Genomic DNA, 72089 nt, shown 5'->3' with positions numbered 1-72089 from the left:
TTTATGTTAGTTGACCATATTTTGATGTACTTATCTTGGTTAGCTAGAGATCTTTTGAGATGTTGTTATTATTCATGATGTATATTCTTTGAGCTTTTCATACCATGTGACTTGTACATTAGATGATTATGCATTTGGTTATGCCATGTGGAATCTTATGTAATTGTATATTATTTCATTGGATTTGTAGATATGGTTATTCTATGATGTGGATTTTATTTTTTTATGTATCAGATTTAGTATTAATAACACTTATGTATGTGATTCAACATCATGGAACCCATAAGAGATGTAATATTGTAAAAATTTTCGTTAGGGCAAGATTCACCCATGATCGTAGAATTCGAACACAAGCATAACTATAGACCAAAAAGGAGTATGATCAATATATCAGAGTATGTCCTCATACATCGCTATGTAATGAGTGTATACACTAGGAGAGCCTATAGATAAAGGCATCTCAGGAAGCACCTAGAATGTCTCTAGAAAGAGCCAGGAGATAAGATAAGCATGACAACTAGGCACACATCTTATCCATCATGATAGGATAAGAATGATGAGGTGTATCTCAAGTGGAGATGTTGTAGACACCATGTGCATAATTAGTGTGCTAACTCTTATGTTGTAAACACCATGTGCATAAAAGAAGTGTGAACTTCTATGTTGTCAACATGACAACTCACAAGAGTACGCATACTCCTAGGTGACTAATAATTAAATAATGCATTAACCTAAGTAAACTTAAGTAAGTGTAAATAGTAAATAATTATTTATACCAACACCCCCCCTTAAGTGCAACTTAGGGGAATTACCTTAAGCTCATGAAAACTAGGATGAAATGTAGAATGGTTCCTGGCTACTAGGCCATGTTAGGTACCCATGTACATAATGAAAGTGCAATCTCTCATAAAGTAGAGAAAGAGGGAAAACCTCATGGGAAAAACCCTCCCCCAAAAAGAAAGATGAAAAGGGATGCATGGATGGATGGACTAATCAGACCCCGCCTCATTATGACATACATCTAGTATATACAAAAGAGATTAGAGAAGGCCAAAACTCCTTAAGAGGAAAAAGTACCCCCCAAATAGAAGAAGAAGAAGGAGACAAGGTAATCCCCCCCAAAAGTAAGGTGTTGATCAGTGAGAAATGCTCCAATGTAGAAGTTGATCCATGACCATTGAATGTTGTTCCTTCCCTTTGGAAGAAACAATGGCAGAGGTACTGGTGAGACACTTCTACTATGTGTGAAAAGAATCTCTATGATGAACGGTGTCTCTGAAACTTGTTCAAGTGTCCTTGTGTTGATACTGATGGTGGCTCCTCCAAAAACTACTAAGAAGAAGTGCAGATCTAGCAAGGATTGATGTAGAACCTATTTCAAAGAACAATCTGTCTCCTCAAATTATAAAGAGACCTCCTGCAACTGTTGTACATAAGTATCCACAATCATTTCAGCCTGTAAAGATTGATCATGTAGAGAATGGACATGAGGGTCAGAGTGAGCCCTCACAACAACTGTAGAAGGATCATCCTCATCAAAGAGAAGTGGTATATCATCAAAGAAGTCCTCCAAATTTGATATGTGTGACTCCACGAACAAACCTAAAATGTCAGTCAAGAATTCATCACTTGAGGTTGGAACTGGAAGACAAAGTGTACCCTATTATGCTGAAGGACATGAATCAGTCACTATGGCAAGAGATGAAGAATTCATCTCAAAAAGAAGATGAATATCATCGAGGATGTCCCCCACATCTTCAATGTGAGACTCCACAAACAAATGTGCAATGTCTGGTAGGAATTTGTTGCATGAAGGTAAAGTAGGAAGACATAAAGGGTCCTGTTGCACTAAATCTGAAGCATTTGTGGCTAAAAAGGATAGTAGAAGCAATAGGAGCATATTGAGGTATGATCTCATATGGAGAGGATGTAGTTGCAACTGGAGGTAGAAGATCTTTGGAGAATAGAAGGATGTGTGGATCTCCATATGTCTCCCAAAGATGCATCAATGAACATATTGATCAGTTGCCTTAAGGTCAATAAGTGAATCCAAAACCTCCATATCCGTATGTAGAAAGAGAACACTAGTAAGGATGGAAAAAGTGTCAATATCATATGTAAGTCCTCTCAATTATGGTAGTGCATTGTGCTAACTAAGATATTTAATAGCCAATTGACTCCATTCTGGATAGTTTGATGGTGTCAAGTAAATCAAATCTTCCTCGTCCATGATGGACTAATCAATGTAACCCACAACAAATCAAAGACAAAACAAAAGAACCCCCCTAATGTAAGATTTGGTGTTTTAGAAGTGGTCATGTACAATAGGCCACTTGTCAAAATGTACAAGATGGACTTTTGATTTTGTTGGTTACAACTACCTTTTGAGGCCTAAATCTAGAACTATGCAATGTAGCTCAAATATTCAACAATTCTGGAAAGTAATACAATGCAAACAAGGCCTTAGTGCGAAACCGATATTTTTGTCCACACAACCCATTATTTGAATGCAAATTTGGAAAGTAGACAAAAAATAATGCACTTTCAAAAAAAAGGGAAACTAAAAAGGAGTCCAAATGAACTCGTATAGAGCATTTCAAGTTGCAAAATGTAGAATTGGATAGGTATAGTCACCAAAAGATGCAATTTCTAACAAATCTATGCACCAAAACCATAAAAGAATAGCACCAATAAAGAGTTTAGGAAAGTCTACCCAAAATCAAAAAAATTGCATATGATTTGGAGTCCCTATGTCCAAGTAATGGCCTCTCAAAGTCAGGCTACCAAATCAAAACTAAATCTGGAGAGGGGTCTGGGAAGAGATCTATGTGCTTAAATTTGATAGTCAAATGGCCATCACTACAGTTAGAAAATGCCTGAGAATAACGGTCTGATGGCCATTAATTTTTTTCCCATGAAATGCTAACATCTATGAAAAAATAGATGCATGGGTGATGTGGCAGTATGGATGTTGACTCGGATATACAAAAATTGTACAGACAACATGTGTCACATATGGTTGGATGATGTGGACACCTACATATCTGATAATGTGACACTTTGCTTAGGTGTCCCCATGATGATGCATGGAGTTGGCAGAAAACAGTGCGTGGCGAATTGGTATTCATCCGCATGGAAAGGTCTTTGTCATCGACTTGGCACAGTTTGCGGTTTCTGCATGTTAATTTGGGACTTGTGCAGAGGTGAAGATGCATGGAAATTAGTCAAAGTGTGGCTAGAGATGGAGCAGTGTTAGGATAACTTTCAAACCATGCCAGAGAAAGGTGGATCAAGGCCAAAAGTTCTACAACTGAAGGCAATTGAGTAGGCATCGAAAAATCCAAAATGCAATAGCCCACATGTCTAGGAAGACTATGAGCTAGCTATTGACTGTACATGACTGGATTGGCGAGGGTCTGTCATGTGGACACGTAGCTGATTGAGCTATCTGCAGGGCATAGGTATAGTCTATGTGGAGTGCAATGAGTGGAGCCTCGTGTCAAAGAAGCAGTTGGCTAGAAATGAATGACATGCACTGGAAAGCGATTGAAATCACCACCGTAGTTTACATTCCTTGTCAGAAACCCATGGGTTTAATCCCACATTGATGGGATTTTGGCACTGCATATGGCATAAAAGGTAAGTGCCATAGATTTGAAACAAAGCATGGTCCCCTTGGTGTAGTCAAAATCATTAGTGGTTTGGGCATGTGTGGCCGCTAGATGCTGTCGACTTATGCCAATTCTTGGGCAAGAATATTTTGGTGACTGTCGATACTTGTAGAGTTGCTGTCAGAAAAACTTAAATAAAGTCCACTAAAAAGTATGGAATATTCTCTATAGAATATTCTCTACATAGGGTGTAGAGTCAGGGTGTAACTGCCTGGTACTTGTACCAAAAAAAATTCTCTACAGGGCTGCCTGGCTGAAAAAATAATTTGAAAAATTTGCAGGAAAATAACTAACGAAAATACTAAGATCTGAATTAAATTAAATTGCAAATCTAAAAGACCATACCTAAACTTGCAAATCTAGGCCTCTAAGTGCTGATTTGCAAAAAAAAATTGCCTCATGATCGACTTTGCCCAAGAGTAGGTGACTTTATAGCCAATTTTCACCAAATTGACATTCTGGACGTAATGGCAAGGTCAAATCTAGCTCTAGACACTCCCAATTTTTGTGATACTCTGGATTCAGGCCAAGGTGTTGAAGCAACAAGATGGTCTCAAACGTCTATGTGAAGAGAGATTCTCCAAGAGCTCTGATACCATGTAAGAATTTTCCTTAGGGAAAGATTCACCCAAGATCTTAGAACTTGAAAACAAGCACAACTATAGACCAAAAAGGAGCATGATCAATATATCAGAGTATGTTCTCATACATTGCTTTGTATTTTATGTGATGAGTGTACACACTAGGAAAGCCTATATATAAAGGTCTCTCAAGAAGCACCTAGAATGTCTCTAGAAAGAGCTAGGAGATAAGATAAGCATAACAACTAAGCACACGTCCTATCCATCATGATAGGATAAGAATGATAAGGTGTATTTCAAGTGGAGATGTTGTAGATACCATGTGCTTAATTAGTGTGCTAATGTGTTGTAGACACCATGTGCATAAAAGAGGTTCAAACTCTTGTGTTGTCAACATGACAACTCACAAGAGTGTGCATACTCCTAGGTGAATAATAATTAAATAATGCATTAACCTAAGTAAACTTAAGTAAGTTTAGATAGTAAATACTTATTTACACCAAAAAATATGTTTATGATTTGTTTTTATGTATGTGAGTTATTGCTTCTGTTATATTATCTCTTGTTGTTTTAATCTTTAAAAAAAAATGTTTGGCAAACTTAGTGACACTTTAGATTTTTTTTGTTTGGGTTCCCTGGTAAGGTATTACATCTGTCAAGATATCTTGCAGCAATATGACCTACTTTGTTACATGAAAAACATATTTTAAGAAGTTTACCTTTCATTTTTCCTTTTCTTTTTCAAATTCTTCTAGCCATTAATGCTCTAAGCTCATCAAGATCATCATCAGAGATATCACTATCACTATTCATGCACTTTCCTTTTCCTTTCTTATTTAGAACTAGTTGAGATTTGAAAGAAAATTCAATAGTAGTAGGAGTAACATTATCAAATTTTGACAATTCAAAACTAGTAAGCCTACCAACTAATTCTTCTAAGGTCAGATTGTTACTAGGGGTGCATCTCAATTCTTGTGTTGTAGAAACTTTAATAGCATAAATAGCAAATAGGATTCTTAGTACCTTACTAATCACAGTTTTTTCATCAATCTTTCCATCAGATCCTCTTATAGAGTTCACTACTTCTTTGACTCATCCACAGTATTGAGTAATGTTTTCACCTTCTGTCATTCTCATTTCATCAAATTTTCTTCTCAAGCTTTCTATTTTTTCTCGAAAAACATTTGTGTCTCCTCCAAAGATAGTCTTCAGTGTGTCCCACATTTGTTTATTAGTAGTGCACTCCTTTATACCATCAAACTCAGTATAGCTCAACGTCAATGCAATCTTCAACATTGCCTAATTGTGTTCTTGCTTCTCTTTCATCTACTGAGCTTTTAGAGGTCTTGGTATCTACACATATACATTTTCCACATAATACACTCGTTGAAACAATTGATTAATTGTGTATTGTCTTTGATGTTACAGTAATGTCATATCATTACCAGTCAGTGGGTGCCAAGTTCACTTGAGTAGCAAAGACAATTTTCTTTGTCTATTGAGTTAACTTGGGTGTCAAAGGAAAGTTTGTAAAAGATGATTGTTAACTGAGCTCACTTAGTTAATGAAAGAAAAGCTAGATAGAACCAATGTTCATTGAGCTCACTCAGTTACCAAAGGAACTTTTCAATTATGCAGTGTTGGCCGAGCTTCACTTGGTTAACATAGTAAAATTATTTATGAGTTAGTATCTACCAAGTAGGGTCGGCTAACAAAGGATTTTCTTATTTTGGCATATTGAGTTTAATTGATTAATCTAATGGTTCAAGTCAACTGAGAAGATGAATATTAATTATTCTAAGTTATATTCTAGCTGACTTGACAATGTGTAAGATATAAGTAAAAGGTCAAGTTGAGGATTTGAATGTATGGAAAAGTAAGAAGTGTATGTATGATTTGATGATGCTATGAGGAAGCAAATCAGAAGGATAAGAAGAATATCCTTGTGGAGCTAAAAAGATATTTTCAATCAGGAAGGATCAACTACAAAGCAAAATTGAGATCTATAATCAACAATTCAGTTGCATCCAAATCAGGTCATCTCATTGTTACTCTCTAACCATTGTAGTAGTGATCTAAATCTCTTAACAGAGTTGGCTTAACAGCCATTTGTAAATCCTCTAACAAGGTAATAGTTCTATTGAATTGTTTAAAGACCTCTAACAAGGACACTCCTAAAAAGATGATTAAATCCTCTAATAGGGTCACACCTAATAGTGTGTTTTGTAACCTTCAACAAGGTTGGCTCCTAATAGGACTCACTTCTAAAGAGCGAAAACAATAACTAGTTGCAATTTGTGGTTTTTCCCAAATTGGGTTTCCATGTTAAATCTTGGTGTCAAATGTGTTCATGCTATTTATTTTCTATACTTGCAACTAAGTTAAAGTAATGATGATCAAAAATAACATCTTAAGATTTGCATGTTAATTAGTTACTGAGCATTCTCATTATTTACTGAGTTACAACATTTCTTTGTTTGTTGAGCTTCGAAAGAATTAAGTTTTGATAGAATTATTTTGTACTGACATCCAAGGGATCTGGAATTTATTTTTGTAGTAATTGATTCATCCCTTCCATCTTAGTTAATCCTCTCATATTTCCAACAACACTACCCCTTCTCCAATTCCTCCCATATGAAACTTCATTAAACTCTGCAACATAGGGAATTTCTTCTTATTCAACCTTGGCACCTCCTTTTTGTACATCTTGATCTTTAGTTTCAAGTACCTTCAAACTTTTCTCTATAAGCACCAATGCTCTGATACCAATTGTTAGAATGATTTTGAATAACCAAGAGGAGGGTGGTGGGGGTGGGGGTGAATTAATTATTCTTAGGTCTAGATGTACCAATTGAGATTTCAATGACTGTAAATACTTTGTATCTAAACATTTAGTAGCTCAATCTCTATAGCAAATAATCAAAAACATAAACTTGCAGTCCACTATCCTAATAGTAACAAACTTGAAAAATGTAAACATTAACAGTAAAACATCTCAAGTAGCATCCACACAAGTATGACACTAGGATTTAACATGGAAAACCAATTTGGGAAAAACCACCAGCAATATGTCACCAATATTTCACTCTTTTGAAGTGAGCTTTGTTAGGAGCCAACCATGTCAAATGTTACAAAATGCATAATTAAATATGATCTTGCTAAATAATTTAATCACCTTATCAAGAGTGGCCTTGTTAGAGGGATTAAGAACCTTCCATTAGAATGTCACCTTCACTAAAGGATTCACATGTGAATGTTAGATCAACCTTGATTAAAGGATTTCAATACTGATACAATGGTTAGAAAGTAACCATAGGTTGATCTGATAAATACAACTCACTTTTCAAATATAGATCACAAATTTGGTCCAACACCTTACTCATTGATTGACCTCCATTAACATCCTCCATCATTGATTCTCTTGGCAATCCTACAAGCAATCGATCTTCACCTCAACACCTCACTATTCATCCTTCTACTCAAGTTCACCAATCAATAGAATCAATAACTCCTCCAACCTTACTAGGTTATCCCTTGTGCCTCCTTAAATAGGAAATTCTAATATTTAACAGCTTAAACATCAACTTAGATCTTGGGGTTTTGATCAAATTCAATATGTACAATGAATCCATCCACCTTCTTATTCATCTTCTTCTTTTCTATAAACTTCTCTTTAAATCAAGCTATTGATCAATCACCTAACCCTTTCCTTGCTTATCTTCAACATGCTTTCCATATTCCAAGAATTCAATTGTTATGGTTGAAAATCAAGATTTCCTCATAATCTAGAAAATATTATCACTCAACCAACACTGGGTTATGACACTCAATCATCAATGAATTACTCAGTTGATACTACATGTTCTGTTTAGTATACTTTTTGATAGTCAATCAACACTGATGCTTGGTTGACACTGAATTTGGCTCAGCTTATACTATCGTTCAGTCAACTCTAGCATCACTCGGGATATACTTCTAGTTCCTTAATCTTCTACTCTTGTACTCAATCAAGCCTATGCTTTTTCTCTTCTATTGATCACTTCTTCTAGGCTTTAGTACAACTATTTCTTCACTTGTGTTATGATTAAACATTCATATTATCTCGTTAAAGTCCAACTGATCAAATACCCATTGTAGTTCCTCATAATTCAACCTTTCCTCTAGGTCCTTTTGTTATCTCTTCTTCTCAAATCATCTCCATCAATCATCTTGTTATGACACTCTACCTAGATAGAAACTCTCTTACCAATAAGGTTTGACATCAATGACAACATAACAATTGTTCCAATTGTAGTTCCAACAACTCTACGATCCATTATCATAATCTTTCAAGGGAAGAATTGTCCAATCAACAACAAATAATTATTCTTTATTATCTAATTTGTAAGAAGAATGATGCTTTTTCCCAAATCAATATTAACATACAAATAAATCAACTATAATTTATTTACAATTCTATTTTAGAAATATTGTCTTCTTACAATATCATTTGAAACAAATAGTTCTTACTTTGTTTCTTGAGATGGCACATACACTATGAAAATCTATTCAACACAAGGAATTTAAAACCAATTAACATAAAGTCAATCTATATGGGATGATTATAATTACAAGATAGCTATTATATCCGAGCTACACATACATGCATAGAACACATACTTGCATAGAGACATTCACACACACACACACACACACACACACACATAATAGTTAAATTGAAGTTTACAGCTTTGATCAAATTACCCAAATCGATTATGATTGTGTACTTTATTAGTTATAATTTTCTCTGATTAATTGGATGGACTAATAATTGCCTAGATTGTCTAGTTTGCAAAGGTTGGACGTGGTCTTATCTAACAAAGATGACTAAATACTTGGGGATACCCTTTTCTATAACAACTTCTAGAAAGGTGGTGTGGGGCAGGGTGTTTGATAAAATGGATGAGAAGCATGGTAAATGAAAAAATCATATTGTTTTTAGTTGGTAGGATTTAGGTGGTGCAAAAGGTGTTGGCCTCTATTATCATATGCTACTCCTCTACTTAGGCTCTTTTTCAATTATTATATTAACAAACAAAGATAATTATGAGGGATTATCTTTGGTTAGTTGGTAAAGTGGGCAAAAAGATACACGATGTTTCATGTGATCAGTTCTCTACACCAAAAGATTATGGTGGGATGGGTAGCAAAGACCTCCAATATAAAGGAATGACTCTATTATCCAAATCGATGAAGGCCACTAATAGAAATAAACCACAAAAGCTATTTATTTATAAATAACCTACTCAAATCAAAGCTATAAAGAGAAAAAGAATGTGATAAATTGGAGTTTTGTGACATTCTAATGGAGGAATTTGAAATTAGTTCATTTGGAACCATCATTTTTGGATATTTACAAAAAACTTGGACTAAGATTCAAGAATTCTTGCAACATCAAGTAGTTGTGGGTGTCCCTCACATATTCAATAGTGTAAATATCTATTTGGGGTGAAATTCAATTGAATGACAAACCCTTAGCTTTTACATAGAGTTATTGTGCAAATCGTTGACATTCCTTAATTATCACTTCCATTAGTGATTTGTTGTTGAGAATAGATTAGGGTCTTAGGTTAAGATTGAAAATAAGTTTAGTATCCCTCCCTCGCACAAAAAATAATAATTCTTATATAAAGATTGTTGGTATCTATTTCCTTAGTAAAATGATGGATACCAATAGTTGTATGGATCAACCCAAATGGAAGGGTGACACCAAGTTTAAATGAAAACTCACAATTATGATGTCGGATGTAGTTTTTCCTAGAGATACCAAAATGCCACTTCATGATAGTTTCTCATGAAGGTGTCATTCTCTTGTACAAAAGTGATATCGAATTGGCCCAATTTTTCCATAAGTTATTGGATAACAAAGAGTTAGGGATGTTGAACAAAGTATTGAAAGATATAGTAAATATAAAAGATGTCAAAACCACCAACAATGCACCAAAAATGACCGCTCTTGGCTACGACACAAAAACATACTCGAATATTGAGCCTCCTCTAGGCATTTGATCAAGATAGGATCGATTGTAGTAACAATATGATGAGTTCATTGGATAACCGATAACTGATACTACCACATGTTAAAGAATTTTGAGTGTGCACATATTTTTCTATGGCAATATAATTTTGTATATCTTTGATGTTGATACTTTGGGACAACTATTTTCTTTTTTGGTTGATACAATGAATATCTGTTGTGATATAGCTATTAGGATTCAACTAAGTATTTTTTTAGACAAACTCGGTGCCCCATGTTCAATGAGTAGTGGATGAATCCATCTCTCATGAGGATTAATGAAACGCTTAGTACTCATTGGATCTAGGTGATGCTTTGATGCCCCAAAAACCAAAAAACTTTATGTATATTTTGATCAACTCTCTTTAATATTAAAAAAGTATACAAATCAAAAGCCTAACGTCCATATAGAATCTCTAACCACAAGATGACTATAATAACTCTCTCTCTCACACACACACATAAATGATTAATAGGCTGAAGTCAAGATTAATTATTATTATTTGTTAAGCTCAAATAAACTAAAATCTAAATTTACTGTTGTATTATAAAATGTGTTTTATAATGAACACCTACAAACTATTCTTTATCTAATTTATAATCAATTAAAACTAACAAATTATTCTTTATCTAATATATCAACTATAGTTTATCCGTAATATAGGATACCAATGGAATACGCGCACCAAATAATTGTCTTACATTGATGCACGTCATGGCACGTATAATTCGCCGTGCTATAATTTCTCGTCTTTGAAATTTGACTAAATGTTTGTTTGCAATTTGAAAAGACAAAAAAATGATTCGCGCCGCGTTTTCCTCAGCTTTAATTTTACAAATAACTCTCGCCGTAACTCCCGAGTGACTTTAATCATGTACTACCTCCGTCTTCCACTGCCTTTCAAGCTGACCAAACTGTTTCATGTGAATAGTCCAAGACTTAGACATTTGTAAGATTTTTTATTTTTATTTTTTTGGATGAATATATTTTTTCCATTAATTAAAATGTTAAACATATATATAAACTAAAAATTTGAAAATACTTTAATGCTTTATTTGGTCTTTTTATTTATTTTTTAGTTTTTTATGGTACACATTTTTTAATTTGTAAGATTTGATCTTATTAGAATTTAAAACATCATAGCTTGTGTCATTGGAGTTTTTACTTATAAGATGATTTGGTCTTGTAGACATCTTGAAAACTCTTATTAAGAAGATCTTACATTGAGAGAATTTGAGAATATCTAAAAGATTATGGTTGGCAAGGTGATTTTTAATTTTTTTGATCTTTTGATTTCGTAGATACCAAAAAAATATCATAGATCTTTTTTTTATGAATATTCTTCATTCACTGCAGTAAAATAAAAATATTATAATATTCACACAAAAAACAAACTCGTATAAGACACATCCACAAAGTCTTGTACGATAGAGTGTAGAAGAAGACAATGGTACAAAGACATGCCAAGAAAGTCTAGATCAACATATATTTTGGAGTATGAGTATCATTTTGTAGATTTGACATGGAAAAGATTTTAAAAATATCATAAGGTTGTATAAGACATGTTCTTTACATTTTTGTAGCTCTTGGTTCTTTTGATATTTTGGTTTTGTGAACATCATCAAAATATTTTAGAAGATACAACATTAGAAAGAATTTTATATTGTGATATTACTATTAGGATTCAATTGTGTAGCATTTGAGTGAAACTCATCGGTCTATGTATTGTGAGTTATGGTTTACAAGAACCCATCTCTCATAAGAATGAATGGAACACTTACCACTCATTGCATATAGGTGATGCTCATAGAGGTAAATTTGTAGCTCTTGATTTTAAATTTTTGTACAACTCTCAATTCCTTTTTTTTTTTGAATTTTGTGGATGTCATTAAAATCTTTGTTATTTCATTCATATGAAAACACATAAGCTTGGGAGAATATTAAAATGAATCTGAGATATAATAGAAAGATTGATAAATAATTTTTAACATGAGAATTTAGTTGAACCATATTTTGATCCAACAAATATTATAAATTACCATTATATTTATTTTCATTTTTTTTTTAACCAGATTTTTAATTGTTCAAAAGTCAAATAAAATATAAAATAAGTTAGTAGGATTTTATTTATAATTTAAACAAGTCTACGATTTAACCAAACAAGTTTTATGGTGGATATGCAACAATTGGTCATCTTTGAATACATTATTTAGCTATTCAACAATACATGTTTATTCAATAGGATCCCTATTGCTTCATTTTAGTATATACATGTCAAAATTATATTAACTATTTTCAATAAAATGATTTATTTTATTTTTTATTGATTAAATAATTCAAAATATTAATTTAGCATTCACATTATCTTACGTAAAACTTTCTAAACATGTAAGATGTATAGAGGCAATTGACATTCATTCTATTTCATAGACCTTGAAATATGTGTGTTTTTCAAGTACAAAATTGTTCTCATAGATTCAATTCATCTTGCTCTAAAACTTTAGTATTTATTATTATTATGAAGCAATTTGAACCAAGTCATTGTAGCTTCCTTATTTGACGTTGATTGATGTAACTTCGTAAAATTTTGATTATTTGGAACAATATAAAGATTTAGTTAATGTTGTTAAAAAAACAAACCTAATTAACATTATTGTGCAAAGTGGACCAAGACATTAAAGACTAAAGATCTTTAAATAAATCTTGCAAAGAATTAAGACCACAAAAATAGAAATTTATTATTAATTTATTAGAAATAGCTACTTTTTTCAAATAGATTAAAGATTAGGATTTTTTTTAGATGTAATTGTTGTGGATCAAAATCTCAAAAGATGGTACATATACTAAAGTATACACATATAAAAAAGGTATAGTTTTATATGCTTGTGGATGGATTAAATTCGACAAAATAATCTCACTCCTCTCCTAGGTCAAATAAATGAAATCTCATATTCTCCTACCCCTTGATTGAATAATAGAATAGTGTAGTGCCTGTCCCTAGTTTACACTTTTCAAGCTACATTTATGATATGATTGCCAAACTCTTTTAGGCCAATTTATGTTTGATGAGTAGTATTATTATTTTAGAGATTATCAGAGGATGTTTACACTCAGTTTATTATATGATGAGATTACTTGATACTCTATATTTCGTGCATGTATGATGATTATTCAATGGTTTTAGTTATCGACGATGATTAGTTAGATGGTTCATTATTCCATGTGTTTCTTATGGATACTTACCCCATACTGCATGTGTATGGTGTGCGTGCTGTTTTATTTATGAATGGTGTTTCTGATATGGTTAAGGAAGGGAGTCGTAGTCACCTGCTAGTCGGGATCTACACGATGCACCACTTCCTGCCATTGCCTGTTTAGCTTAGAATATTGTGTTTGTACATGCGTGAATTTTATGCAGGTTGCAGGTACCGGGTATCGACTTCCCTGAATTGTCAGGATGAGCGTACCCTATCGCACTGTCTCAATGGTAAGAGGGGGGAGATAAACTCTTAAGTCCAAATCCTAAACCCTTTAGCCAATTGTCCTAATTAATAATTAGGACAAGTATCTGAGTTAACTACCCTCTGAATGCATCAAATGATGTAATTTGGTGATTATAACCCTTTTGTTTGATTTGGTATGTATTTTTCTTTGATGGGTTTTCGTATGTTGCTTTATGAGTCCTTGGTGTATTTTTCTATTAATTAAGTCTAATTAAAAAGACTAATTAATGATTTAGTTTAATAAGAAATTATTATGATATCTTTATATTTAATTAATTAATTAATTAAATAAATAAAAGAATTAATGTTGGAGATTAAAGTTCAAGATATATTTAGAACAGGATAATATTTATTTAATTTAATAATAATATATATTTGGAGTTCATTTTTAAATAAATGCTAAATATTATTGTTATTTAAATTAATTAAATATGTTATCAATTAAGTTCTAAAATAAATTAAAAGTTGAAAGATATTAATTTATTAAGAATTCTAGATCGCATGATCTAAACATGAGTTAAATATAAGAATTAAATTAAAAGATTAAATTATAAAAATTAATAATGTTATTTTAATTTCTTAAAAGTGCACATAAGATTTAAAGTAATAACTTAATTAAGAATTGAAGTCAAGTGAAATTTTAAATAAAGTTATTTAATCATTCAACTTAATGTGCATGAAAGTTGAATGCAAAAGAATTAGAAAAGATAATAAAAGTTAATTTGGAGTTAATTGAGTTGTGCAAAGAGTCTTCTTGGGTAAACGCACAATTAGTGCCCCGAATTGAGGAGAATTTGCTTATCACAACTTTGGGGGTTCATTTTTGGGAGATACGAATTTGGACGAGAATTTTTGGGGAAGACAATTTTTGGAAGCAAATTTCAGAAGGCTGATACGAAGAAAGTCTTGAAGGGGAAGGTTATTGAGAGGAGCGAATTCGCATACAGTTCCTGGAGATTGCATAATAGCATCAGGATCAGGTAGGGTCTTGTGATTTTTATCCATTAAATATGCAAATTATCCCTTCCTGCCTTCTTCGTGTCTGGGGTTTGTAGATCTGAATTCTCTGTGATGAAAGTTTTAAGCTTTCAATATTGTGAAGTTATTAATTATTCGTCAATAATTTATGTATCCATGGAGACTGGATGAATTAATTAGAACCATTGTTTTCTTGATTTAGAAATTAAGATCTAATTTGATAAGGGTTTTGTTTTAATGAAATTGAAAAGTTCTAGATAAATAAATAAAAAAATAAATATATATATATAAATATATATATTTATATTTTACATATTTATCCTTTGGAAGAAATTGTTTTTATAAAAAAAAAAAAAAGATTAAACAAAATTAATTTTGTTAAAATAAAACTTATTTTATTGTTATTAAAATAAAATAAAATAAAATTTAAAATATATATATATATATATTAATATAATATAGTGGGGGGGGAGGGAATCACCCCGTACCCGCCCCCACTGTCGGCAGGCCGACAGTACCTGCATCGCAGGTACTGCGACGGCAGGTACAGAGTACCTGCCGCCGCAGGCCCCGCGACCGCAGGCCTACGGCCAAAGCCGACGGGCTATAAACGTGGGGAAAACATTGTATTCGATTTTTTTTATATTTTTTTTATAATTTTTTTTTTAAAAAAATATTAAAAATGAATTTTATTTATTTAAAAATTTTAAATAATAAAATTATAATATATTCAATTTTTTTTATAATAGATTAAACTTTTTAAATATTTAATAAATAAATATTAATTGCATAGGTATAGTTGTAAATTTTAATTTATTAATAATTTTGCTCAAATATTAATAAATTAACAATTATTAGTGGGATTAAAATAAGTAATTAGATCTAATGAATATTGATTAATTTAATTAAAATTAGTTTAATTAAGTTAATTAATAATGAATTTTATTTGACTAAATTATAAATTTGGATATTGATTTAATGAAAGTTATTATAGAAATGGGTTATTCGAAAAAGGGTAGTTGTGAAAACTTTGTTACTTGAATTCGACATTAAACTAAAACACAAACCTTACCTTAACTTAAATAATATACTTTCAGATCCAATCTCTGAGACTTTGATGTTGTCTTTGTACTTTGAATGTTTTGGGGTTGGTTTAGCGTTGACCAGTTCAGGTTGTTACCAGAGGCTCGGGGTTGTGAATGTGATGTCTTGATGATTTGGTCTCGATCTTTCTTAACCTGACCATGGTAATGTGATGAAGTGCTCTATGATATGATTGTGTTTACTGTTTGTGATTGCTTTCCAGTTCCTTGTGTGAAGCTGAGATGTATGTATTTGAGAATACCTAACTTAACCATTTTTGAGTTTCGATCAGTTATATTTGATAACCATTTCTGAGTCTCGATCAGTTATACTTGTATTACTTTCTGGTTGCTCATTAGAGAACCATTGGATTTTGTGACTTATCATTGATGCCTTCAGTTGCTGATAGAGAATTGTCGTGATTACATGATTACTATTTGATGTTATCTGTTGCTCATGAAGAACTGATATATTTTGTGGATTATCTTTTTATGATATTTTCAGTTGCTCGTATAGGACTGAGATGGTTTTATTATGATTCTTTGATTTATGAGTTCATGAGCTAGGGTAGGTTATCTATGTGTAGAGTCGGGAAGTGGCTTGCAATGGGGGTCGGAGTCCTAAGAGGCTGCCTTGAGAAACCCATTGTAAGTCATTTTTAATAAGTGAAAACATTTACACTAAATGAGAGAAAATGAACCTAACAAGATAATTGTATGTTCTCTCCCATGCCATGAGTGCTAGTAGAGACTAGGATGGGGTAGAGAGGACGCTTGGTTACGACCTTGCATTCCATAGTATGCCTCATCAGTACGAGAGGATACTAGTGGCCGCAGGATCAGTAGGGACCCGGGATTCCTAAGGGATTGCTCGGGTAACTTCTACATGACTTTTGCGATGACACTTTCCCACTTGCATATTAGATTTCCTACGTGTCTTGTGGTACCTCTGGGATTTAGATGTCGATCTTTTTAGGAACCCTTGAGTTAGCATACTTTTAGGATTTCCTGGACTTAGAGAGTATTTATGATTATAGGTTTTGTTATCCTATTTGGGACTTGAGACTATCTCCTCAGCGCGGTGGGAGTGGACCATTTAGGTTCCACGCGGTCGGGTGGTAGTGCTTTTACTCTTACCATTGAGATCCGTTCCGTGGTCACCGTGGCTGGAGATTTCGTGATTGGCATTTACCTTCACTATGTTCTTGGATTATTATGATGGATGGTTAGATTTTATGATAGATGTTTTATCATTATGGATGTATGGATGTATCATGTATGGTGAATAGTTTCATATATTTTTACTGTACTTTGTATCATGGATTTGAGGATGTTGTATCTTGATCTTTACATATGTATATTCTTTTAAGCCTTTCATACCCTGTGACATGTACAATGGATGAATGAGCATTCCGAATTAAATTGCCAAGGAGCATTCGGAACAAATGTATATTATGGACATTGGAGTTTCTGATTATTCTTTTATATGTATGTGATGGTTTTTAGACTTAGAATTAATTAAATTTAAACGTGACTCAACGTCTTGGGATCTTTAAGAAATGTAACTTGCAATGTATGTTTGTCGATGATTACATGTTATTGCTTCCGCTACTATTTGTTTGATGTGTATGTCATACTTTCTTACTTAAAAAAAAAAAAAAAAAAAAATGTTTAGCAAACTTAGTGAAACTTTAGGTTAATTCTTTTGGATCCCTTGGCGGGGCGTTACATCTGGTATCAGAGCCCAAGTTTCTACATTGGGAGCTCTGGGTATATTAGAACGCCACTAGTGTTAACTAGTTGAATAAAAATGCAAACCTTAAACTAAAACTTGAAGCTAGTTGAACTAAAACAGTATATAAACTATTAGTTGCCTATTTTATTCATACTTCAACACTCAAAACTTCAAAACTGAAACTATACTTAAACTGAAATTATAGGTAAACTGAAAACTGAAAATATCTTGTTTGCAAAACATGTGTCTTTTATCTATGTATTTCAGTAGTATGTTTCATGGTTATTTTAGCATCTTGTGTCTTGGATATTATTGTAGGATGGTATTTGGGACGAGATCTTCCGTTAGGGGTCGTAGCCTTGGCTGTGGCAGAGGTCGTGGACAAGGCAGAGAGGTTAGTGTTCATGAATCTATCCATGAGAGCCCCATTCAGGAAGAGAATAGGGAAGAGCATGTCAGTGAGCATCAGGAAGAGAACCACGATGAGGGACATGCCGACTCTGAGGAGGTTGATCTGAGGCAAATGATGTGAACCCTTATTGATCGCTTACCCCCTGTTCTTGAGCAGGATAGAGCACACCAGGTTGGACATGAGCATAGACGCAGATCTAGGAGTCCTCAGAGGGATCGACATAGATTCATAGTATCTTCTCAGATGAAGGATCTTCAGAGGTCCAAGATCAAGCCCTTTAATGGGCAAGGTTTTGGGTATGTAGCTGAGCAGTGGCTTATTGCCCTTGACAGGATTTTTGCTATGCAGGACTTTGACAGTAATGTCAAAGCGAGGTTTGCCATTACCAATCTAGAGTTATTTGGAGCCACCTAGTGGACTATTGAGGAGAAGAAGTTGGGCATTGACATGGGTAGTGTCACTTGGGAGATTTTCTTGGAGAGTTTTCATGAGCGATTCCTACCAGAGGAATGGAAGCAACATAGAGCAGATGAGTTCCATAACCTGAGACAGTTCACTATGACCGTTGTAGAGTATGAGCGCAAGTTCTATGAGCTCATGCCTTTTTCGGGATTCAGTGACAACCCAGCACAGTTTGCACAACATTTCATTCGAGGCTTGAACAACCGTTTTATTGGGGGTGTTAAGGTATTTGAGCCTAAGACCCTCAAGGATGCGGTACATCGAGCTATCCTGGTAGAGCAGAGTGTCAACTTTGGGCAAGGAGGATTTGTGGGAGCGCCTACTATAGCAGGATCTAAGGGCAACCACAATTTCGGTGGAATCAAGAAACCTCCCTTCCCTAGGAGGAATCAGTATTCTCAGCAGCATTCTCAGCAGCAGCCTCAGCAGCATAAGGGATTTTACCCTCAGGCACAGAGTGGTGGCGGTGGATCCAACTCTAGGATCAATCGCAATGCTCAACGTAATAGACAGAATCAGCAATCTCGGCCTGCACAGAGCAACCAGTCTTTTGCTAGCAGGGGTAGCCACCAGCGGTCGAATGCACCACCTATAGGGAGAGGATCTGGCAGAGGCACGAGATGTTATTCATGTGGACAGATTGGTCACATTGCAGCGTACTGCCCACAGCGAGCATCTCAGTATTCAGGACCCAGGCCTGCGGCATCTGAGCCTACAGTCGGAAATACAGGTGGATCTCATAGAGTATTTGCAGCGGTGGATCACCGTCAGGCAGACCATCAGGGGACAATAGTTGAGACTACAGGAGCTATCCGAGGTACACCTCTCTCTGTATTATTTGATTCAGGTGCTACAGATTCTTTCATTTCTCCATCTCTAGTTGATAAGTGTAAGCTGGAGTCGGTTAAGCAAGATCATGGTTGGCAAGTGGAACTAGCCTCAGGTGCTAAAGTTTCCACAGATTCGGTAGTTCATAAGTGTGGACTTAGCATAGGAGGGTTTGAGACTTCAGTCGATTTTTGAGTTATTCCTCTTGGCTCCTACGATGTGGTCTTAGGTATGGATTGGCTTGGCTCTCATAGGGCTAGTATTGACTGCAGAAAGAAGACCATTATGTGTCAGGATGACCAAGGGAAGGATGTTGAGATTGTGGGGATACTGAGGCCTATATCCCTACGAATGATCTCTGCTATGCAACTTAAGCGAAGCTTTCATAAGGGGTGTCAGGTATTTGCCGTTTCGGTAAATGAGCTTGATGAGGAAGAATCTAAGAGGAAGACCCTAGATCACCCTATTTTACAGGAGTTTGTTGATGTCTTTTTGAGTGAGATTCCAGGCATGCCTCCGAAGAGAGACATTGATTTTAGCATTGAGCTCACTCCAGGAGCGGAACCTATCTCTAGAGCTCCTTACCGTATGACCACTCAAGAGCTAAGTGAGTTGCGTTTGCAGTTAGAGGAACTTTTGGCCAAGGGTAGTATTCGACCTAGTGTATCACCATGGGGAGCTCCAGTGCTCTTTGTGAAGAAGAAGGATGGTTCTTTGCGCCTTTGCATTGATTACAGACAGCTGAATAAGGTGACAATAAAGAACAGGTATCCTTTACCAAGGATTGATGATTTATTTGATCAGATCAAGGGAGCTACAGTGTTCTCTAAGATTGATCTTAAGTCAGGATACCATCAACTTCGCATCAAGGAGGCTGATATTCATAAGACCGCCTTCCGAACTCGCTACGGGCATTATGAGTTCACAGTGGTACCCTTTGGGTTGACGAACGCTCCATCAATTTTCATGTGCTTAATGAATGGGGTGTTCCGTTCCTATCTTGATAGATTTGTTCTTGTGTTCCTCGATGATATTCTGATATATTCTAAGTCCCAAAAGGAACATGAGGAACATTTGAGTTTAGTTTTGCAGTGCTTGAGAGATAATCAACTTTATGCCAATGCGGAAAAGTGTGATTTCTTTCAATCAGAGATACAGTATTTGGGACACGTTATTTCAGGCGAAGGTATCTCTGTAGACCCTGCGAAGATCCAGGCAATAGTAGATTGGCCTGCACCCACTACTGTGTCGGAGATTCGTAGTTTCATGGGTCTAGCTGGGTATTATCGCATATTTGTTCAAAACTTCTCCAGAATAGCACACCCTATTACCTCCCTTCAGAGGAAAGGAAAGAAGTTTCTTTGGACAGAAAAGTGTGTAGAAGCATTTCAGAAACTCAAGGAGCTTCTGACCAGTGCACCGATCTTAGCAGTACCTGATCCAGAAGGTGAGTTCATGGTGTGTACAGATGCTTCCCTTGAGGGTATTGGAGCAGTTCTAATGCAGAATGGTCGAGTGATTGCATATGAGTCACGCAAACTTAAGGATCATGAGTTGAATTATCCTACACATGACCTTGAGTTAGCAGCAGTAGTTCATGCCTTAGTGAGATGGAGACATTTCTTGTTGGGACACAGATTTGAACTACATAGCGATCATCGTAGTCTTCAGTACATATTCACGCAGCCTAATCTGAATGCTAGGCAAAGGCGTTGGATGGAGTTTTTGTGCGAGTATGACTTTGAGGTGAAGTATATCCAGGGGAAGGAGAATGTCGTAGCTGATGCTTTGAGTCGCAGGAAACATGTGATATCATCTATGACTCTTAGTGTCGATTTGAGATGTCAGCCATTGATTCATGGTATCTGGAGGTGTGCAGTGAGATCAATTCAGGGAGACCCTTGGAGGGTAAGTTTTTAGGCTATGTCCTAGAGTCAGATGGCCTTTTGAGACTTTCAGGAAGGATCTATGTGCCGCAACTGGATGAGCTTCGCATATTGATCCTATCAGAGGCCCATCGTGCACCTTACTCGGCACATCCAGGTGTCAAGAAGATGCATGCAGATTTGCGACGTTTATTCTATTGGTCCGGGATGAAGCGCGACATTGCTGATTTTGTGGCTAGATGTCTTGAGTGTCAGAGAGTCAAGGCAGAACACCAGCATCCGGCAGGACTTTTGCAACCAAATCTCGTTCCTTCATGGAAGTGGGACATCATCTCTATGGATTTCATAGTAGGATTACCTATGACTCTTCGTCGTCATGATGCTATCATGGTCACCGTTGACCGGTTGACCAAGGTGGCACATTTTGCACCAATCAGGTCTTCCTACACTGCAGCTTCAGTAGCTAATGTCTTCATGCGTGACATTGTGAGACTACATGGTATTCCCCGAAAGATCATTTCAGATAGGGATCATGTTTTCACTTCCGCATTTTGGACATCACTACAGCATGATCTTGGAGCGCAGTTGAACTTCAGTTCAGCATATCACCTAGAGACAGATGGGTAGACAAAGAGAGTGAATCAAGTTCTCGAAGATATGTTGAGGACGTTTGTGATGGATAGGCAGACTCATTGGGAGGACTATCTCTACCTAGTGGAGTTTGCTTACAACAACGGGTATCAAAGTTCTATTGGCATGGCACCTTTCCAAGCCTTATATGGACGCCCTTGTCGTACACCTTTGAGTTGGGATAGCCTTGAGGATCGCATCCTGTTGGGCCCAGAGATGCTTCGTGACATGGAGCAACAGGTGGTGCGTATCCGAGAGCACTTGACAACGACACAGGATAGGCAGAAGAAGTATGCTGATGCACATAGGTCAGATAAGCAGTTTGCTGTGGGAGAGAAGGTTTTCTTGAGAGTGCATCCACGGAAGAGTCCGATCCGTTATGGAAAGGGCTCGAAGCTAGCACCTCGCTTTGTGGGACCATTCGATATTCTTGAGAGGATTGGTCCAGTTGCCTATCGTCTTGCTTTACCGCCCAGCCTTGCTCGCATTCACGATGTTTTCCATGTTTCAGTACTTAGACAGTATATTCCTGATGTTGTACATATTCTTGATTGGAATGCATTACAGGTAGAGGACGGGCAGCTGGCTTTGGAGCCAATACGTATTCTGGAGCAGCGAGAGTTGACCCTCAGGGGTCAAACCATAGAGCAGGTAAGGGTCCAATGGGACCCTACTGATGACTCTTCAGCTACATGGGAGGATGCATCTAGATTACGGGATTTATATCCCTATTTGTTTATAGGCTTCCAGGAGTAAGCCTAAGTCTAGGGGGGGTGGATGTAGTGCCTGTCCCTAGTTTACACTTTTCGAGCTACATTTATGATATGATTGCCAAACTCTTTTAGGCCAATTTATGTTTGATGAGTAGTATTATTATTTTAGAGATTATCAGAGGATGTTTACACTCAGTTTATTATATGATGAGATTACTTGATACTCTATATTTCGTGCATGTATGATGATTATTCAATGGTTTTAGTTATCGATGATGATTAGTTAGATGGTTCATTATTCCATGTGTTTCTTATGGATACTTACCCCATACTGCATGTGTATGGTGTGCGTGCTATTTTATTTATGAATGGTGTTTCTGATATGGTTAAGGAAGGGAGTCGTAGTCACCTGCTAGTCGGGATCTACACGATGCACCACTTCCTGCCATTGCCTGTTTAGCTTAGAATATTGTGTTTGTACATGCGTGGATTTTATGCAGGTTGCAGGTACCGGGTATCGACTTCCCTGAATTGTCAGGATGAGCGTACCCTATCGCACTGTCTCAATGGTAAGAGGGGGGAGATAAACTCTTAAGTCCAAATCCTAAACCCTTTAGCCAATTGTCCTAATTAATAATTAGGACAAGTATCTGAGTTAAGTACCCTCCGAATGCATCAAATGATGTAATTTGGTGATTATAACCCTTTTGTTTGATTTGGTATGTATTTTTCTTTGATGGGTTTTCGTATGTTGCTTTATGAGTCCTTGGTGTATTTTTCTATTAATTAAGTCTAATTAAAAAGACTAATTAATGATTTAGTTTAATAAGAAATTATTATGATATCTTTATATTTAATTAATTAATTAATTAAATAAAAGAATTAATGTTGGAGATTAAAGTTCAAGATATATTTAGAACAGGATAATATTTATTTAATTTAATAATAATATATATTTGGAGTTCATTTTTAAATAAATGCTAAATATTATTGTTATTTAAATTAATTAAATATGTTATCAATTAAGTTCTAAAATAAATTAAAAGTTGAAAGATATTAATTTATTAAGAATTCTAGATCGCATGATCTAAACATGAGTTAAATATAAGAATTAAATTAAAAGATTAAATTATAAAAATTAATAATGTTATTTTAATTTCTTAAAAGTGCACATATGATTTAAAGTAATAACTTAATTAAGAATTGAAGTCAAGTGAAATTTTAAATAAAGTTATTTAATCATTCAACTTAATGTGCATGAAAGTTGAATGCAAAAGAATTAGAAAAGATAATAAAAGTTAATTTGGAGTTAACTGAGTTGTGCAAAGAGTCTTCTCGGGTAAACGCACAATTAGTGCCCCGAATTGAGGAGAATTTGCTTATCACAACTTTGGGGGTTCATTTTTGGGAGATACGAATTTGGACGAGAATTTTTGGGGAAGACAATTTTTGGAAGCAAATTTCAGAAGGCTGATACGAAGAAAGTCTTGAAGGGGAAGGTTATTGAGAGGAGCGAATTCGCATACAGTTCCTGGAGATTGCATAATAGCATCAGGATCAGGTAGGGTCTTGTGATTTTTATCCATTAAATATGCAAATTATCCCTTCCTGCCTTCTTCGTGTCTGGGGTTTGTAGATCTGAATTCTCTGTGATGAAAGTTTTAAGCTTTCAATATTGTGAAGTTATTAATTATTCGTCAATAATTTCTGTATCCATGGAGACTGGATGAATTAATTAGAACCATTGTTTTCTTGATTTAGAAATTAAGATCTAATTTGATAAGGGTTTTGTTTTAATGAAATTGAAAAGTTCTAGATAAAAAAATAAAAAAATAAATATATATATATATAAATATATATATTTATATTTTACATATTTATCCTTTGGAAGAAATTGTTTTTATAAAAAAAAAAAAGATTAAACAAAATTAATTTTGTTAAAATAAAACTTATTTTATTGTTATTAAAATAAAATAAAATAAAATTTAAAATATATATATATATATTAATATAATATAGTGGGGGGGGAGGGAATCACCCCATACCCGCCCCCCACTGTCGGCAGGCCGACAGTACCTGCGTCGCAGGTACTGCGACGGCAGGTACAGAGTACCTGCCGCCGCAGGCCCTGCGACAGCAGGCCTGCGGCCAAAGCCGACGGGCTATAAACGTGGGGAAAACATTGTATTCGATTTTTTTAATATTTTTTTTATAATTTTTTAAAAATATATATATATAAAATGAATTTTATTTATTTAAAAACTTTAAATAATAAAATTATAATATATTCAATTTTGTTTATAATAGATTAAACTTTTTAAATATTTAATAAATAAATATTAATTGCATAGGTATAGTTGTAAATTTTAATTTATTAATAATTTTGCTCAAATATTAATAAATTAACAATTATTAGTGGGATTAAAATAAGTAATTAGATCTAATGAATATTGATTAATTTAATTAAAATTAGTTTAATTAAGTTAATTAATAATGAATTTTATTTGACTAAATTATAAATTTGGATATTGATTTAATGAAAGTTATTATAGAAATGGGTTATTCGAAAAAGGGTAGTTGTGAAAACTTTGTTACTTGAATTCGACATTAAACTAAAACACAAACCTTACCTTAACTTAAATAATATACTTTCAGATCCAATCTCTGAGACTTTGATGTTGTCTTTGTACTTTGAATGTTTTGGGGTTGGTTTAGCGTTGACCAGTTCAGGTTGTTACCAGAGGCTCGGGGTTGTGAATGTGATGTCTTGATGATTTGGTCTCGATCTTTCTTAACCTGACCATGGTAATGTGATGAAGTGCTCTATGATATGATTGTGTTTACTATTTGTGATTGCTTTCCAGTTCCTTGTGTGAAGCTGAGATGTATGTATTTGAGAATACCTAACTTAACCATTTTTGAGTTTCGATCAGTTATATTTGATAACCATTTCTGAGTCTCAATCAGTTATACTTGTATTACTTTCTGGTTGCTCATTAGAGAACCATTGGATTTTGTGACTTATCATTGATGCCTTCAGTTGCTGATAGAGAACTGTCGTGATTACATGATTACTATTTGATGTTATCTGTTGCTCATGAAGAACTGATATATTTTGTGGATTATCTTTTTATGATATTTTCAGTTGCTCGTATAGGACTGAGATGGTTTTATTATGATTCTTTGATTTATGAGTTCATGAGCTAGGGTAGGTTATCTATGTGTAGAGTCGAGAAGTGGCTTGCAATGGGGGTCGGAGTCCTAAGAGGCTGCCTTGAGAAACCCATTGTAAGTCATTTTTAATAAGTGAAAACATTTACACTAAATGAGAGAAAATGAACCTAACAAGATAATTGTATGTTCTCTCCCATGCCATGAGTGCTAGTAGAGACTAGGATGGGGTAGAGAGGACGCTTGGTTACGACCTTGCATTCCATAGTATGCCTCGTCAGTACGAGAGGATACTAGTGGCCGCAGGATCAGTAGGGACTCAGGATTCCTAAGGGATTGCTCGGGTAATTTCTACATGACTTTTGCGATGACACTTTCCCGCTTGCATATTAGATTTCCTACGTGTCTTGTGGTACCTCTAGGATTTAGATGTCGATCTTTTTAGGAACCCTTGAGTTAGCATACTTTTAGGATTTCCTGGACTTAGAGAGTATTTATGATTATAGGTTTTGTTATCCTATTTGGGACTTGAGACTATCTCCTCAGCGCGGTGGGAGTGGACCATTTAGGTTCCACGCGGTCGGGTGGTAGTGCTTTTACTCTTACCATTGAGATCCGTTCCGTGGTCACCGTGGCTGGAGATTTCGTGATTGGCATTTACCTTCACTATGTTCTTGGATTATTATGATGGATGGTTAGATTTTATGATAGATGTTTTATCATTATGGATGTATGGATGTATCATGTATGGTGAATAGTTTCATATATTTTTACTGTACTTTGTATCATGGATTTGAGGATGTTGTATCTTGATCTTTACATATGTATATTCTTTTAAGCCTTTCATACCCTGTGACATGTACAGTGGATGAATGAGCATTCCGAATTAAATTGCCAAGGAGCATTCGGAACAAATGTATATTATGGACATTGGAGTTTCTGATTATTCTTTTATATGTATGTGATGGTTGTTAGACTTAGAATTAATTAAATTTAAACGTGACTCGATGTCTTGGGATCTTTAAGAAATGTAACTTGCAATGTATGTTTGTCGATGATTACATGTTATTGCTTCCGCTACTATTTGTTTGATGTGTATGTCATACTTTCTTACTTTAAAAAAAAAAAAAAAAAAATGTTTAGCAAACTTAGTGAAACTTTAGGTTAATTCTTTTGGATCCCTTGGCGGGGCGTTACAAATAGTAGGCATTTCCTAGCCCCTACCCCCTTTAAAATAGTAGGGGTAGGGACCCCCTTCTATATTATTATAGGGAAGAGGGCGGCTCACTCCAATAGAATTGATAGGGCTTGCCAAATTATATACGTAACATGCCCCCCCTCCAATCAAACTTTCAAGAGCCCTCCCTCATTATTACTCCTAGAAAGGTGGCAAAGATAGCTAGCATTCGACTCTCCTTTTCGCTAGCAAAGTCAAAGTGAACTTACCCTACAGAACCAGTCCCCACTAGGCTTGATAAATTGTAAGTGAAATCAAATTGTTTTTGCACAATGTCATATTGAGAACACTATTTTATAAAAAAGTAAATGACATAACCATGATAAAATGTTTGAAATTTTTAATTATAGGAAATTATGATTCCTTAAATTGTTTAAAAACTTGAGCTCAAGGACTATGTAAGTATCATGTAGGAACTATTTTTTTTCGATGAAAATGTATACTCAAATAGAGTATACATTGAATCTAGTTTAGGGGAGTATACTAGCAAGAAATAATCATGTAAACAAAACCTTTGGTTATATCTCTTGTGACAAGTCTATGACCTAAGACAAAATTACATTAGTATGGAAAATAGCCATATTCTAAAACAATTACATATATTCTAGAACAATTACATACATAGAACCCAAATCCATGCCCAAAAAAGAAATCAACCATTGAAGATCATAAAAATGACCGTTTACAATAGTTAACACCACTAGAAGCAAAAAGCACATGAATCTGCAGAATGTAACTATTATTGTGAGAAGAGAATGCAAGTCAAATAAGAATTTATGTGATCATTATTAGCCCCAACTAGTCATGTTCAAGATAAGGGAGATTGTATATGTCAAGAGTCATATAAGTTGTTATGTTTTTGAAATATTAAGCAACTAAAACAAGGAGGTTGGCCCTTACAAAAATTTATGCTGGCCAAATGCTAGCAAATTACCATTCCAGCAAAAACACCCCCTACCCCTACTTAGCACATCAAAAACATAGCATGAAAGACATAAGAACAACTAGGCATTCTACAAAGATAACCATAACCAGCTCACTATTTAAACAAAAAGAGTTTTCAGACAAAGGCAACATTGCTTTAAAATTGACTAAGTCAGAGATCCACCCAAAAAACCAAAACCGCATAAAACCAAAAGAGAGCCAAGTCATTATTTAGCTTTTTCATCATCATTTCCCTTGAGAAGGACATTTGCCTAGTCTTCTGCCAAGAACCCGAATAGTAATTTGGAGTCCATCTGGTTCAAATCTTCATCTTGGTTATCTTTCGACAAATGCAGGGTCGTAGCTATTGCATGGGTCTCTTTGATGGTGAATTTGGACAAAAGGCCGAACCTTTCCTCCAAGACCATCATTTTCTCTCTCAACCCCTTGACCTCCATTTTTAGAGCTACCACCATTTCTTCCAGATAGTCTCATGACTTGCCTTTCTCCATCTCCAAGTTGTTAACCTACAAAAAATGGGGAGTTAGAACTAATTGCCCCTTTAGAATTCACCTGAGCTGGGGAGGACACTATCATGGGGGAGGTGACCTTCTCCACAATCTCTAGGAATCGATCCCATGTGAGATCCACTATAGCCATCATGAGGGACACAAAGACATGAGTCACGTCCTTACTCTCCTTTTCCTCCTCTCTCAAACCCAACATTGAGGAATCTGAAATATCCACCTTCATTTCCTTATCCTCCTTCTTTTCCACTCTATAAGTCATTGTCTTCGGTTTCATCCTTTTCTTGGGGGGGGGGTGTATCATCAGATTTTGATTCATCCTCCTCCTATAAGGAAGTGGTTTTCAATCTCCTCTTGGTCTTAGTTTTTGTGAATCTCCTAGACCTTCTTCTACCTCCTCTGGCCTCCTCTGAATCCACCAAGTCCTTCTCCTTTCCTTTCTCCATTATCACCCTCCTCCCAGTGTCATCAATGGGGTCTTCTCAATCTCTATAGGGAACCTGCTAGGAGAGTGTTGGGGGGTGGGGATCCTAGGGCCAGTAATTCTCATAGGGACATGTGGACGGTGAGGGTCATGATAAGTAGGGATATCAACTTCTACAATACTAGGTGGTAACATGGCCAAATGAAAATGGTAGAGATATGACATCAAACCCTGGTGAAGGATAGTGTAATTAGCACCCTTTTTCATTTTTTCCTTCACATTTGTAAGAATGTAAACTAACTCATGCAACAAAAAGAAAGGAATGGAAATACTATCATGATGTCTGAAATGGTTAAGGAGGGGAAAATGGTAAGAATAACACACCCCATACCACCCTTCAAGAATGAGATACTTCATTAGAACTAAACAAACCTCGTTCTAGGGCTCTGATAGCTTCTCCCTAAGAAACCCACAACAATGGCGAACAAGCTCTTCTTCCTCCTGAAATAAATGGTCTAGACTAGCCTCGTTCGCAACCCTAGTCACTTTCTACCATTTCTTACCTTTTAGAGCAAGGCTAATCACCATAGCAATTACTTCCTTAGACACCTAGAAAGTGATACCATTTACCATCCCCCTTTTGTCATCCCAAGATTTCACAAACTGAAGCGAACAACTTTCATCATAACCATTCATCATCTCCATAAATGAGACCAAACCCACTCCTTTAACATGTACTAGGTAAGGGGTTTTCAAGCACTTTCCTCAATTTTTGAAGGTTCAATCCAAAGTAGGTCACCCCATTGCAATATCCTTCACAATACTAGTCCCACCCTTTTGAGTCTTAGGCCAGGAATGTAAAATGAAACCACAATAACACTTAGACAAAAGAATAAGCTGTACAAAATAAAGCTTATACACATAAATGCCTTTAATACCATGAAACCCTATGCCTTTACTTGACTTTGTGACCACATGCCATCTATCACTTCCCCCATTCCACTTTGCCTCATCATCAACAAAGAACCGATGTCATTTGAAATTTGAATCATTACTCGACATTTGATATGAATTCATTATAAATCATACTTTTATTTTATTTCCCTCTTGAACCTCATGTCTTTATTATTGGAAGTAGTCTTTCCATTAAATTTGGTCATTTTTCTATTGTGCCTCGATCCCATCAGTCGACTCAACATTGAGTTGTTATCATAATCAATAAATTTTCTCCACATAGACCCAATCATGAGTGGTTATCTTTATTCATCAAAGGTATTACCAAATTTGGTAATACTCCAACATCCCTGCAACAACATAATCCATGCATCTTCAAACCCATCATAGTCATCGCATCCACCACATTATTCCCTTTCTGATAAATATGTTGCAGGTCATATCGCTTTAAGGTAATTAATAAATGCCACACTTCTTCAATCACCCTTATAAATGCCCAACCCACTTTTATAAGACCCTTCATCGTGTCTATGATAACCTTCGAGTCTTCTTCAATAACTACATTCTCCCACCCAATGCCAATGGTCATTTTCAGGCCCCAAAGGAGAGTCATATCTGTTAGATTAGGTGAAAAACTAATCTCCCAAGAACACCTGCATGCATAACCCTGTCACATGGATGAAGCAAAGAACAAAAGCAAGAAAAAATCATGGAGGCCAAAAAGCCAAATCCATCTTATGGACATGCAAAGAGAAATTTCTATTATGCTCCAATAAGTGAATTAATAATTACAAAGAGGTGAATCTTGATAAAGGAATCACGAAACCCTAACTAGGAAAGAAAAGTTAGGTTTGTACATTATAATTAATATAAAATATTAATTATATGCACCTAAAAGCAAGCTTAAGAACTAGAGTAATAGGAAACTTAATTAATTAAATCAAGATGATCTAATTAATAAGTAAAAAATAATAATTACTCTAACCCCCCCCCCCCTTAAGTGAAGCTCAGGAGGAAGCTAACCTAGCAAAGCTAAGAAAGTAGGAAAAGATGGGTCCCGGCAACAAGGCCTGATTCGGTACCCAATACAAGAAAATCTTTGTAAACTAGAGACAAAGGAGAAAACCCAGTGGGAAAAACCCCTCTCCAAAAAGAGATGAAAATAGATGAAGGAAACAAAGCCTCCAATCTAGGAAATGTCCCAAAGAAAGGAACAAAAAAGAGCATGAAGCATCTCTGAAGCATGAAGCTGCAAACACTGTCAGAAGAAACTGTTGGAACCCCCACTGAAATAGTGCATGACCAAGTAGAGAAGACAAAGTCTGAAGAGCTAATCAATCGAAGAGGTGACCTCCAAAAGTAGGAATGAATGAGTGTCTATATAGTAGATGATCCATCTCATCAAAATGCATAGGTAGCCAGCCACTGCAATCGCCTAGTATGTAGGAACAAAAATTGAATACAAAGATCACTCAATCGAACCAAGGAAGCAATAGAGACAGGTGAACCCCCCCCCATAATGCTGAATAGGGAGAGGGGTGACAGGCAACTGAGAAAGTGGGCCAAAAAGAACTGCAAGTCAAGGAACCACAATCATGATGCACAAAAGAGTACATATGTGTGTACTAAGGTGATCAATCTCAGACATTGCATGAGGCTAATGTCATGGAAGGGACACTCACTTCGACAAAGGAAGATAGAAAACTAAGGCAAAACATCAAACCCCCCATGGCACTTTATCAGAGTAGTGCATGTACAATAAGGCACAAGATATGATGAATCCCCAAAAAAAAAATTGTACGAGTGTCCTCGGATGACACTACTTGAATCAGAAGGCAAACAAAGGCAAAAAACTGAAACAAAAATACATATGCAGTATGGCACTTTATCTAAGTGCGTTTACAAAAAAAAGAATGCAACAAAAGAGAAGCATACAATGCTCAGAAGTCAGAAAGAAGAGTGAGCCAGAAGAACAGAAGAAGAGATCCCAGGACCTGTAGAACCCAAGTAATCCACAAGAGAGAAAAAGTGCAAAACTCCAAGGAGAAAGAACCTGGAAAAAAAAAATCTACAACTGAATAACTCACAAAATCAGCTTTCCAACAAAATTTGGCGAGCCCAAAACAAAGTATCTGAAGCAACAAAATCGATCCCCGAACCTGAAATAGCCAAGATATTCACCAGCATGCCAAAAAGTAGAAGGCTGAATAAAATGTTCCTGGAGAAAAATCTGGAATAACAACCAGCATCACTGAAAAGAGCACAGAAAGAGCTTTCCAACGATATAAAGAAGTCGAAAATCAGAAATTGGATGCTCAAGATACGCCTCTAGGAGTGCAAAATAGAACATCTAGCTTTGACTGCCAAAATAGGCAACCAAACTACATCAAAACTCAAAAAGACCTATACCAGCATCTTCGTCTCAGAACCAACTTTTCGATGCATTTTTTGGATCAAAAAAATATGTCTGTATGCTCGAGTTACGGAAAAAAAACCTCCAAGGCCTTTGAAAATGCATGAAAATTATTTTTTTTAATAAAAAAAATAATTTAAAAAAATAAAAAAATAAAAACTTCACGCCACCCCGTCACCATCGGCAAAGCAGCGACCGGGTGGCGGGAGGGCAGACGGTCACCGCAGGGCAGAGCTGCCGGCAGAGTTGCTGCGGTTAATAAACCGTCGTGGCAAAAAATGCTGTAATTTTATTTTTTTTTTGCAATTTTTTATTGTTTCTGCCTCGGATTGCATGCAGGGGGCCGTACGGGCTTGTTGGACAATTTTTTTTTGCCTCCCGGACCAACGGTGTCCAAAATGGACAAATATTATATGGATTCTAGGGTTTTTGGGCGCTCTAAGCGCAATGGTGGTGTTCGTTTGAGCCCAAAGTGACCAAAAAAAAGGTCCCCCCTAAATCCACATAAAAAGCTTCTAAAACCCTTGAAAAACTTTGACTTTTGAAATGCTTCAACAAACCACAAACAACGAGCAACAAGCTCGCTCTGATACCATGTTAGATTAGGTGAAAAACTAATCTCCCAAGAACACCTGCATGCATAACCCTGTCACATGGATGAAGCAAAGAACAAAAGCAAGGAAAAATCATGGAGGCCAAAAAGCTAGATCCATCTTATGGACATGCAAAGAGAAATTTCTATTATGCTCCAATAAGTGAATTAATAATTACAAAGAGGTGAATCCTTATAAAGGAATCACGAAACCCTAACTAGGAAAGAAAATCTAGGTTTGCACATTATAATTAATATAAAATATTAATTATATGCACCTAAAAGCAAGCTTAAGAACTATAGTAATAGGCAACTTAATTAATTAAATCAAGATGATCTAATTAATAAGTAAAACAAAATAATTACTCTAACAATATCCTTAGCAACGTTAATGGAAGCCTTACCTAAATTACTAGCATAAGCCAACAACATTCTACCTTCACTATCTCTTACCATACCTCCTCACGCCAACCCATGCCCTCTTGTAGCTCCATTAAAGTTTAGCTTGACCCAGTTTTCCTTTGGAAGCTACCATTTCATCCTTTCTCTAAAGAGTTTTTTTGAATTGTCAACCTCCATAAATCCCTCCTCAAGTTTCTAATCCCTAGCAATCCTCTATTCACCAAGCATGGGGGGTGTGGTTTCTTCCACTTGTTGTTCTTCATGTTCTCCACTATCAGCTTAACAACCAATCCCATTACAACCTCCTCATTTGTTTCTTCATTTTTGAAGAACCTATTATTAATTTTCTTCCAAATACCCCAAAAAACATGGGGGGGAATCAAATTTCAAATTTGGGTGAGGAGAGGATGGTGGAACACAGTCTGCCAATTCATAGCAAATTGTTCTATCCCCATTTGAAAGACCCACTCCACCTCTAGCATTTAGAGAATTCTTCCCCAAATATTTTTAGTAAAGCTACATTCCTGGAAGAGGTGGGGAATACTTCATTCCTCCTCTTTACACAAATAGCATCTATCAGGTATTTGGAAACCTCTTTTTCTAAGGTTGTCAATCGTTAGAATATTCCCATGTATGGTGACCCACTAGAAAATATTAAATTTTTGAATCAATTGCCAAAGCTAGAACTTCTGTCAACAATTAGGAGCCACATCCTTCTCAAATATCATCTTGTAAGTTGAGCCAATCGAGAATTCTCTAGACGAAGTAGCCCTCCATGTGAAAGTATCCTTTTGTGCCACCCCTAGAATTATGTAGCTTGTAAGAAACTCACCAAGGTCCCTCACCAGGCTTCCCCTGTTATAATTCCTCTAAGGCAGATGTAAATGCCTCCACCTCCTGCTAGCCCCAATATAATCCATCACCTTATTTCCCATCACTGATTGAAGATAATCCCTAAATACTCCAAATTTTGAATTAACCAACTATTTTCCATCTAGCTAAGAATCTTCCTAGAATCTAACTTTACTATCCTCTTCCACCAACCATCTCACACCTTCCCTAAGAAGACTTATGTTCTTGATGATATTTACGCACACCCTAGACCCCGAGGGAAGATCATTCTCCCAAATACAATGAACATATTTCATATTCCCAAGGTACTTTTCTTTGAGAATCCTGTACCAACTAGCGTCATCCTCCGCCAGCTTCCATCCAACCTTAGTAAGGAGAGCTTTATTCAAATCAACAATCTTTCTAATACCTAATCCACCTTTACATTTAGGTTTACAAATAGTATCCCAATTCACCAAGTCCAATCGATTCTTCTCCTCCCCACCCAACCACATAAAGTTTCTTTGAATTCTCTCTAGTTTCTCCACCATAGCCTTGTCGGTGTTTTACACTACTAAGAAACAAAATACTTAATGCCAAGATGATAAAGATTGCAATAACCTAAGGATTAGCTATTTCCTATAAATAGTTATATGTTCTTTAGATCTGGACTCAACTTCAGCAAAATAATGAAAAGATTATCTACTCTTTTGGCTCTGCAAAACCAAGGTGGGTGCACCTGAGGGATAAAAGATTTATAAGATCATATTACATTCACATCTCACTCATTCCATGAAATTTCATAATAATATTTCATCCCTTATAGTAGATTGGTCACAATTCTTCTTAGATCTACATATAACTCTGGGCAATAGCAGCTAACTAAGACTCAAAGGTTAAATGTAAATAAATGTTGACTAACTCTGACATTCTTCAAACATTTAAAGTAAAATTGATATTGATCTTTTAGATGTTTTCTTGAAATATCTCTATGATCTTTCCACATTCTTATTGAAATGGTTGATCGGTGCCTCATCCATTGGGATTCAGAGTCTATCCAATTTCTTGATCTAATTGACTACATTACAATCAATATAATCAACAATTCTCTCTGTAACTCATTCTTACATGAATCCTTCCTAATTCTTGGATATCCTATCATATTCATTAAAGCATTTACTGAATTCATTGAATCAATAGCAATAAAAAATTGACATACAACTTATACTAGTTGCATTAAATTGAACAAGCTTTAAGCATACAATCTCAAAATAACAAACCGCTAACAATGGAGACAAGAATTAGAGACAAAAGATAATGGGGATAGTTCATCTTTGAATTAATCTTCTTTAAAAAATTATACAACCTTGGATAATACTCAATATAACTCAAAATAAGACATCATGATCATGGACAAAATGTATTCTCAGAATTTGTAGAGAAAATACATCAAAGAGTTCATATCAAGAAAAATTGGACCAAACAAAGCTTAGTAAAAACTAAAGTTGTACAATGACTCAAACCCTTTCTCTAGCCCTAGAATCTCACTTATATAGTGTGAGATGTAACAAGCTTTAGGCATAGAGAAACTGATAGTTGTCCTTAATACAAAAGATATTTACATTACTACTGTCATAAAAGACAAAAATTGGTGTAACAGAACGTCTTTCTTCATGAAAATTCTTTGGTGGGACCACTTTCTGTTGCACTGCTTTTGTTGCACTTTTTTATTGATAGGAAGTTAATGATTGGCTTCATTTTTGTTGTTGTTCCTTGGAAGATGTGGCCAGTAAATTTGTTTGCGATGGACTTGGCTCTGATTTTCATAGACTTACTTTAACTTGAGGCTCTCCATCCACATCATCGTGAATTGACATGACTATAGTTATATCTCATTGTTCCACTGCCAAGTCACTAGTTTAGATTTATGTGCTTGCAACTACAATTGGTTGCTCACCTTTTTCCTCCTTTCCTTTTATTGATCTATCAATTATTTGTACTTCATCCTGTTCCATTTCTTCATCATTAGTTTCACCATATTCTAACTGCTTAGCATGAATGAAATCTACCATCCACTTGTCAAAAAGTGTGTCATCTAGCCAATTAAAATGTAGGATGTCTTGCTACTTCTTCATCATATACTCTCTAATTTTTTCAATCTCAACAAAATCTTGCCTCAAAGAATCAAAGAATAACTAAACTTTCACAACTTCTTTAGTTTTCATTGCCCACCATGCATTTCCCTTTTTATTTATGACCTTATTCATTCAAAGGCACAATAGGTCATTCAATTCCTGGGCCCATTCCTCCTTATTTTTCAAGTTATCCTTTTTATCTATGGCATGTGGGAACAATTCAAAGTTAATACTCTTATACTTATCAAGATAACTTATGATCCTTCTTTGCAATGCAACTCTCTTATCATTGAACTTTGATATATCATTGGTCAAATCATAATTTTTTTCTATATGCTCATGGGATAAACTGATAATAGAATAACACAGAAGAGTAACATTCTTATTTCTTCTACTCCATTTGTTGATAATTGGCTTCAGGGCATCATCACTTGCTTTTAGTTACTCCCATGTATTTACTACCTTTGTTAACTTCTCATAGAAAGTTGGCCAATCAATTTTGTTAACTAAATACATAATGGCTTTCCTTGACCTTTCCTCATATTGGATCTCCAACTCTACATACAACGCCCATAGTTTACTCTTTTCTTCTTCAAAATCCTCTACAGTATAATAATGAGGTCTCTGTGGTGTGTCTGCAATCTCAATAAGAGGAGTGGATTTAAAAGGCTCTACCGGTGGAGAAGGATAAGTGATTCTACACCTACTAGACTGCCCTTGATGTCCCATCAATTTATTTTCTAGTTCAATTCTCTTTTGAACTTCTTTATTATAAGAAGCTAGAACTTTCTCATACTTGTCTTGTAACTCTAACCTTTCCTTTTTGTCCCTTAGAGTTGTGGCTAAGGTGAAGTTGGCTGATCCAACCCCTGTCTCTGTGACCTCTTCACTAGTAGTTTCTTCAACTCTTTTCACAATTAAACTTCCTATTAGGCTAGTGTCATTAGACTGGGAAGAAGTAGTCCTTGATTCTTTCCTCATTGACCATATTACCAATGCAACATGATTCTCACTAAATTTGGCACCTTCATTTCTTTCTTCCCTTTCTCCTCTGTACTCAATTTCTTTGTAACAAAATTAAAAGTCATCGCGTCTACGATAACACAATTGGGCAGCAACAAAACCCTGGATGCTTTTATCATTTGTCTCCCTTCTTCAAGGGTCAAGCTTTTGAGTTCTTACATCATTTATTTCTTTATTTGTTTATGTATGTTTGTCTCCTCCATCTCAAGATGCTCTATTTTCAATTTACTACACCTTTCTTCAAACAATCCAATGTTTGTTCTCCAAGCAAACTGATATAAGGCTCTAGACTTAACAAAATTATCATCATAAATGAATTCTTGGCTGGCCTATTCCATCATAGGGTCCAACTCTCTTCCTTTATAATCAGAAATGGTTAAATCAAAGCTTGGCATAGGAGGTTCCTGGGGATTTCCCTCCTCCAATTCTGATGTAGTGATGAAAATTCCCCCTTGGGATCCCAAGTATTTCACCTGCTCCTTAGTGAGTTGTTCATATCCTATGTGTAATGAGGATTCAATGGTGAATACTTCTCTGCTTGAGACACTTGTTCTTTCTCTATCCTCTATCTCTTGGGCATGGGCTCATCATGTCTCTCCTCCAGAACAACATTGGTTGACCCTATTATTTGTTTTCCCTTATCTACTATGGCCCTTTTATTCTAAATTATATTGTAACCAGGTCTCTTTTGAACAATTAATATCCCTAATCCTACTATAGGGGTGAATGACAACCTTTTCATGACTTCCCTAGCCTTTTCTCGAAAAGAATTAATAAAGAATATTTTTTTCTCATTCATGACTTCCATAATCTTAGGAAAAGTAGTCATTAGTTTATCCAACTTACCCACCTCTATTTTTTCATTAGCTAAAGGCCTATAGTTATTATCAAAATAATTAATGAATTCCAAAACCCTAGAATAAACTCTCCACTTCTCCTTTTTGATCTCCTTCTCTTGCAAGGAGAACTCATTCCTTATTATATCTTTAGGGAAGTAGCGTTGATGCTCTTTTGAACTAGTTTTAGCCCTTCTTATGAAAACATCAAAAAATCCCTTAATATCACAAAAACAAGCATGAGATACAACCATCTTGTACCGGTCCAAGTTTATACAAGAATACCCAACCACTCTTAGTGATTATGAAATGGTGAGCCACAATCAAGTGGGGAAAATTAAGCCTCTAAATCTACCAACCAAATGTGCTTCCTCTAATCCACCTATTTTCCATAGCATTTTAGCTATCCCTACCTGCAGAGGCACTTGGTAGGATAGTACATGGGGGGTCCCTTGGAAGCCATAAACCCTAAAAACTATAGAAACATGGTAAGGTATAATATCAACCCATTTGTGGGATACTTTCAAACCAGAAGGATTGTCCATAGGTCTAATAAAATCTAGTAGTGCCTTGGAAATTCTGGGATTGTCCCTTAATATGAGGTTTCTCAACTTGGATGCAAAATATCTATCAAATCTAACAAAATTGACTTCTTCTACATCCCAGGTCATATCTGAACTCCGTAACTTGATTAGCAAAGCCTCTCCTTCATGTTCTCTATTTAAAACCATTTCCTTTTCAAAATAGGTAATCCCTTTAAATAGGAACATGTGCACTAACAATGAATAATGGTTAAATGCCTTCTCCACCTTGCTCTTTGCAATCCCATTTAACCCTATATGAATTTCTTCTATTATATATGATGCAAAATCAAAGATAATATCCACACTGAAAGAGGAGATTTGTGTCATCATAGACATGAACTTTATTCGCACAAAATTTTGTTCATCCTCACCAAAAACACTACACAAAGTCGTTTATATTTCTATGGCCCTAGTAGTGAAAATTCCTTCTTAAAAGGTTCTTTAGTTGATGTTGTAACCAAAGTCAAATTTCCAATTGAGGCCAAGTGTGCTCTCAGTGCACCTTGCCTGACCTGATCCTTCTTAGAAAAGTATTTCTTTTCTAGTCCTGGCAAGTCAATGATCTCATGATAATTTGAGAGTGGATTCAAACAAAAAATCTCTCAAATTTCTTCAGCATTTATCTTTATTAGGCATTCTCCATCTACTCTTCTCACTATCTTGGCCACTAGGTCGTAATTTTGAGCAATGGCTATGAGCAAGTTGGAATCCATCAGAACACCAGGGACCACTAGTTTACCCAAATCAAAATCCCAAATATTTCCATGGGGAGAAAACAACTTTCTTTTTGAAAACCATTTCTTAAAAATATGGAGCCCTATTTTGGAAGTAATAACATCTTTAACCCAATTTCCTTTATCATATAACCCATCTACAATCTTGAGCCTAGGGTTCATAGGAATTAGCTTTTTTACTTCGGCTGACTCATTCATGGACTCAGTTAGTTGTTCTAAAAAGTCATCATGTGTGTTCCTACTGGCATACTCTACCTTCCTTGAGAAACCTTTCTTTGGATGCATATTTGATAGAACAGTAGAATACCAGAATGCTTCAAACTACATGATGAATTAAGAAACTTACTTGGCTCTTTGCTATCCTTTTTGAAGTTCTGTAGCAACAACAGATGCAGAAAACTCTTTTGCAATTCAATCAGATGAGAACAATTCTTCAACAAGTTCTTGGCTTTCTGAGAATTTGAAATTTGTTCGCTTGAAGAGCAATTTGTGAAATCCTATAATATATCTCTTGTTCTACTCCACACAGGGAGCCTTAATTTTCATAAATGGATCATAAGGACAACAAGGTGGCACTACCTTCTAAAATTAAAAAGAAACTATCAGTTTTTGAAAAATATGATGATTTAGGAATAAAATCGTTAATGACTTAGTTTTAATCAGCCAAGTTGGCAGTCAACCCAATCAGAACTCTCCACATAGGCCTTTCCATTTACTGCTAGCAAGTTATACTGGACCCACTGGCACTTTTGGACACATGTCATGCTCTCACTATGTTGCTAAGCATAAACATCAAGCAACTCCTTATAGTGACATAGCAACAATTGTTGATGCTGCCTTGATTGGATGATGAACATTTCATGATTATTTTATTGCAAATGTGGTGGGTCCTTCTATCTTTCCCTTGGTCGCCATGTTACAAAAAACAAAAATCAAGCAAGTTTCCATAACAACATAGTGACTATCATCAATTTGGGAGAGATCTGATGGCACAAATCAACAAGTACATTTCCCTGAGTGTGAATCCATAGTGGCATATGACATTAGACCATCTTGACATGAAGACATGGACATTTATGATAGGTAATCTTTTTGGCACCACTTTTGAAAATAAGTCCCACCATATTATCTTTTCATGAGAGGTCGCCATGTTGTGACCAATAAAGTTCATACAAATTCCAATGGTGACATAGTGACCACCATTGATTTCAATTAAAATTAACGGCGTGGCTCAACAATGCTTTCTTGTTAGGATATATCTTTAATTGCACCTGACACCTCTGACATTCCAATGTGTAGTCGAGACGTATTAATGGCAATTAAAATCCCAGTGCCCATCTTTGGAGTTGGTCCCTCTATGTCTCTTTTTGGTAGTGGTCACTATGTCACCAAGGGTATAAACCTTGCGACTTCTAGTAGTGACATGATGACCACCATTGATCTTAAAAAGATCCAATGGTGCAGGAAATTTACCTTGAAACCATGATTATTTACTAACTAGGTCCCATATGTAGTACTTTCTTGGTCACCATGTCACAAGCAGTAAAATACATGCAAATTCCTATAATGACATGGCAACTACCATAGATTTTGAAGAGATTTGATGATAAAGATTAGTTTGGGAAATTATGGAACAAAATGAAAGTCTTTTAAAAGGTTCCCAGAAAGGTACATTTTTAAAAATAATTTTCCCGCTTAATTATAAAGACAAGGCAAACAATATACAAAGCTTTCTTAGGGCACAATTTTGCAAAGCACTAATTAGGGTTTTTCTTAGGGTTAACAAATTTTAAAAAGACCAAACCCTACTTTTCACATAGAGAGCCAAGAACATTTCATTGTGAAACATATTCAAAAAAGCATGAACTGAAAACATGACCAACAAGCTTCAGAGATTTTTAAAAGGGAAAGAAAGTAAACAGGGGTACCCCGGAGGGAGGAAACAAGTAGTTGGAGCTTCCCCACACTACTCAAGAGTTTTCCCTTCCACCCAATCAACTTCTTCTGCATTTTTCCAACTATAGTAATCCAAAATTAACTAGTTACCTCTTTAACTATCAATAGGAGACCTAGATAAGTATCTAGGAGGAAGATCATATTACACCCCAAAATATTATGCACCATCCTCTAGATATTAGGCTATGTATTGAAGAAGAACATCATACTTTTACCTAGATTAAGTTTTTGGTTAGATTTAACTACGACATCATACTTTTACCTAGATTAAGTTTTTGGTCAGATTAACTATGTAGATCTCTAAAATATGTTTCCAAGTTCTAGCTTCAAACACTAAAGAAAACCCACTCAGGAAAGTATCATCCACAAATTTTTGTATAATCTCTATCGGGAGGGAGGTGGCCAGTTTAATACCTTTGATATCTCCCCTTTCCACCATTCACAAGAAAGCTCCTGCAAACACTTTAGAAACCATGATGAATAGGTATGGTGAAACTGGATCCCCTATCTAATTCCCCTTTCCACTTTAAAATTTCCCTACAGCGAACCATTCACCAACACCGAGTAGTTCATAGTCTCAATCATTGTTCTAATGATTTTAATGACTCTTTAGTCGAATCCAATCTTCTCCATGACTTCACAGAGAAAAGACCATCTGACCCTATCATAGGCTTTTGAAATATCCAACTTTAGAGCCATACCTAGATTACCACTCTTATCCATCGAGTGAAGCACCTCATTGGTAGTAATAGTAGTATCCAAAATTTGGTGACCCGAGACAAACCCATCGTAGGGTTTGCCAATAAATTTGTGAAGTAACAACTTCAGGCAATTCACTAAGATCTTAGAGAAGATCTTATAGGTTGTATTGCATAAGCTAATAGGTTTGAAGTCAGTGAGATCTTTTGGGTCCTTAATCTTTGGGGCTAGAACAATAAATGTTCTGTTAAGTCTTCGAAGTATCTTCACAATCCTAAAGAAATCCCTAGCAGCTCTAACTACATCAACTTTTATTACATCCCAAAAGTGTTGGAAGAAGGTTGGGGGAAACCCATTAGGTCCTGATGTTTTATAGGCCTTCATGGAGAAAACAACTCTCCAATCTTCCTTCTGCATGACTTGTTGAGTAAGGTTAGCATTATCATCCACTGAGATCACATTAGGCATGGAGTCAATCAACCACTTCCTGTCCTCCCTATTAGACACACTATGCTACTCCTTATAAGAATTTTGGAAGAAATTACTCATCTAGCTACATATCTCCTCCATCTTAGTTAGCTTATTATTTTAGTCATTCATCAAAGAGTCAATCATATTTCTCCTTTTATGATTAGAGGATGACATATGAAAAATGTCTTATTCCTATCCCCTAGCTTCAACCACAAGATTCTTGATCTTTATTTCTAGAACACTTCCTCCCTAGTTATTGTATCCTTCCATATACTCCTACAATTTTTCTCTTCCAAAATCATATCTTCCAAGGCCAACCCATCTCCCATTGCCTTTTGAATATTCTCTAGTTTCCCTTTCACCTCCTTCTTGATCTTAAATATATATCCAAAGGATTTCTTATTCCAAGGTCAAACATTGCTTCTCACATTATCCAATTTAGTACCAAGCCTAAACATAATAGTACCCTCAATCTTTATATTCCACCACTCCTCTACACATTTTCTAAAGAATGGGTGAGAATGCCACATTATTTCATATCTAAAATTCCTTGGCCCCCCTTGCACCTCCTCCTTCCAATTGAAAAGGATAGGGGCATGATCTGAGACCATCCTAGGGAGATCTATTAAAGTGGAAGAAGTCAGCCCCTTCCAACTAGCCGAGGCGAGGAGTCTATCTAGTTTTACTTGAATGAGGTCCTCCCCCTTCCTATTATTCTACCATGTTAGCTTAACTCCTCTCAACTCCAAATACGTCAAGTCATTAGTATTAAGAAACTCTTCCAAATCATTCGTACTATTAGTAAAATTAATCGCTCCCCCAAACTTCTCTAAAGGGTACAAGGGAGAATTGAAGTTGCCCATACAAAAGGAGTTCCTAGAATGGAATAAGAAGTCACTTAACTCCTCCTAGAGCCAACATATTCCTTGTCTCAAGTTTGGAGCATAAAATTTAGTGACATTCCAAACCTCCTCATCCTTCTTATGCTTAGTAATGAGGTAGCACTTCGAACTATGAATAAATCTCCCTTTCTTAGCACTAGGGTTCCAAAAGGTGGCCACTCCTCTCAAAGCTCCCTCCACTTCACTATAACAATATCTGGCCCCTGGCCAAATATAACCTGCAATCTTATCCAAATTTTCCAAGGACATTTTAACTTCCTGAACCAGTAGGATATTTACCCTAGTATTAGACATTTTCACTTCTTGAATCAGTAGGATATCTACCCTAGGATATCCAATGTTCATTCAAATCATTAAAAAAATACAATTTCTTTTTGCCTATATCTGATACTCATCCTGAAATCTGATACCCAAAATGGAGCACAACCAAACAAACCTAAAAATGCAATGCAAAAATCTCTCTAGGGATTTTTTTTTAAAAATCTATGTTGTAGGTTTTGGGTAACCAATTTCATATTGGATACTTGATGTGATATCAAGTACTTGATAACCGATTGAATACCCGAAAAGGCTTGGCCCAAACTTTTTGGCCTTGGTATAATAAATTCCAAGGTATACCCACCTAAATCCTACAGAATCCAAAGGGAAGAAGACTGTAAATTCTTGTTAGTTTGGTCCTATTGGCTTGCATGAGAATATATTCATGGTATTTACCTAATTCCTAGGTATTTTCTACATTCTCAAAAGGGTATTCAAATTCTATCAAATCTGAAAGAGCCAATAGATACAAAGCATGTGTGCCTGAAACTGCACGTTGTTAGACCCTTCTATTTGACTAGAATGTTTTATCAATTCATCATTACCCTACAATATGATAGGATCAATGTTTCGATGCCTTCCTAATGTCCACAATTTGTAATTTTGCCCTTTTACACATAAACAAAAATTATAATAATGCAATGCCAAAAATAACTTTGTTATCCACCAACAATTTCAAAAAGTTACACACACACACACTTCAATCAAATATTATCAATGATCATAGTTTACTTAAAATTTGTAATATTATCATCATACTATTTTAAAATAAGTATTAGATTGAAAAAAATATTCTTAGTACACAATAGCTAATGCAAAATATCATTAAACTAAAATTAGTGTTCTTAAATTTTTGAATTTGACTGTGGCTATTTTGTCATCAACATTTTAGATTACACTATATGATCCATCATTCAGATGAAATGAGACTTCAAAGAAGAGAACAATCACACTTTGTGGTGATTTCTCTTCTTTGAATTCTCCTTTCATTTTGATGATAGATCATAGAATGTGATCTGAAACATTGATGACAAAATATTTACACTTGATCAATTCAAAGATATATCAGCATTATTGTCATAAATTGTAGAAATATAATATCATAAAAAATTGAACACAAAATATAAATATATGTCATATTTATAAACTACAAAACGAATATGAAAACCCCTTAAAAGTCTAACATGTTATTATCAACATACTATAAAACCAAAAATGCATCAACATATCCTAAAGAGTCCATACTCAATTCTCCAACTCTTTACCTCAAGAGTTGCCATGTAAAAAATATGGACAACAAAGGTAAGGTTGTTAAGTAGAGATGCAATGAATGGTTGTCAAATACTTGGATCTTTCTCAAACACCGTATGCAAAATTTTATCCCAACCATTAGGAATTATGATTGTGATTGTACATATTTTTCCTCCAAAACCATTAGGTATTAGAACTATTTCACAGTCATTTAATGAACATCGTTTTCAAACATTTCCTTCTCCCAAAGTTTCCATTGTGCCATATGAAACATTGAAAGCAACTGCTACGTAAGTGCCAAAGGAATCTTTACAATGAGGAAGAAAAGAGAAGAAGAATAAATGAAACCTTGAAAACTCTATATGTGGTCCAGTCACCATCATACTAATTATGATAATGATAACTATGATTTTATTATTGAAAGTTTCCACCGTCAAGCACTATCAGAAATATCACCTCTTCAACATTTGACTAGTAACTCAACAACGATCTCTATTATGCACCAAAGTTTCTCTTTTTTGAAAAGTGCACTTGCTTTCATTAGTCAGTTGGGCACCGTTTTTAGATGTAACAAGTTGAGAAAGACGTAGCACTTGGTATAATTGGAGGAACTGCCAATCAAAGGCCAGGCACTGCCCATTCTTGCAACCATTCTCCAACAACTATTCCCTTAATATGGTCTCTTTCAATGGAGAATAGAAATGTTTCCTTTTAAAGTGTTGGATAAACTTTTCAATACTTCAATTTGGGTGGGGAGAACAAGAGGATCATTATTTAACCTACATACTAAATAGTGCATCTTATAATTAAGTACTTTAGTATTAAATAGTTAAAATAAGTTTTAAGAGAATGAATATAGAGTTATGTGTTTCATATTAGACGTACACTAAACAAAAGTTTGAATTCGATGAATATGATAAATATTATGAACAATAATTTTTCATTTTGTCTTCTATATTTAAATTTATTGAGATACCTCTCTTTTATAATACATAAAAATTAAAAATTAAAACCATTTAAGAGGTTTTGAATTGAGTGGATTTATGGTATTCTTATTGAACTCTCTAGGCTAGTTATCTTTCTTGTCTTGGTAGGTATTTGCTAGCAACAATAAAACATGAAAGGTTATAATCTATGAATTCTTTTGCTCAATCAATATTTTAAAAAAAAAAAAATTATGCTTCAAGGTAAAACATTTCTCTTCAATCCTACTTTAGTGTTCTGAGATTTCAAATAATAATTACATTTAGATTAATGTTCAAACAAATATGTTTGAATACCAAGTCATCTATTGAATCATTTTACAAATATGTACCAACTTGGCTCTCAACAACTATCAGGAAAGAGTGGCAGTCGCAAGCTTTTGGATTTTAAATCTAGATAAAATTTCATTTAGATCAATGTTATTAATTGTGTATTAAATATTATTTGGATATGTTGAAATAATCTAAGACAGGGAAATGATAATTTAAAGGCAAGAATTAGGTAGAATTTAGGAAGTATGTGGTAATATGTGCAAATACATAAGGTCAAATGTGTGAGAATGTTTAAAATGATAGCAAATAGAGTGGACAAAGATCAAGAATTACATTCTTTCTTTTTCATCATTTTTAATAATTAATTAAAATATTACAAAAAAATAGTTTATATTTAAAATAGATTGAGGAAATTTTTAGATGCATCAAATGAATAAATGAATAAGCTATGAATATTATTTTAATGATGTTTAGATGACATTAAGATAGATTTATTTTGAAGAGAATATATATAATTTCATGGATCAAAGTAGCAAATAAGATGAATGGGTTACGAAGCAACAAAAAAATTAGTTAAGATTGAATTAATTTTGATTATAATGTAAAGTAATTAGAAAAATTGGTGAAAGGTTTATCCTATATTTGTGCACCATTCATACATGTTGATGTGAGAAAAAACTAACCGAATAAATGAATCTTTGAAATAATATATTTTTCAAATCCTTACACATTCAACTTCCATTTATTTAAATAAAGTAAAAGAATTCCATTTAATAAGATACAATAACTCAAAGGTGTACCACAAGAATCAATAGCTCGTGAAGGCTTAAAAGATGAGTTGTAAACATGTTTAATAAGGTTCAAATATGAATCACTTGTAGATTTCCCTTTATTTTTTGACCTAAAATTTTGACCAAAGGCCAAATTGGCCTATCAAATCTTTCTTCTTTTTTTGTTCAATTTGATCAAAATTTTGACCAAATTAGAGTTTCCCAATTTGGTCCAAATTTTGACCAAATCGGGTTCAATAGCAAAAAAGAAAGAAAATGGCATAACATTTTCTTTTTTGCCAAAGTAGTTGGTTTGATATGCTCTGCATGCACAGGAGCCATTTGAGGTAAGAAGCAAGTATTTTCCATTGATCAATCCCCTTAAATGGTTGTTTATTGCATTTTGAGTTGCCAATGGAGATTTGGTTGTTTATGTTTGCATTTCTTGTATGGTTTGTAGTTTGATCTAGTTGTCATTGTAGATGTTTGATAGGTTTGAGTTGCTTCCTTCATTGTTCGACTAGAAGTCTTGCTTGGGATTAAAACTTTGGTCCTTTTCAGTGATATTGCTAAGTGGTAGAAATTTGCAACTTTTCTTATCGCATAATGTATTTGGCAAGGGTTTCATCAAATCAATAAGTAATTTGTTTTGTGAAACATGTGTATTTTGAAAGGGTTTCATCAAAATGTGTACCCCTCTTCGTATTTTGCCACCACAAGGTGGGAAAATTTGCAAATAAAAAATGGTAGTGCATGGGGGAAGCCAGTTTGATGGGAGAATAAATGGAGGCGATGAACTAGATGAATAATGTATCACAAGAAAGGATAGGACTTTAAATTCTTAAGCTTGATCCATAGAAAACACAGATCAAATAGATTTGCATGAGAATGAAAAAGAGGACTTTCAAATGCCTAAATACTTTAGAAAATAAGCTATACATTACTATTTATTAGAGGAGACTTTTGCAAGATAGAATTGTGAAGTTAATCTTTTATGTTATTGCTAACAAGATGTCAACTTTGTTTGACTTCCCACTTTTTTGAAACCCTCAAACTATTCCCATCCACTATCCTTACACCCTCTATCATCATGACACTTCTCAATCCTCCTTAATGTAGACTAGATTCACTTGTTTGAATTCTTTAGAATAACTGAGAGGGGGGGTGAACAAATTATCCAAGGTCCAGATGTATAGTTAAAACTTTTCATAGCTTAGTGAACCCATATCCATAAAACATTTTCATCATGCATGCATCCATTAGATCATACAATCACTTAAACTTGTAGATTACTGTTAAATCATCTTTACAAAAATGTAAACATTAAACACAACATATTCAATAACACATTTTACACAATAATTTAATGTGGAATCCCAATTTGGAAAAACCACCAGTAACATGCTACTCATTCTCACTCTTCTGAAGTGATACCCTGTGAAAGGCCAACCCTATTAAAGATTACAATGCACACTGTTAAATGTGACCTAGTTAAAGGATTTCAATCACCCTGTTAGGCGTGAGCCTTGTAAGAGAACTTTAGATCATTCAGTTGGAATGTCACACGGTTAAAGGATTTACAAATGACCATTAGGTCAACCTTAATCCAAAGGATTTACCCTAGACTGGTGCAATGATTAGAAAATAATAGTAAGGCTTGATTTGATAACAACTAACAACACACTTGTAGAGTACAGATCTATGTTTCAATCCTCCATTCTACTTGGCTTTCACACACTCAGCTCTGATAGCTTGTTCACCCTTCAAACATCCATACCCTTAAGCCTTCTTACTTTTTTCACCAATGCAGTCTCTTCTCTTCGGTCACTAAATGAAGCAATACCCTAGACTCCTTGTCTTCCTTAGGTTCTCGCACATGAAAACCTTTTCTTTTGACCATCCATCTTTTTAAATAGAGAATTAAGATATTTGTTCATTAATCCTCCATTGTCCATTTTAGGGTTAGATTAGATTAGATAGGATTCAATGAATCTACCCATTATTTAATTCCATTCCCTTCTAGAAACTTCTCCTTTAATCGTCTTTGAATTCATCTCAAAATGGTTCACTACGAATTCTCTGTCACCTATTCATCAAGCTTATCTTCCACATGGTTTACACAATCCAAGAAATCAAACTTGTCAGCTCAGATTCATCAAATTCTCGATCTTTCTCACAATATTGACACTCGACATTAACGGGCTTCTGATGCTTGGCACATACTACATTTCTCAACATTCTCTATCAAATCACTCAGCACGAACTAAAGTTTAGTGGTGCTCGACATCAACTAAACTTTACTTGACTTACACTAACTTTGCTTGGCACCTGATGTGCAAAATGTTAAGCTTGGTAGACAAAATTTGTTTAACTTGTTCTTCTAAACTTAGTCAGTGTAACCATCCTTTGCAACCTTAAGTAGATTATCAATCCATTATAATATTACTATCTTAACTGATCCTTGTACTCCTTTTCCATAACATAACTCAACCTTTCCTCTAGGTGTTATTGCTACCTCATTTTATTAAATCCTCTTCATCAATCAAACAAATGATAGTACTCAAATTATATAAGCAATTGTCTTACCAGCGAGTAGCAGGTTTGACATTAGTGACAAAAAAATGCTTGAAACATTTATCATACTTGTATCAATCTTTTTTCAATAATCTCCCTCTTTGGCATTGATGGCAAATCAAACTAACCAAATTTAATAAGTACAACCAACAAAATACTAAAAAGAAAATAATTCTTTGTATTGAAATCTCTCCCTCTATCAACAATTTTCATCTTTGAATAGGTTACAAAATTATTTTCTAATCAATAGAAAATCCATCAACTCATTCTTATGACTCCCTCTTACTTGGTATTTCATATTGCTTCTATTACTTTCTTTCATTTCCCTTAGCAGTCAGGATTTCTCTTTCTCTCCCATAGATATCTTCAAATTTCTTTGTCTTTCACCCTCTTTCTTTTTCTTTCTCCCTCTATAGGATTTCCCCCTTACCTTGTCTTTCTCCCTCTTTAACAACAATGCCAAAGACTTTTCATCTTTATATAAAAATATGAATATTGTCAATTTCTCCCTCGGTCACCTAGCTTGTGACTAATTTGTAACTTTAGCTCTTTGATTTCTTTAGGCAAATCTTAAAGTAAGATCCACTATATCAATGTGTAACATATGTCAATCAACTTGTTTGATGTAGGGCACTCCTCATGCTTCTTAGATAGCCTTTAATAGGGGTATCACCCCCAGTTTACCTCTTAGATACTCATGAGCATCTGTAGGTAGTGCTTTTGTAAAGATATTAGCTACTTTCTCTTTTGTGTTAACATATTCCATCTTCACCTCTTTTTCTTGAACTAACTCTCTCAAGTAATGATACTTGATTGTAATGTTCTTAGTCTTTGTATGTATCATAGGATTCTTTGATATATTTATAGCACTTGTATTGTCACTATAAAGTATCACAAGTTTAGTGATTTCCTCCTTCATACCTTTCAGTAGTTGTTTGATCCATACAATGTTTGTACAATTTACTGTGGTAGCAACATATTCAGCTTTAGCAGTAGATTGAGAAATACGGTTTTATTTCTTGCTTTTCCATGTAACTAGCCTTTTGCCTAAGAAAAATGCTCCTTCATAGTGCTCTTTTTGTCATCTATATTTCTAGCCCAATCAACATTAGTGTAGGCTCTCAATTCAAATTTCTCATTTTTTTTTATAGTATAGACCATAGTCTTATGTTCCTTTCAAATATCTCATTATTCTCTTAACAACCATCAAATGATTCTCCCTGGGATTAGCAAAAAATCTTGCAACTATCCCAACAAATAATGCAATATTAGATCAATTGTGTACTACATATTGTAATTTTCCAATCATAGACCTATATAATGTTTGATTCACCTCAGGTGAATCATCATTCTTTGACAATTTATGTCTTGTCACCATAGGTGTGATTACTAGATTGGAATCCTCCAATCCAAAAGAATTCAATATCTCCTTAACATACTTTGACTGAGTGATGTGTATACCATATTTCATCTGATGTACTTGCAAACCCACAAAGAACTTGATCTCTCCAAACATAGACATCTCAAATTCTTTCTTCATTTCATTTGCAAAAGCCTTACATAAAGTGTCTTGACCTCCAAATATGATATCATCAACAAAAAATTTAGATAACAAAATACCTTTTCCTTTCTATGTCTTCAAGTATAGATTGTTGTTATCATCAATCCTCTCAAATCCAGTCTTCACAAGATAAGTACAAAGCCTTTCATACCATGCTCTTGGTACTTGCTTTAAACCATATAAAGCTTTGTGTAATCTACATACCTTGTTTTTTTTGTTAGCATCAAAAAATCCTTCTGGATTTTCTATACAAACCTCTTCCTCTAATATACCATTTAGAAATGCAAAATTAACATCCATTTGATAAAGTTTGAAACCTTTGTATGTAGAGTAAGCAAGCAGAGTTCTTACTCCTTCCAGTCTTGCAACAGGGGTGAATGTTTCTCCATAGTCTATCCCTTCTTCTTGTACATATCCTTTACAAACTAATCTTTCCTTGTGTCTTGTGACTTCACCATTTTCATCGAACTTGTTTCTATATACCCCCTTGGTACCAATCACATTTTCATCATCTGGTCTAGAAACTAGAGTCCATGTCTTATTTTTCTCTATTTTTTCAATCTCTTCTTCCATGGCTTTACTCCAATCCACATCTTCTAAGGCATCTTTCACTATTTTAGGTTCTTGCATGCTCAGCAAACATGTATCATTTCTCAACTTGTTCCTTGTCATTGGTATGGTATCTTTATCTCCAATGATTTATGCAGCAGGGTGATGTCTCTTGACATACTTAGACAATCTTGGTTTGGCTATGGTTTCTTCATTTGGTCTCTCAACTTTTGAATCACTATGTACATCTCTGTCAAGTAGTTCAACATCTCTTTCATGTACACTAATCTCAGAATCAGAAGGTGCCCCAACTTTATTCTCTAACTTGACACCTGAATGTAACTCAATTCCTGAATGCAACTCAATATTCATAGTATGTAACTCAGTAGTCACTGAAACTTGTTATTGGTTTGCAACTTGATTTACAACATCTTCATCAACAGGCATACCTTCATAAAAGTATATAAATGATTTTTATTCTTCTAGTTCCTTCATAGGTTCAGCCTCATATACTTCTGTATATTCATCAAATTTCACATTTGCACTTTCCACAACTTTGTTAGTGTTAAATACTAAACACTTATAAGCGTTACTTTGTGTGGAATAACCAAGAAATATACCTTCTTCACTTTTTGCATCTAGTTTACCATTCTTGAAATCTTTGAGAATATAACACTTGCTTCCAAATACATTAAAATATTTTACATTGTGTGAGTATCCATGCCATAGCTCAAAAGGTGTTGAATGAGTACCTTTCCTGACTTGCACATAGTTCAAGGTATAGATAGTTATACATATAGCTTCTCTCCAATATTTCAAAGAAAAATTTTCCTCCATCATGAGTGTCCTAGCATAGTCCATTACAGATTTGTTCCTCCTTTCAACAATTCCATTTTGTGGAGGGGTTCTAGGAGAAAATGTCTATCTTTTGATTCCTCTATCATTACAAAACATCTCAAACTCATTTGATGTAAATTCTCCTCCTTTGTCAGATCTCAAATATTTTAGACTTTTACCTATTTCCTTCTCAACTCTTGCTAAGTACCACAAAAACATTTGGAAACAATCTAATTTTTGTTTCAGAAACATAATTGTCATCATTCTAGAATAATCATCAACAAGTAGCATGATATACCTATCTCCTTTGTAGCTTTGCACTTTAATTGGTCCACATAAGTCAGTATGAACAATCTCTAATATTCCTTTAGAGGTATGAGTCTTGCTCACTTTGTCATTTTGCCTAACTAACATTGTTTGCAAATTATATTGTCAGGTTTCTTCAACTTAGGCAAACCTTTGACTCTTTTCATGTTACTAATACTAACCAAGTTATCAAAATTAAAATGACATAACCTCTTATGCCATAGCCACAAATCATCAAATTATAGATTTAAACAAGTAGCATCCTCTATATCAAGGTAGAATAGATCACCTCTTGTTTGGTCACCTTTTCCAATTAGTCTTCCATCAGTATCATATATCTTAGCAAGCTTTTTTTCAAACTCAATCTTATAACCTAAATTATTCAGTTGTGACACACTCAAAAAATTATAGTTAAGTCCTTCAACATAATAAGAATTGTCGCATAAAACCCTTTCTATGAGTTTGATAGAACCTTTTTCCTTTTATCAGACAGGGTGCATCATTACCAAACCTTACACTATTTCCATCATAACAATTAAAGGTAATGAACTTATTCTTACCTCTAGCCATGTGATGTGAACACCCACTGTTAATGATCCATTTTTCATGCTTGGTCACAAAATACACTAGTGCAGTTGCCTCATCCTCATTAGATTCATCCTTCATTGCAACATACACCACTTCATCATCATGATCGTCAGATCCATCTTTAGTTTCCTCTTCAGCAATGTAGCAAGACTTCTTGCCTTTGTCTTTTTAATCTTTTTTGTCTTTATCTCTTCTAATTTTGTACCTTTCACCACCTTTGTAATTCTTCTTATCTAGACAACAATATGACCAACCTCATTACAATTGAAACACATGATAGGTAATTTATCTTTGAACTTGTTTTTACCTCTGTGAAATATCCTTGCTAGTAGTGCTTCAAGTTGATCTACATCTTTCTCATCTATATCACTGTCACTAGACACATATTTTTCCTTTTTCTTCTTCTTCTCATTAGGTTCCTTCAATGATAGCTTAGCTTTGAAAGTAGATTCAACAATTTCAAGTTTATAATTGTCAAAATTGGATAGCTCAAAAGCAGTGAGCCTACCTACTAGACCTTCAAGAGTTAGATCATTCCCTAGTATACATCTCAGTTCTTGTATTGTAGAAACTCTAATAGCATAAATAGGCAACAATGTTCTCAAAAAATTTCTTATTATATTATCATTATCTATTTTACTAGTAGCTCCTCTTATTGCATTAACAACATCATTTATACTAGAGCAATATTCAACAATATTCTCACCTTGCATTCTCATATCATCGAACTTACCTCTAAGACTTTTAGCTTTGTTTCTTAGATTCTTCTCACCGCCATATATAGTGTGTAGAGGATCCCACATTTTCTTTGCACTGTCACAACCCTTGTTATCATCAAACTCAACATAGCTTAGGACAAAGGTAGTTTCCAACATTTTCTGGTTGTGTTCTTTCTTCTTTTTCAGATCTTCAGTAGTTAAGACTCTAGCAAGATCAACATGCTCAACAACAATGGTAGATTGTGCATGATCTCCAAGACCTCCTAGGTGTCACTTTATTATAATTTTTCATGTAGGAAAGTTATCTTTGTTAAGCTTGGGTACCTCTCTTTTTAATATTTTGATCTTTTTGCTTCTACTAACTTCAAACTAGTCCTCTTAAGTAGACTGATCTGATACCAATTGATGAAATTATTTAGAATAACTAAGGGGGGAGGAAGGGTGAATCAATTATCTAAGGTCCAGATATACAATTAAAACTTTTCACATCTTAGTGAACCCATATCCATAAAACATTTTCATCATGCATGCATTGATTAGATCATACAATCACTTAAACTTAAAGGTTACTTTTAAACTAACTTTGTAGAAATGTAAAAATGAAACACAATAGATTCAATAACACATTTGACACAATGATTTAATGTGGAAACCCAATTTGGAAAAAACTACAAGTAACATGCTACTCATTCTCACTCTTCTAAAGTTATGCCTTGTAAAAGGTCAACCCTATTAAAGGTTACAATGCACATTGTTAAATGTGACCTAGTTAAAGGATTTCAATCACCCTTTTAGGAGTGAACCTTGTTAGAGGACTTTAGATCATTTACTTGGAATGTCACCCAGTTAAAGGATTTAAAAATGACTATTAGGTCAACCTTAATCCAAAGGATTTACCCTAGAGTCGTACAATAATTAAAAAGTAACAACAAGGCTTGATCTAATAACAACTTACAACACACTTGCAGATTATCGATCTTTGTTTCAGTCCTCCATTCTACATGGCTTTCACACACTTCAACTCTAATATCTTGTTCACCCTTAAGCCTTCTTTCTTTGCTTGCCAATGCAGTCTCTTCTTTTAGGCCACTAAATGAAGCAATACCCTAGACTCATTTTCTTCCTTAAGTTTTCACACATGACAACTTTTTCTTCTGACCAGACATCTCTATAAATAGAGAATTAATATCTTTTGTCATTCATCCTCCATCACCCATTTTAGTGTTAGGTTAGATTAGGTAGGATTCAATGAATTTATCCATCATTTCATTTCATTCCCTTCTAGAAACTTCTCCTTTAATCCTCTTTGAATTTGTTTCAAAATAGTTCACCATGAATTTTGTGCCACTTTCTCATCAATCTTATCTTCCACATAGTTCGCACAACCTAAGAAATCAAACTTGTTGGCTTAGATTCATCAAATTCTTGATCTTTCTCATAATGCTAACACTTGGCATTAACTAGCTTTTGATGCTTGGCACATACTACGTCGCTCAGCATCCTCTATCAAATCACTTGGCATGAACTAAAGTTTATTGGTGCTCAACATCAACTAAAATTTACTCGACTTACATTGTATCACTTGGCTTACACTGAAATTGATTGTGCTTGGCTCCAATTGAATTTCTTCTTGGCTTACACTAACTTTTCTTGGCACCTACTATGCAGAATGTTAAGCTTGGCAAACAAACTTAATTTAACATTTTCATCTAAACTTAATCAGTGTAACCATCTTTTGCAACCTTAAGTAGATTATGAATCCACTATAATATCATTGTCTTAACTAATCCTTGTACTCTTTTTCGATAACATAACTCAACCTTTCATCTAGGTTCTATTGTTACCTCATTTTATCAAATACTCTTCATCAATCAAACAAATGATAGTACTCAAATCATATAAGCAATTGTCTTATCGGCAAGTAGCAGGTTTGACATCAGCGAAAAAAAAATGATTGAAACACATTTATCATACTTATATCAATATGTTTTCATCACTTTATGACCACCTACACCTATTCCCATTCACATTCACTCATATCTAATCACAAACTCAAAATTTTGATTGTTCATTATAACACCCAATCACTTTGGACTTTTATTGTGCACCCAACTCCCAATATTCACCAACCCTGACTCTATCAATTTGGAAGCATCTCTGATGAATCTCCATGTCTGCTATGATATTCCAATATATTATTACAAATAGTTACCAAATTAGATGTTGTCTTGGTCTCCTAGCATATGCTCAAAGTGTAAAAACTTCTCACATCCCTTCAAATGTCTAATTTTGATTAGAACTAGATCACAATGATTTACAACTCATAGTCCAACAAAAGAAAACTAAATAATTGGGCACACTAGCTTGGAAAGAAAAATAAGCTTTCACATCTCTTGTGAACATTTCCTTTAGTTCTACATTCATAGAAAATTCTCACAACTTAGATGCCCAAATCTAACCATAATCTTGCTTGCATTGCTAAGATTCCTTGTCAGATAATCTTGTAAGGCAACCTACAATATAGTAGTAGTCTCCATCTTGATCATGTACTTGAGGGTCAAATGTGTGGAAAAATGTGTGAGGCTCTTCCATAGGTATCTAATTCCCTCCATTTTAGTAATGGTTGTGCTACAATGAGAAACCCATTTGCATTATCCTACCCTAGTAAGTTGAGCCCTTTTTAATTGCAATAATAAATTGATATTTTGAGGAACAAAGTCCTCAACTAGTTTAAAACATGATTGAATTTTTTTTTAACACTCACAAATTGGTAGTAGAAACTTGAAGAGAGGATCCACAGAGCATATAAACACCTCTAAGAAAAAATATTAATAGAGAGGATACCAAAACTTATGATATATTTTGATAACTATGCTACTTGTGTAGCTTCTGAATAAGGGCTAGCTCTAGAACCTTACCCTAGAAATATTTATTTATTTAAAGTGTTCCAAATCTACCATATGCTCCCTGTGCACCTATACCTACTTTAACAAGAACAATATTCATTTGTTCTTCTCCATCACCTTCGATAAGATCTTCACTTGTAAGTGAGTTTTCCTTTGCACCTAAACCTTCTTCTGAGAACGTACTTTCAATTGCAGAGCTTCCTAAAGAATATGGGTCAAACAATATTAAATCATGTGCACTAGAGGATGAGTTTATAAATTGCAATACTATACAAGTCTTTTTGCACCGTTGGATGACTATAGTTGGAACTCATATGTCATGCATATAGACTAATTTTTTCTATGATTTATAGATCACATATGCTAAGCACATGGTTAATTTAATCTATAGCATCATTTTTCCCCAACTGTATTATGTATTATGCAGGCATATTCATATTCTTTTTTCTTTATCCAAGTATTTATCATTTGGGATGTAGTCCATTTTCAGGATCCCTATCATTTATGCTCTGTATATAGTTGTGTCTAATTTAGGGTCCCTTTACCATAGTATTTATGCTTTAGAATATAAAAAATGTACGTATACTTTGGTTCACATCAACCTACTTCTGGTCATTTATGAACTTAAATGCTCTCTTTCTTGCCCACTCCTTTGTTCATTTATAGAAATTAATTCTCTCTGTCTTAATTTCTTCATAGTGTGTTGATGAAACTAACCTTCGAGCATTTGGAAGCAATAAAAAAAAGGAATCAAACCTCATCTCCCTTCATTTAAGCCTAGTATAGATTTATTTTATGAACTACTCTATGAAAGATATAATGGATAAAGAGTACTACTACCAAGATAATTCATATGATGTTGTTTCTATTGTTGACAAAAAATTATATAATAGGAAAGGAGACTTGAGCTTGAACTATTTTAAGGGAAAAAAATCTTGCCATGGAAACTATTTGACAACAGATGGATGGAACTATCCAGTGAACTACTTTGACTATTATTTTTAGAATGAAAAGTTGAGAAGTCTTATCTACATTAAGTTGTAGTTTTTCAAAAAGTAAGATGGTGCACTTATAGTAATACTCTTAGAGTTTTCAAACTGGAAAATAATTCTTGAAAAAAATCTCATCCATTTTGTTTGTAGTAGTAACCACCAAACTCTATTAAACAATTTTCATATGTAGATGGATAAAAGACTTGATCTATCTAATCTGGTTAATTTTAAAGAGATTGGTAATGACATGGGGGGTTACTTTTTAAGGGGCATTACCAGTAGATATGGTAGTAGGATTTAAAGTTTATAACACTAACTTGATAAATTAATTACATGTGGGGTTACTTTTTAAAGGGGCATTACCAATAGATATGGTAGTAGGATTGAAAGTTTATAACACTAACTTGATAAATTTTATTGTCGACAACATAATTTAGTTTATATCTTTTGCTAGTAGAGTAGAAATTACAATTCATATTTTCTGCTCGCCCAAATCTTGGCTTCAAAAGAACTTGAATGGGAAATATCTACATGGAAAAAGATACGGTTTTAATGGATTGGACCAAATTTTAGGATTGAGCATACCCACTCGTAAACCACAAAGTCTCAATAGTCTCACCTATCTCTACTTGATAGGATTTAACATAAATAAATGTTAGCTCCAAGAAATGTTATGCTCCCTAGATAATTTAAGTCCAATTATTGACTAACTCATCTTCTAGCATGTCATGAACAACTAATTTAATGTCTATGGAAACTCTGGCTTCAATCCTTTGCATGACAATAGTAGAAATGAGAAGGGAAATCTACTGGCATTCTAAAAGAGTGTGGGAACAATAGGAAATGCATTCAAAGATGTAGAAAATGTAATACAAGAGGAAGAAGATGGTTGAGGAAAGTGGTGAGGTGAGTGGCCTTAATCTTCCTCTATAGCATTATCATGAGTTGTATCACTTGAAACATGAGGAATTCCTCCTTTGTGACCACTCCCTTCTTTATTAAATTTTCCACATTCTTCAGATACATGATCACAAGCATGGAGGAATTGGAGTTACCTGATACAAGCCTATCCTTCACATGGGTCTCCATCTCCATCTTCACCTCCACATCATAAGGCATTCTTGTGGTTTCAAGTTTTTGGTTCAAGGTTGTCTCTTTTTTTCAAGCATCTACTGTTGGGTGGTCCCATTATTTCTCTCTTGAGTTTAATCTTTTATGTTGACTTTTAGTTGTATTATCTAATGTATCATTGACATTGATATTAGGGAGGGTATGGATGTGGTCATCACCATCTCTTTATCCCATAATGGCATGTGAAATAATGTTCTAACATCTAGCAATGCTATAATTTCCAAATTATTTCTCCTTCAAAGTTTCATGAATATTAATTTATCACAATAGTAGTGCAATCATGGGATTAAGATAGAAAAAAAAGGAAAAGGTACAACATTATCCATATATCAATTTTTTGTGTTATGTTTATTCCATTCCCACTTTGATGGATACCAACACCCTTTTTATTGGTTTTTAATCCATACCAAATACATTCAAAGAACTAACTAAGGCTAAAATAAAATAAGTACAGTTTTAAGTTTTCTTACACACTTCCAACATCACCTAGAACTTATCATAGTTAGATGTCACTAGGTCTCACAACCTCTTTGGAAATTAGTGAAAATTATGATATTATAATCCCTATCCAATCGATCTAAAAACTCATGGAGACATAGCCTTTGTAACACATGCAAAGGCACATCCTTTCCCACATCCTTTCTTGAGAACATTCTTCTGGGTTACAATCTTTTCAATAAACCAACACATAAGTTGTAGATTTTTCGGTAAGATGGAGAATGTAAAAATGCAATACAATATTGTTAGCACCCATAAAAGTACAACCTACATAAACACATATATTGAAAAGGGAAATCACTTGTAGAGATAAGTCAACCACTAATTAATAGCATAGAAATTTCATTTTCTGACCTTTATTTTCTTTGAAATGGCCTTGAGGATTTCAAGTACTACCATGTCCATAGGAGAAGAAAGTTGACTTAATCCACTTAACATATCATTGATGCCAATGAAGATGAAATGCATACCATTTCGAAAGGCATCTACAGAAGGAAGCTTCAAATCCAAACAACCTGCAAGAAAATGATGCATCTATAAATAACAACAAGTTTGAAATGCAAGAATACAACTTCTAACAATCCATGAATATTAAAATATAGACTTCTACTTGCTTTCAAAATCCCATGATGAGTTTGAACCATCACAATTTATGGGCATGGAAAAGAAGATTCTCAAATTAATTGTGGGAATTACCTAAAGTTGAAGCATGTCTACCAGTTGTGGTATTGACACTTTGCTTGAACTTTTTGAATTCATCAATCTCGAATTGCAGGGGAAAAGGAACTACAATGGTTATGTTGCAACTAGTATCACCATCATATATGTTGCAAGGTAGTGATGATGTCTCATTATATTAGCGAAAATAAACTGACACTTAATAAGGAAACTCTTTTTATTATAAAAATTGTAGAGTTAAATATACTAGTTATGTTTATAAATATCATATTACAAAGAAAAATAAAATAGCCATTAGTTAAAATGCAGAATCATCATCATTTGATTAATTGTCATAGACTTGAAGATGGTTTTGTTTCTATTGGCAGTTTTGTAAACTTTTCTAAATTCATGCTTAACAATGAGAATCACTGTTTAACATTCTGTATGAAAAAATGTATCAACCTATATTTGATCCTAGCTTGGTTTCTAGTGCACTCGACCAGTTTGTGTCAATACATGTCATTTTGGTTCACAGCATATTAACCTGTATTTGATCTTAGCTTGGTCCCATTTTTGGACAAGTTAGAAAATTAGCTATATTTTGATTTATTATTAGATATCTTTACTAGATATTTTAGGGGCAATGTTATTGTAAAATAATTGATTTTTTTTCAAGTTCCATTTAACTAGTAAACAAACTTATTGCATTTTATCTTTTTTGTTTGTATTGCACTTTGATGATGTAGGTTGAGGTCAATAGTAGTAATTCAACCCTTATTTACAAGTTCTTCAAATTAATCAAAGGTGGATTTTTTGGTGATAACATAAACTGGAACTTCACTAAGTTTTTGGTTGACAACGATGGAAATGTAGTTGATAGATGTGCACCCACAACATCTCTATTGAATATTGGGGTACTTGAAAATCATATTTTGTTATTTTTATCAATTTGTTCTATGAAATTTGCACTTACAATCTTTTCAAACTGGTTTTATTTGTTTGATGACACATCTTATAGGAATGATGGCTAATACATGTAATCTTATGTTTGTAGGAAGTTGGACAAGGTGGGGGTGTACTAACTCTAGACTTATTTGTTGATCACTTCTTCATCGGCCTATAGTCATTGTATTCCAAGTTCTTGATTCCTTTCCTTGTTCTAAAAATCAAATATTTTATTTAAGAAACCTTATAAGTTTAAAATAGTGCAACATATTCTAGAAGTCAACTTCCCCCTATTTCACTTGTCTTTGAAAATAGTCTTTAAGTCCCTGTATCATTTTTGGTTGGGTAGTATGTAGTAGTGAGTAGATATTTGACATATATATGAACAAGAGTAAAATAATAGTAAATAAGTTATTTCTTTGTGCAATTTATGTCTTTATTTTAACAAATCAAATAGGTGGCGACACAACTAGATTAGGAAAATGTGCTTTATGATGGATTCTAAATTTGATATGGAAGTTATAGCCATAGGAGGAGTTGTGAATTTGTTTTAGGTCTACAAATCCATGAACCCACAAACTACTATTGTTTGTGTATCTTCAAGTTCAAACATCTAAAATTGGTATAGTTAATCTATGAAACAACTAAAACCCAATCTCCATTTTCTCCTTGAAGTGAGAAGCACCATTAGATTGATAGGAATTAAGGTGTCTTCTGGTATCAATTCTAATAAGGAAAAGGAAGAAAATGAAAAAATCACAGAAGTTTGGACAAAATTGATTACAAAATGTGGTCTATGACATTGTGCTAAAATGGTAAAAGAATCTTTCCATCATAAGATTTAAACAAAAAAAGAGATATCTAGAAAACAAGCAGGTGTCAGAGATATCTAGAAAACAAGCAGGTGTCAAACATCTTTCTAAACTAATGAGAACTATTATGTGTAACTGTTTAAGGATTCAAGAGATGTTGAAGATAAGACTCACAATCATTATCAACTATTACCTAGTTGGAAAATGTAATTTATTGTGGCCATGCAATAATGGATAGAATTGCCACAAAGACATTGGTCTATGCACCCAACTTAAAAAATGGAAAGGAACACTTGAGCCTTTGGAGAATATATAATTCAAAAAGTGCTCTATAAAATGATTATAGACATATAATTAATGTTGACTTTATGAGCGATTTGTTTTGAAGATTTTAGAAATCTTTACAGTTATGCCTAGTATAGTTAGGAACAATCCCTTGGGTAAAACATACATCTACAAAAAATGATAGACATCTATCGAAGCCATGTAAAAAGGATTAATGCATTATGACTTTGTGTGGGAAGTCATGACTAATTTGATGTTAATATCTCTTATCATTAATGCTTTAGAGGGCACAATTTTGTTGCACATCATATTTACAGCCTTGGACATTTGTGATGTTCCTTTTATTGTTTTGAAGGTCACATCTTCCATGTGCACTATAGAATTCTTCTATGACAAGGCTTTCCTTAAGAGCTCTAATCTTTACTCCTATTTCGTAGACTTCTAAGGAGTAAGTTAATGCAAGGTGGAGTTGTTTATTGTCCCAAAATTGCCACCACAACATATATGAATTTCATGATAGACACTATTTGAAACATGGGGAAAAACACCTAATTTGTCCATATTTTATGTAAAAATTGATACCACCGCATTTGATCAATAGAATAGTAATATGCTTGGGTTAACATCTAACTATGGGTGCTTGAATACAAAGCTATACATGTACACAAGGAAAGCCAAACAACTACCAGAAAGAATCATACCAAACTACTGAAATAAATAGTCACAACTCTCATATGTGCATACTCTACACTAATAACAAACTTTCCCTATTTAACACCCCCAAATAATGAAAAAAAAAAGAGTAAAGAAAAGGCTCAATGGAAGTTGTTGAATTTATGTCAAAAAAAGTTTTTGATAGTATAATATGAGTGAATTTGAGTGAGGTGACCAAATTTTTCTTTCAAAACCATATGTGCAGATATAAACATTAAGTACAACATGTCTAATATTTTAGAGCATGTTGAACATCATGGTGAAGGAGTGGAGCATGTTCCAAGTGCTCAACATGTTGATGTGGCGGTGGATCAAAATGTTAATGTACATGATGTGGCATTATCAGGTAAGAAAAATGAATGTTATGTTGTACTAGTTAATTAAATACTTGTAATGGTTAAAAAAAGAAAAAGAGAATGTCAATTTAACCCATTTAATTGTTCTTGCAACAAAGCCCCCTTTAGTGCAGTAGCCTCCTGCTCCTTAAAATAGGAGGAGGCATCATAAATTAACATTACATGTGCCACAAGAGGAGTAGAATGAGGAAGATATCAATGCTCCTATCATCCTTTTTCTTAAAGGAGTTAAGAAATGTTGGATACAATTGGTTAATTGTGTGTTGTCTTTGATGTTACAAAAATGTCATATCATTATCGATCAATATGTGACGAGCTCACTCGGGCAGTGAAGATAGTTCTCAGTGTCTATCAAGCATTCCTATGTTTGCCTAGTTTAGAAGGCAGTGTCTACCAAGTTCACTCAGACATCAAAGGAAAAGTTGCAAAAAGTAAGTGTTAACTGAGTTCACTAAGTTAATGAAGGAAAGTTGGATGGAACCAGTGATAACCGATCTCACTCAGTTGCCAAAGGATTTTCATGAGTTTGCAATGTTAACTGAGCTTCTATTGGTTAATCTAGGAAATCATTTGAGTTAGTTTCTACCGAGTTGGGTTGCCTAACAAAGGATTTTTTTATTTTGTTGTATTAAGTTTAATTGATTTATCTATTGATTCCAACTGACTAAGGTGATGAATATTGATTATTCTAAGTTGTATTTGAGCTGACTTGACAAAGTGGAAGATATAAGTATAAGGTCAAGTTGTGATATCAAAGTGTGAAAAGTAAAAGAGATAATGATGTGATTGAAGATCTAATGATGAGAAGAGGAAGCAAATTTGAAGGATAAGTAGAATATCCTTATGGAGCAGCAAAGATATATTTAATCAGGAAGGATCAAGTACAAGCTAGAACAAATATTTGTAATTAGTAATTTAGTTGCATTTAAATCAGATCATTGTTACTCTCTAACCATTTTAGTAGTGATCTAAATCTCCTAATAGAGTTGGCTTAACAACTATTTGCAAATCCTCTAACAAGGTGACAATTCCATTGAATTGTTCTAAAGACCTCTAACAAGGCCACTCCTAACAAGGTGATTGATCCTCTAATAGAGTCAAACCTAACAGTGTGTTTTGTAACCTTTAATAGGGTTGGCTCCTAACAGGGCTCATTTCAAAAGAGTGAAAATCAGTAACTAGTTACAATTGGTGACTTTTTCCAAATTGGGTTTCCATGTTAAATCTTGGTGTCAAATGTGTTCATGCTATTTTATTTTATGTTTTTACAACTAAGTTAAAGTAATGGTAATCAAAAATAACATCTAAAGTTGTATTTGTTAATCATTACCAAGCTAATCCAGTTATTACCGAGTTACAACATTCTGTGTGTTTACTGAGCTTTAGCAATATTCAATTATCTATTTGCATTTCGTAATGATATTTAAGGGATTTGGGATTTATTTTTGTAGTAATTGATTCACCCCTCCAGTCTCAGTTACTCCTCTTATATTTCCAACAATTAGTATCAAAGCTTTTGGTGCTTGCAGAGAAGGTGTCAAGGACCTAAGCTAAAGATCAAGATGTCTTACAAAAAAGAGATTCTCAAGCTGAACAGAGACAATTTTGCAGCATGCAAGGACTAATGAGGTTACATCTGGCTACCATCGTGGATTTTGGTTGCAAGTATCTTGATGATAAATACAAGACTCCCACTAGAACATCATCAGTTGAAGCCATTGCTGAAAAGAAGAATCATAATATCATGATGATTGATATTGCATCTGCTCTTAGTTATGTTGAATTTGATGAGGTAAAAGATTGCAAAACTGCTTTTGAAATGTGGAACAAACTAAAAGATATCTATGAAGGAGATGACAATGTAAGAAGAACCAAAGAAAAAAGCCTTAGAGGATAATTTGATCAAATGAGAATGAGAGAAGATGAAAACATTACAAAATATGTGGAAAGAATCAATGTCAGTGTAAGTGCAATCAAAGCATCTAGAGGAGACATTAAGGAGGAAACTATTGTAAGTAAAGTGCTTAGAAATCTTCTTCCTATTTATGCAATTAGAGTGTCTTCTATTTAAGAAAAGAGATGTGATTCAATTAACAAAATAGGCTTGGATGCTCTAGTTGGAAGACTAACAGCTTTTGAATTAGACAACTATGATAACTATGTTCCTACTTCAAAGAATATTGAATCTACATTTAAAGCTAAGCTCACACTCAAAGAAAAGGGTAAAAAGTCAAAGTCTAGTCAATTAGGAAGTAAAGAAGATGGAACATCAGAAGAAAGTTAAAATAGTGATCTTGAAGTTGTTGAAGCCCTGCTTGCAAGGAAGTATTCCAAAGGCAGAGGAAAGTACAAAGGTAAAGTTTCTCTGATCTACTTTTCTTGTGAAGAAGTTGATCACATTGCTGCTAGGTGTCCAAATAAGGAAATAAAGGATGAGAAGAAAAATAAAAAGCATTAAAACAAGAAGGACTTCAAAAACTACAAGAAATCCAAAGACAAGGGTAAGAAATCTTGTTTTATAGCTAAATATTCTGATAATAGTCAAGATGAAATGGTATATATTGCTATGAAAGATGAATCTAATGATGAAGGAGATAAGATGGAACTTATCTCTTGTGTTAGCCAAAATGATATATGGATTATTGATAGTGGCTGCTCACATCATATGACTGGTGACAAAACAAAATTTGAGCATATGGAATACTATGATGGAGGTAGTGTAAGATTTGGAAATAATGAACCTTGTAACATAAAAGGAAAAGGATGTATCTAGTTGACTAAAGAACTTGTATGTGATAATGCTTATTGGATTAAAGGACTAAAACATAATCTATTAAGTGTGGCACAATTGAACAATATTGGATTCAAGGTAGAATTCATGAATGGATAGGACAAACTACTAGATTGGAAAGGAGATCTGGTTGGATCTGGCAAGAAAAGAAAAGGTAATATATTTTATCTTGATCTTAGTGATTGTTCATGTTTTATTGCTTGAGTAGCTTGGAAAGTCAGTTATGGAACAAAAGGCTATGTCATGTGAACTTTGATAACCTAGTTAAGATAAGAAAACATAGAAGAGTAAGAGGTATTTCTAGTATGAAGAAACCTGACATGGGTTTATGCAAGAATTGCCAAATTGGTAAGATGGGAAAGATAAGCTTCAAGAACAAAGACTATCAGTCAAAAGAAGTCTTGGAAATTGTTCATATAGACTTATGTGGACCTATTGGAATAGAAAGCTATAGTGGAGAAAAGTTTTTCATTCTTTTTGTTGATGACTACTCTAGAATGATGACAGTAATGTACCTAAATGAAAAATCAAAAGCCTTTCAAAAATTCAAGTGGTATCTGGATAGAGTAGAAAAAGAAACTAAAATGAAGTTGAAATACTTAAGATCATATAGATGTGGTGAATTCATCTCCCATGAATTCAATAATTTCTGCATTGAAAGAGGAATCAAAAGATAGGTATCAGCCCCTGGTACACCACAACAAAATGGGATAGCTGAAAGAAGAAATAGATCTATCATGAATTGTGCAAGAACCCTAATGATTGAAAAGAATGTTGCTCTCAAATACTAGAAGGAAGCTATTAGCACTGTAGTTCATACCTTGAACAAAGTTCAGTTGAAGAAAGATTAAAAGAAAACACCTTATCAACTATGTTATCCACTACAAACCTAATGTAAGTTACTCAAAAGTATTTGGCAAAAAATGTTATATATTGAAAGAATCTAGAAAAAAGAAAATTTGATGTAAAAGGTGATGAAGGCATATTTCTAGGATACTCTTGCAGAAGTAAAGCATAAAGATGTTTGAATTTTTCCACTCAAAAAATTATAGAAAGTGCACATGTCAAAATTTATGAATTTGCAGAAAAGAGTGAAGAAGAAAGCAACAAGGAACCTAAAGACTATGGGAGATTTGTTTACTATGAACCTAATACTCTACCAAATCTATCTAAGAGAAAATAAGCTTCATCTCTCAAGTCCCTAGAACCTTCAATAGTTACCGAGTTGCAAACAGTGCAACTTGAGCTACAAGGACCCGAGTCACAATCAGAGGCTACTAAGCTAGTTCAAACTGAGCCTGATGGACCTAAGTCATAGACAGAAAAATTCGAGCTTGAAACTGAAATTCAAGAAGAAGATGGTGGAACTCATTCAAAGACCAAGGAGCCTATGTTAGCAAGATATGTTAGAAGGCATCATGCACCTGATTAGATCATTGGAGAAAAATTAGATGGAACGATGACAAGAAGCAAATTGAAAGGTACATGTTTACTTGCTGAATTTGAACCTAGAAGTGTTAAGGATGCTCTAGAAAATGAAAATTGGATTGAAACAATGAATGAAGAAATAGAACAAATATAAAAGAACAAAACTTGGACTCTTGTTCCTAGACCCAAGGATAAAAATGTAATTGGTACAAAGTAGGTATTTAGAAATAAGTTGAATGAAGATGGAAAAGTGTCACGAAACAAAGAAAGATTAGTGTGCAAAGGTTATTGTCAAGAAGAGGGTATTAACTATGGTGATACTTTTGCTCCTGTAGCAAGACTAGAAGCTATTAGAACTTTACTAGCATATGCAACACATAGAGGATTTAAAGAATATCAAATGGATGTCAAATCTGCATTCTTGAATGGAAGTCTTGATGAGGAAGTCTACATTGAGCAATAAGAAGGTTTTGTGGATCCTAGCAAAAAAGACATGGTCTGCAAACTACAAAAAGTATTATATGGTCTCAAACAAGCCCCTAGAGCTTGGTATGAAAGACTACATAATGACTTGGTATAGATTGGTTTTCAAAGGACAAATGACAACAATAGTTTGTATATTAAGAAGATTGTATTGGCAGAAATATTTGTTGATGATACTCTATTTACAAGAAATGATGACCTATGCAAAGCATTCTCAAAAGAAATGACTAAAGAATTTGAGATGTCCATTTTTGGTGAAATAAAATTCTTTGTTGGATTGCAAATACAATAGAACAAAGATGGTATCTACATCACTCAATCCAAGTAGATCAAGGAGATATTAAAGAAATTTGGAATATAATATTCAAAACCTATTGGAATACCTATGTCTACTAGACATAAGCTATCCAAAAATGATGAATCTAAAGAAGTAGATAAGACCACATATAAATCAATGATTGGAAAATTGCAATATGTAGTACATACAAGGCCTGATATTACATTAGCAGCTGGCATGGTGGCAAGATTCTTAGAAAATCCTAAGGAAAATCACATGATGGCAATCAAAAGAATCATGAGATATCTAAAAGGTGCTAAAGAATATGGCTTAAGGTACAAACTTGGAGGCAATTTGGACTTGTAGGTGTTTACTGATGTTGATTGGGCAGGAAGTATTGATGACAGAAAAAGCACTAGTGGTGGAGCATTATTTCTTGGTAAAAGATTAGTATCTTGGACAAGCAAGAAGCAAAATTGTACATCTCAATCCACAACAAAGGCAGAATATGTAGCACCAGCAGTCAATTGTTCTAACATTGTTTGGTTCAAACAATTGTTGGAAGGAATGAAGGTAGAGATCAAAGGTCTAGTTGTCATATATTGTGATAACACCAGTGAAATCAACATATCAAAGAATCTAGTAATGCATTCCAAAACAAAGCATATTGCTATAAAATATTACTTCTTAAGAGAGTTAGTGCAAGATAAAGAAGTCAGATTGGAATATGTGTATACAAAAGATTTCAGACATATTCACAAACCATTACCTAAGGATGCATTTCTATATCTAAGAGGTAAGCTAGGGGTCATTCCCCTATCTAAAATTCACTAAATGAAGTTTAGTGAATGCATTAACCAAAACCTGTTGAAGATCAATAAGTTGGTGTAGAATTGGGAAGGGTATATTGCAGATGAATTAATACTTAAGGTACATTGGTATTTATAGAATTATTGTCTTTGGCATGTGCTGTCAAAGAGGGAGAATTTTACTGTCATATCTCTAAGAAAATTTTGGAACTAGAATTAAGTAAAGAACCATAGAGGGAGAAGTTTTCCAAAGAAGAAGTTTACTGAAAGAGGGAGAATGTTCTGAATGAACTTGGTAGCAGTTGTTGCAGACATAATCTAATGAAAGGAAGAGTTCATACTGATAGAGGGAGTTCTCAAGGCTAAATCCAAAATTTCATTGTGCTATGAGATGTTGTGTTGCCATCAATACCAAAGAGGGATATTTTTGAATACAATTGGTTAATTGTGTGTTATCTTTGATGTTACACAAATGTCATATCATTATCAATTAGTATATGTCGAGCTCACTCGGGTAGTGAAGATAGTTCGCAGTGTCTACTGAGTATTCCTATTTTTGCCTAGTTCAGAAGGTAGTGTCTACCAAGTTCACTTGAGCGTCGAAGGAAAAGTTGCAGAAAGTAAGTGTTAATTGAGCTCAGTCAGTTAATGAAGGAAAGCTGGATGGAACCAATGCTAATTGAGCTCACTCAGTTGCCAAAAGATTTTCGTGTGTTTGCAGTGTTAACCGAGCTTCTATTGGTTAATGTAGGAAATCTTTCTGAGTTAGTTTCTACTGAGCTAGGTCACCTAACAAAGGATTTTTTTATTTTGTTATATTAAGCTTAATTGATTTATCTATTGATTCCAGCTGACTAAGGTGATGAATATTGATTATTCTAAGTTGTATTTGACCCGACTTGACAAAGTGGAAGATATAAGTATAAGGTCAAGTTATGATTTCAAAGTGTGAATAGTAAAAGAGATGTGATTGAAGATCTAATGATGAGAAGAGGAAGTGAATTTGAAGGATAAGTAGAATATTCTTGTGGAGCAACAAAGATATATTCAATCAGGAGGATCAAGTACAAGCCAAAAAAGATATCTATAATCAGGAATTCAATTGCATTCAAATCAGGTCATCTCATTGTTACTCTCTAACCATTTTAGCAGTGATCTAAATCTCCTAACAGAGTTGGCTTAACAGCTATTTACAAATCCTCTTACAAGGTGGCAATTCCATTGAATTGTTCCGAAGACCTCTAACAAGGCCACTCCTAACAAGGTGACTAAATCCTCTACTACGGTCACACCTAATAGTGTAGTTTGTAACCTTTAACAGAGTTGGCTCCTAACATGGATCACTTCAGAAAAGTGAAAATCAGTAACTAGTTGCAATTGGTGGTTTTTCCCAAATTTGGTTTCCAGTTAAATCCTAGTGTCATATGTGTTCATGCTATTTTCTTTTATGTGTTTACAACTAATTTAAAGTAATGGTAATCACAAATAACATCTAAAGGTTTATTTGTTAATCATTTACCATGCTAATCTAGTTATTACCGAGTTACAACATTCTGTGTTTATCGAGCTTCAACAGTATTCAGTTATCTATTTGAATTTTGTACTAACATCTAAGGGATATGAGATTTATTTTTGTAGTAATTGATTCACCCTCCCCTCTCATTCATTCCTCTTATATTTCCAACAAAGAAAAAAAAAATAAGAAATGATTTTTTAAAAAATGCTCTTTGATAAACTTTGTTGGATAGTGAAAGAACGTTGTTTTAAGTAATTGTCTATGAATGTTGCATATTAATATTGTTATGTTTTAATGAAGTCTTGATTAGTATTGTGTGTTAATTAATTTTATATCATATTTATGAATATTATGTGATTGCATTGATTGACTTTTATATTTCATAAATGGAAGAATGAATGAATGAAGTATGTTATTAGATGATAATGGGTAATTTAGATTGATGTTAGGGGGAGGGGACATGAGGCCAGATGATCTTCCACCTTCACGTGGTTGGCTTTGTTAAGTAGAGAACATTAGAGTATTCTCAAAACCAAGTGAAGCTCAAACTAACATACCAAGGATATCTTCCTAATAGTTTATTTTCTTTGAGATAGAGTTCCATGTCCATTCCTTTATCAATCACTACCCTTTTAGGCTCCTCAATTTCCTACTCTATTCTTTCTTTTGCTTCAAAACTATTACCAAAGTAGCAATTTATTCTTGATCATCTTTAGCTTAGTTACCAAGAAATATAATTTTGATCCCGATACCTCTACTTCCTTCAATTACTATTCTATTGTATTCATTAAGTTTTCATCCCTCACCCACATTTTTTCAAACTTGAAAGGACCTTGTTTTGGGAGTGAATCCTCAATGATATTCAGCTGAACTACAAAGTGGTTTGAACTAGAAGGAGGGAGGATATGGGCTAAGACAATATATCAAAATCAATTGTTATTGAGATCCTCTGGTGATTATCCACTATTTTTCTCTAGGATTCATTATAGCATTGAATTCACCACCTATAATACAAACCTGAATTCATTATAGCATTAAATTTAAAACTCGCAATATTTTTGTTAAAAAATAAAATCATGTCCAACACATTCTTACACCAACCTTCCATACTATGATAAACATTGATACTAAAAACTATCCCACAATCCATTCAAGAAGAGAAAATAATTATCTAGTATAGATTGTGCAAATCTGATACACTTTAGTAATTAAATTTGATACATATGTGACATGAACAATGATTAGTAGTGAAGGGGGTAAGATTCAATAGCTTTTAAGATTCATCATTCTATATGAAATGTATTCTTTGATTTGTTGGTTCTTTCTAATATTTGGTGAAGAGAAGGACTATATATGGATTATAAGGGTTCATTAGATCATATGATGATAACTTATTTGGGTTGCT

This window comes from Cupressus sempervirens, chromosome 2, assembly GCF_028749045.1.
Source record: "Cupressus sempervirens isolate cs-2001-9-10 chromosome 2, ASM2874904v1, whole genome shotgun sequence".
Lineage (NCBI taxonomy): Eukaryota > Viridiplantae > Streptophyta > Pinopsida > Cupressales > Cupressaceae > Cupressus > Cupressus sempervirens.
The sequence above is the reverse complement of the archived record's forward strand: the minus strand, read 5'-3'. Positions refer to the sequence as shown.